Below are 72089 nucleotides of genomic sequence, written 5' to 3'. Positions count from 1 at the left end.
TGTTCAACGTACACTTCTTCTTCCAAGTCTCCATTCAGAAAGGCTGATTTCACGTCCATTTGAAATACTTTGAAGTTTTGAAAACTTGAGAGAGCAAGGAACATTCGGATGGCCTCAAGTCTTGCAACAGGAGCAAAAGTTTCTTCAAAGTCTATTCCTTCTTGCTGCGCATACCCTTTACAAACAAGTCTAGCTTTGTTTCTAATTACTTCTCCATTTTCATTCAATTTATTTTTGAAGACCCATTTTGTTCCGATAACATTCTTATCCTTTGGTCTAGGAACCAGCTCCCAAGTGTTGTTCTTTTCGATTTGCTCAAGTTCTTCATCCATTGCTTTTACCCAACATTCATCTTTGCATGCTTCTTTCACATTTTGTGGTTCAGTAGAGGATAGTAATGCCAAATAGCTTGAGGCTTCTGCAACTGTTCTTCTTGTTTGTACACCTGCTTCTTTCTGCCCCACAATCTGAGATTCTGGATGATTCTTCTGAACATATCTGGATGGAGTTTTCTCTTCTATTCTTGTCTGCTCCTCTGGTTCTTCTTGAGGTTCTTCTTCTTCATCATTTTGTCTTTGAGGGTAGCCTTCATCTTCTTCGATATCTTCCCGATGTACTTGCCTAGGAATGTATCCCTTCTCATCGACCACCACATCAATGCTGTCAACAATTCTGCCAAGTCTTTTATTGTAGCACTTGTATGCTTTGCTATGTGGAGAGTAACCAAGAAGAATGCCTTCATCTGCTCTAGGTTCAAGTTTGCCAAGCTGCTCATCAGTATTCTTGATATAGCATTTGCTCCCAAAGATTTTGAAGTGCTTTACCGAAGGAGTTTTACCACTCCAGAGCTCATGAGGAGTTTGAGTGTTGTTTACCCGGACATTTGTCTTGTTGAGAATAATAACCGCAGCATGTGCAGCTTCACCCCAGAAAGTTGCGGGAGTTCCTGATTCATCAAGCATAGCACGAGCCATTTGTTGGATTGTTCTGTTCATTCTTTCAACAACTCCATTTTGCTGAGGAGTTCTAGCTGTAGAGAATTCTCTCCTTATGCCATGTTCATCACAGAAATCGAAAAATTCATTTGAAGTAAATTCCCCACCTCTGTCGGATCTGAGGCACTTGATTTTGTGACCTGATTCATTTTCAACCAAGGCTTTGAAGGATTTGAATTTTTCGAAAGCTTCATCTTTGTGCTTCATAAGTCCTAACCAGACAAACCTGGAGAAATCGTCAATAAATAATATCAAGTATTCCTCTCCTCTAGGTGTTCTTTTCCTGAATGGACCACATGTATCTGTATGTACTAGCTCAAGAGGCATGCTAGCTGATCCTTCCTTCTCTGGAAAGTTAGTCCTGGTTTGTTTTCCAAACTGACATGATCTGCATATGGTGTTGTCAGGAATTTTGATATCTGGAAGATCGCGAACTGCCTGATATTTGCATGCTTTCCTTATTTGTGAGAAGCTTAGATGTCCCAACCTTCGATGCCATAACCAGTGCTCTTCATCCTTGCTCAGATAGCATTGTTGTTGTCCTTCTTCAAATATGTACAGATTATTTGGAGTTCTTTTGCCTTTGAGTACTGTTTTACCTGTATCAAGATCACGAACAAGACATCCATTAGATCTGAAAATAACCTCGGTCCTTTGATCACACATCTGGCTGACACTTAGAAGATTATGCTTCAATCCATCAACATACAAAACATTTCCAGCCTTGACCTTTCCTTTTAACTGAGCAATGCCTTTTCCTTTTATAATTGCAGGAGTATCGTTTCCAAAAGAGACTTTCTTTCCTTTTTCTAGAACAGAATAAGATTCAAGTTTTTCTTTATCACCTGTCATATGCTTCGAACATCCACTGTCAATGTACAATAGATTTTCCTGTCCCTCTGCATAAAATGCTATTCCACATCTTTCTGTTTGAGGTTCCTTTATTCTCCATGTTTTGGTGCTTGAGGCTTGCTCCTTTTTCTGCTGAAACCTGCTCCTGCATTCAGATTCTTCATGACCAAAGTTATTGCAAATAGAACATTCGACTTCATTTTCAAGAACCGAAAAGTTGTTATAGGTCCTTTTTGTCATCCCTGTCATACTTCTTTGTTTTTGAGCTTCCCTAGTCATGATTGTTTTATATGCAACACATTGAGCTGCTTTGTGACCAAAATTATGGCAAGAAAAGCATTGTCCATTGAAGAAGCTTCTGCGGTTATTGAATCTACCTGCCAACTGATTGTAATTTCTATTTTCATTTGAACCAAACTGAGAAGATTTTACCTGTGGCTGGTTGTAGCTTTTGTTCACCCTTAAGATGGATTGCCCCTGATAGTTTCTGTTTGTATTTTGTCCCTGCTTTACCTGATTATCTTCATTGTTCTTCTGCTCATTTCTTCTTGCCGCATCAAGATAACTTTTTGAGGTGGATGCTTGAGAGGTTTCTCCATTGTAACCCAAACCTGTCTTGTTTAGAGGAGACCGCTGCACATTGATAATCTCATCCAAAGTTTCAGATCCTTTGACAAACTTAAGATTAATAGCTTTTGTTTTCTCAATTTCTTTTCTGAGACCAACAATTTCACCTTCTAGTTTTTCAAGATGTTTTTCTTTTTCATCAATTTGAAATTGTAGAGTATCAATGATCACATTCTTTTCTTCTATACATCTCTTGAGTCTAGTAATTTCATCATAGAGGTTATTCACATCTACAGCATCCTCATAATCATCATCTTCAAATGCCATTAACAACTTATATTTATTACCTTGTTCATCTTCATCACTGTTTGATAAACCATCACTATCTTCATGGGTGTAGTAGCTTTTCTTATTTGCACTTTGTTTCTTGTTCCATCTAGCAGGTTCCTTTCCTTTATCCTTATAAGGACATTTTGCAGCATAATGACCTACTCTTCCACAAGCAAAGCATTTGAAAGGTAGCTTACCTCTGAACCTTCCAGAACCCCTTTGAAGATTTCTGACAAAATTTGATTCTTCTTCCTCTTCTTCTGGAACATGGCTTGCTTCATAGTAATCTTCTTTGCCTGATGCCTTAAAAGCAGCTTCCCTTCTGTCTGATGGACCTCCCTTTCTCATTTCATAAGCAGTTAGAATTCCATGTAGCTGAGACATAGTGAGAACACGGAGATTTTCCTTTTCTTCTATTGCAGATACTTTAGATTCAAACTTGGGGGATAATGATCTTAGAATCTTTTGAACTACTATAGCCTCTTTTATTTCTTCACCCAAATTTTTCATACAATTAACTATCTCATCTACTCGAAGAAAATAATTAGAAACACTTTCATCATTATACATCTTGAGAGTCTCATATTGAATCCTGAGAGTTTGAAGTTTAGCTTGCTTTACCTGTTCATCTCCTTCATAGCTCATGACCATTTTGTCCCATATCTCTTTTGCTGATTTGAAGTGCATTACCTTCATGAATTCTGTTTGGGATATACTTCCTAATAGAGTACTGACTGCTTTTGCATTTGTTTCATACTTCTTTTTCTCAGCTGGATCTGTAGGAGTGCTGAAGGAAAAGCATAGCCTGTTTCTACAATGTCCCAAACTTCTGTACCAAGAGATTGAAGATATGCAATAACTCTTACCTTCCAATAATTGAAGTTTGTCCCATCAAAAATCGGTGGCCTGATTGATGCTTCTCTCTCGTAGTTGCTCATGATGAACGATCTACCTTCAAGCGATCAAGCTTCTCTGAAGAACCTGGCTCTGATACCAATTGTTGAAAATAATACTGAGAGGGGGGGGGTGAATCAGTATTATCTAGCAATTTAATAAATCTTCCTTATTTGATCTTTGAATTATTTTAGCATGTCAGTACCATAAAATAATGAGCATGAAAAACAGATAGTCACACCAAAGAACACAAGATGTAAGGTGGAAACCCAATGTGGGTGAAAACCACCTGCTGCAATATGTCTCTATCTTCTTTCAATTTAGAAACTTCTTTTACAATGATTTTGTACTGGTGCAGTCCTTTACCAGTACGCAGGCTGCAACCTGCAGAGAGCTACAACTCTCTCTCTCTCTCTCGTTTTCCAGTCTACTCCTGGAAGGGAGCTACAACCCCCTACTTCTTTTCATAAAGCATCAGATAATCAGCAAGTACATAACAGATATAGATCACTACAGATATCAGATCAGCAACAACAGAACTAACCCAGAACACCTTATCAATAGAGAAATTCAATCAACAGAACATCTTAAAACAGAGACGCAGTTTTTCTTTCTGTGGCCTGCGACCAGACGCCGTTAACCTTCTGCTACTCTGCGTCCACACGCAGATATCCTTCTGCTCCGCTGCGTGCCCACGCACTGTTCCTTTCACTGCTCTGCGTTCTGTTGCTTCAGGGACGCACCCAAAGATACTATCGCGCTGCGTCTTTTGCTACAGAGACGCACCTGAAAACACTATCGCGCCGCGTCTTTCTGCTTCAGAGACGCACCTGAACCTTGATCGCCCTGCGTCCCCACGCAGGTCTCTCTCTACTGTGCTGCGTCTCGGCGCACGTGCCCTTTACAGTACCTGCGTCCCGGCGCACTTTTCTTCCACTGAACCTGCGTCCCTTCAGATATAAATGATATGAAGACTTCAAGACTAACCCAAACAGTCAGATCTACAGATCTGATCATGCGCCATAGAGATCACAGTCCATTAGAAGATTCGCCCTCTTAGATCTGGACTAGATCTCACCAAATAAGATATTCAACCAAAGACAATGCTCAATCCAAATGAACTCCTTTGCTTTATATGGGCAAGCTCCTCCCCAAAACATGGAACAATACCACGAGCCGACACCATAGAAACACAAAACCGTCGGCTAGATACCACACAAGAAACCCCCACATGCTTTTTCTCTGTCTTGAAATGTGTGCACTGGGTGGACGCACCTCCTGAACGGCTGGCTAGCATCTCTGGACGCGGACCCTGCATGGTGTACCTGCGGGTGCGCACCTCCTGAACGGGTTTCCTGCGTCCTTCTTAATTTTCAACAAACTGAGAGCCTTGCCACTGGAGTTGCCATCAAGTACAACATCTGTAACATACAGTCATACCAGAAAACATAATGCCAACATAAACTTCATTGTTGCTGGTGAAAGTGTTTTCATCTTTGTTTAACCCTTACTACCTCCATGTTTACTTTTACTGTTTACTTTTACTGCTCTATTTTTTCATCTATTTTCACTTTAACATAAATCCGTATGTTGTGTAACTGTCTTCCCTATTGTTTGTCTTCATGCTAACTATTTTACTTGACTTGGTCTTCAATATGATACTCTTTAACACTGATACAATTTGACTATTCTTTACTGTGTCCTTTTACCTTCACTGTATATTTTAGGTTTTTATTGTCTATTTCAATAGTAAATCATTTAATTCCATGTTTCCTCTGCTTGTGTTTTAACTGTATGTTTTATTTTCCATCTTTGTTTGAATAGATTTGATAAAAATCTTGAAGTAAACAAGTCTTATGACTAGTATTAAGACTGGTCATCCAAGGCTGTGGTCTTTTGATCGCCTATAAAATAAAACAAATTGTTAGGAAAATGATGGGTTGACAATGAGGGTCATTAATGGCTCTATCGAGCTTTATAGTTCTATGGAGTGAGTCCAAAGCTTTTTCGGGAGGTAAACCATGCTTGAATTGGTTAGTAGAGGCTTCAGGTGGCACAGAAGGGTTACACAGGGTTTTACTACACAAATAGGTGAAAACGAGCAAAATTGGGGTTTTCGTGTTTAAACGGGTAAAGGTTTGATTTTTTTGAATTTTGGCGCAAAGTGAACAGTAGACGGTTTTGTCATTTAGCGAGAGGGCGGTAAGTGGTTTATTTCATACCACTTTTGTGGGCTTGGTGGTATTTGGGAGGGGTCACCCGATTCCATTCATTGAATGACACCGAGCATTGGGGGTCAGGTGAAAAACCACTTTTTCGGGTGGGTGTCATTCGGCAGATGATCCCACCCAAAATGGCTTATGAGCATTGGATGCGGGCCTTTAGGTCAGATGATGATCGTGTTGTGAATGAGCACAAAGGGTAATGGGGGGGGAATGGGTTAATTGCGGCAGTATGGTGATTAAGCATGGGTTAATGACAAACTTAGATGGTTGGGGTGATTTGCGGAGTTTACTTAACGTAATCATGAATCGATTAGTTAATGAACTTTGTTGGGGTTTGGGTGAAATTCATAGTTTTATAGTTAAAACTAGGTCTAGGCATATTAATGTAAGGGATTTAATATATACATACGGGAAAGGGTATTAATGGGAATTAATATATAAAAATTAGAAGTTAATATGAAAATGATAGAAATGAATTGCACTAAGCATAATGTATTTTTTGTGATTTGTTTGCTTTTCGCATATATGCATTATAACTTAGGCTAAAGTGTTTTTGTGGGTGTTTGGGAAAAAGGGGTTTTACATGGGGGTGATTACTTTCCCTAGGCAAATAGTGTTTTAACCTTAGGAAAAGGGGTTTTATTATGGAAATGAGGGGGAATGAAGGGAGATGAATTTTTTATGAGGGGGAATCTAGTACTTGTTGTCCTTAAGTCATTAAGCTGAGGGTCCGGTCCCTCCAAAAGTCAGAGAAATTCTCTGAGCCTATTTGACTTAAAGGATTTAAGTACTTAGAATTTATTTATGGGAAACTAGTAAAGGGGTGAAATGAATGGAGAAAGTTAACTAATTGACTTGTAAAACTTATGCATGCTTAATTGCCCATTCACATTTGAAATACATGTTGAAATATGATAAATGTGCTTTTGTCTAATCAATCATCATACTTCTGCAACCTTTCTTCTTCTTACCCATCTTCTCATCCTACCAATTTTTCTTCATTTTATTTGGGTGCATTTAGGCTAGCAAACCCTTATCATTTTCTTTTAAAGCATGAAACTATCTCATTCTAACTTTACATCATCCAAGGGCTCAGATTAAACTGATGAGCTCCTTTTATTTACTCTACCTATATAATGATCTACCAAGATTAAACAGTTTGGTTAGATTTTATTCTCTAACTATCAACATGAAATTTAAAGCATGGCATAATCAAGATTAAATAGTTTGATTACCATGGATTGTGGCATGAATAACAAGCTACACACAATTATTATTATTCATAAAAGTAAATAGTAGTGGCATTTTGACTTGCACACTTTCATGGTCTTTTGTTTTTGGGGCTCATATTTTTCACTTTTTTGGACCTTTTCTTATTCTTTTCTGTCCTTTGATTTTTCTTTTAGACATACCCTCTTTTCATTTTTTTTAATTTTTCAATATGGAAAACATTTGCAAAATGCAAAGGTATGTACATATTACAAGGCTTAACGTTAGCCATTCAAAATTATGACTCCTATTAGTATAGGAACCTAACACCTTTGAGAGGTTTTCACCCTAGCTGTTTGCCCTGAGCGCCTCAAGAAAGGTTTTCACCCAAGGATCTTCCTTATTCTCTTTTTCTTCTTTTTGTTTTCTTGTTTTTTGACACCACTGAGTCACCTCAAGGGGTTTTCAACCCAATGATGGGACTCAGGTGCCTCATGGAGGTTTTCACCTGAGTCCTTATTCTTTTTTCCTTTTCTCAGTGATTTGACAAGGGAGGAGATGGAACTTGCTCCACTATCATCATTGTTTTACTGATATCATCAATGAACTCTTGTTTTGATAAAGGTCTCATAAATTTTCAATTGGTGTCCATTAACAAGCAAAAGAATGGCTTCTTCATCTATGGTTCTGGTTTGCACTAAAACATTATCATGGCATCTTTCCACAACATAAGGTCTGAGCCATCTTGTTCTTAACTTGCCCTTGAAGTCTTTATACCTAGAATCATATAACAATGCTCAATCGCCTTAATGAAATTGCTTCTCCTTGATATTTTCATCATGCCAGTTCTTCCTCTGAAGTTGAACTACCTCTGTATGTAGGAGGGCCTGCATTCTGAATTCATCCAAACCATTCAACTGGAACAATCTCTCTTTCTATGCATTGTTGAGATCTAGATCTAGTTGGGCTGCCATCCTTAATGTGTTATATTCAAATTAAATGGATAGCAAGGCATTTTTCCCATAGACCATCTCATAGGTTGTGAACCTAGTGGTGGTATTCCATGTGGTATTATAGGCCCAGGTGGCCTCAACTAGTCTTTCTGCCCAATCCTTCCTGTTGCTTCTCACCACTTTGTGAAGATGCCCTCCGGTGCTCTATTGGTCATATCCACTTGCCCATTAGCTTATGGATGATAGGGAGTGGAGGTTCTATGCTTGATCTTATGATGGATGAGCAAGTCTTCAATCATGTTGGAGGTAAATTGGTTGCCTTGGTTTGTGACCAGCTCTCTAGGGTACTCAAATTTGTAGAATACATTCTCCCTTAGGAACTCATCCACCTTCTCTTCTGTTGCTACCTTAATTGCCTTGGTTTCATCCCACTTAGTCAAATAATCAGTTCACACAATAATGTACTATTTTTTCTTTGAAGGAGGGTCAATATGCCCAATGAAGTCCATGCCCCACTTTTCAAATGGATCGAAAGTCACTTGAGGCTGCAGAGGCATTTCATCTCTTGGAGTAGGCCTTCCCATCCTCTAGCACTGATCACGCTCACTAGTGTATTTTTTTACATATTTATGAAGAGTGGGCCAATAATAACCTACTTGTAACGCTTTGAATGATGTCCTCTTCGCTACGAAGTGACCTCCACAAGGCCCATCATGATAGGTCAGAAGGATGTAAAATACTTCCTCCTCCTTGACACACCTTCTCAAGATTTGATCTCGGCCAAGTTTGAAAAGATTGCCCCCAATCCAAGTGAAGGGGGCACTTTTCCTGACTATCTTGCTCTTCATTAGAGGACAAGTTTGGTGGGAACTATGCTGATATCAAATAGTTTGCTATATCAACAAACTATGGAGAGAGAATTGAAATAGCAAATAAGTTCTTGTTCGGTAACTGTCATCCACCATTCCTTTTTCACCTACAGGAATTTACTCTAGACAAAAAGTCTGCAACAACATTTTCCTTACCAAGCTTATCAACAATGGTTAGATCAAACTGTTGTAATAAAAGTAACCATCTTATAAGTTGAGCATTCACATCTGATTTGCTCATTAAATATTTTATTGCAGCATGGTCAGTATGCACAAATGTTTGATAGCCTGTAATATAATTCCTGAATTTGTTTAATGAATGTACAACAACCATGAGTTCATTTTTGGTCACTATATAATTTAGTTCAACATTTGATAAATTATTACTGATAAAATAGATAGCATAAGGTAGTTTTTTATCTGTCTGGCCTAGGGATGATCCTATGTCTTTGTGTGAGGCATCAACATGAATATGAAAAGGAATGGCCCAATTTGGGCCTCATAGAATTGGTGCAGTGGTTAACTTATTCTTTAGGATGTGTAAGGACTCTTGACAAGTTTTTGACCATATAAACTTAGAGTCTTTGGCCAACATACCAAATAAAGGAGAGGCCAACTTGCTAAAGTCCTTTATGAACCATCAGTAGTATCGAACTAACCTTAGGAAACTTCTGACATCTCTCTGCTTTTGAGGAGGTGGGACACTTTGGATGATAGCTATCTTGTTTGGGTCCACCTGCAGTCCTTGCTGAGATATTGAATGAACTAGCATGGTCCCTGCAGTCATTAAGAAATCACATTTTTCAAGACTGAGAGACAGCTTCATTTCAATGAATTTGTGTAGTACTTTGCCTAGGTTAGACAGGGCTTCTTGAAAATCACAGCCATAAGGTGTAAAATCATCCATATAAATCTCCACTGCATCATGGACTAATTCGGTGAAAATAATCAAGAATGCTCTCTAGAAAGTGGCAGGAGCATTGCATAGGCCAAAAGGAAGGACCCTATAGGAAAAAGTACCCCAAGGACAAGTGAATGTGGTCTTATCTTGGTCTAAGGTAGATATGGATTTGGTTGTACCCACTGAATCCATTTAGGAAAACGAAAAACATTTTCCCTTCCAGGCCATCTAGCACCTGGTCAAAGAAGGGTAGAGGAAAATGATCGTTCTTTTTGGCTTTGTTCAACTCCCTGTAATCGACACATATTGTTGGGTCCCTATAATACTAGTGATTTTCGCGCTATATTTGGAGGAGAAACAATTATACGTAAAAAGATCCAAATGTTGCTTTGGAGTCCAGGAGGTGGAATATCTAGGTCATATTGTATCTCATGAAGGAGTTAAGGTAGACCCTAGCAAAATTAAAGCCATTAAGGAATGGAAAATCCCCACATCCATAAAGCATCTACGAGGATTTCTCGGGTTGACAAGGTATTATCGCAAGTTTGTTAAGAATTATAGGAGAATAGCCGCACCTCTAACAACATTATTGAAGAAAGATGCATTTTCATGGACTACGGAAGCAACAAAGGCCTTTGAACATCTTAAAGAGGCAATGTGCCAAGCACCGGTCTTAGCTACACCAGACTTCACAAAAACCTTTATTGTGGAATGTGATGCTTCAGGAAATGGAATTGGTGCTTTTCTAATGCAAGATGAAAGACCCATTGGTTTTGAAAGTCATCCAATCAAGGGAAAGTTTTTAATAAAAGCTATTTATGAGAAGAAAATGTTGGCAATACTCCATGCAATTAAGAAATGATGACCCTACCTAATGGGAAGACACTTCAAGGTAAAAATGGATCATGATAGCCTTAAATACTTTTTAGAACAAAGATTATCCTCTGAAGAGCAACAAAAGTGGGTCACAAAGATGTTGGGTTATGACTTTGAAATCATCTACAAAAAACGGAAGCAAAATGTGGTGGCAGATGCACTCTCAAGAAAGGATGAGGATGTGGAAGCATTGTTGAGCGCCATTTCTATTATCCAACCAGATTGGATAAACGAAGCAAGGGAGGAATGGAAGAATGATGAAGAAGTGTGGGCACTTATTCGAAAGTTAGAACAAGATTCCAGTATGTCTGATACATTTAGCTGGCAAAATGATTCATTATGGTACAAAGATTGCTTATACCTCTGTAAGAATTCCCAGCTAAAACAAAATATTCTTATGGAATTGCACACTTCTCCCTTAGGAGGGCACTCAAGATTTTTAAAAACTTACCACAAGGTTAAGAAGGAATTTTTTTGGGATGGCCTTAAATCAGATATTCAAAAGTTTGTGCCGGAATGTTTGGTTTGCCAACAAAATAAAGTTGAAACAATTAAGACACCGGGTCTATTACAACCTTTATCCATTCCAAGCCAACGTTGGGAGGAGGTTTGAATGGATTTTATCACAGGTTTACCCAAGTCTGAGGGAAAGAGTGTCATCATGGTGGTAGTTGACAGACTTACCAAGTATGCACACTTTTGTGCATTATCACATCCATTTAAAGCCAATACAATTTCTACTACATTTATGGAAACAATTAAAAAGCTACATGGAAACCCAAAGATTATTGTAAGTGACAGAGATCCCATTTTCACTGGAAATTTTTGGACAGAATTATTTTCTTGTCTTGGTACTTAGTTAGCTCATAGCTCATCTTATCATCCTCAATCTGATGGGAAAACTGAGATAGTAAACAAATGTTTGGAAGGATATCTTCGTTGCTTTGTATCTGATAAACAGACACAATGGGTCAAATGGTTGCCTCTGGCTGAATGGTGGTATAACACTTCCTTCCATACAGCAACAAAAATGACCCCATTTATGGCACTTTATGGGTATCAACCACCATCCATCACATCATATTTAAGAGAAAATTCTAAGGTTCAGGCAGTGGAACATCACATCGAACATCAACAACAAGTCCTCCAACTCTTAAAGGATAACCTCGTGTTGGCACAAAATAGAATGAAACAACAGGAAGATCAACATCACAGCGAAAGAAGTTTTGATGTAGGTGATTGGGTATTCCTACGGCTCCAACCATATAAGCAAATGTCCCTTAAGCAAGCTAAGAAGGATAATAAATTATCACCAAAGTATTATGGTCCGTACAATGTGTTGCAAAAGATTGGTACTATGGCATACAAATTGGAGCTTTCTGCAGCTTCTCGATTGCACCCAGTTTTCCATGTTTCATGTTTAAAGAAGGTTATAGGCGACAAGCTCCCAGTTCAAACAATATTGCCAGAACTTGACGAGGAAGGAAAAATTATATTGAAACTGGAAGCAGTCACAGAAACAAGAACTCAACAGGTACGAAATCGATCAATTTCAGAGTATCTTATCAAGTGGAAGAACTTATCCACTGAAGATTCCACATGGGAGGATGAGAATTTTATGCAGAAGTATCCAAAACTACTCAAGCATTGAGGACAACACTTTTTTGAAGGAGAGGGGCATGTTGGGTCCCTATAATACTAGTGATTACCCCATTACTATTGTATTTATACCCCTTATTAATATTGTTGTGCCCCTATTGCCCCCATATTGTTGTTACTGTGCCCCATAGAATCCCTCTATTGTTATTTTTGTGGCTTTATATTATTATTGTTAGGTCGGTTGGATTATATTGTGACTCCTTAGACTCCTATATATAGAAAGGAGGTTTCCCCCTCAAAGAGGATGAATTCTAAGGCGTTGATCTATCTTTTCTATCTTTTCTTGAGCTGACTTCATAACACATATTCTCCACTTACCATTTTTCTTGGGAACTAACTCCTAAGGAGAGACCCACTCACTATCGGAGATAGGGTAAATGAACCCTGCATCTAGCATTTTTTGCAGTTCTTCTTTGGCTATATATTTAATAGCTGGATTCATCCTCTTTTGTGGTTGCCAGACCGACTTGCAACCTTCTTTATGATATGTGGTGGGCACACACTAAGGGGTGTACTCCCTTCATTTCTTTGTAACTCCAAGCAAAGGCTTCTAGATTTTCCTTTAACATGTTGCATAACTTCTCTTCTTAGAGAGTAGAAAGAGATGGATTGATCTTCAAGGTTCTCTCTGGGCCGAATTCTATGGTTCTGACACAAAGTTGGTTGGAATCAGCCAAGCATAAGTCAATTGGATGATTGCTCCGGGTTTCCTTTACTGCTACTTCTAATGGTAATGAACTGGGAGTTGTACTTTGGAGTAGGTGTTCAATCAAGTCATCCTCATCTTGTTGTCCTCCTCCCATGGTTGCTTCTAAAGCATAAAGTTGGGCAGATTAAACTTCATCTTCTTCCTCCTCCTCCAACCATAAAGGTAAGTCATGCTCTAGAGAAGGTTGAGTAGGAGGGTATAGGACTAGCTGCTTGGAAATATGCCCATTCTTGATGGTCATATTCCTAGCTCTGTAGCTAATGTAAGCATTGGCAGTGGCGAACCATGGCCTCCCAAGGATGAGACAGTAACTAGTAAGCTTAGCCTTAGGATGGAGAACTAGGAAATCTACAGGGTACTCCCAAGAGTCAATGGAGACCATCACACCCTCCACAATTCCCTCAGGGGTTGCTGTGGAATGGTCTACAAGTTGTAGAAATATTGTGGTCTTCTTCAATGAACCTTGGAGGTTGAGCTTGAGCATAGTGTGCTTAGTCATCACATTAATGGTAGCCCCAAGATCGATCAGAGTGTGTGGGACAATGGTGCCATTGATGTGCACATCTACTACAGGGTATCCAGGGTCCAAATATTTTAGACATATTACTTGCCCCAACATTAAGTTGGATAGCTACCCAATGACATTAATGGTAGGGGCATCCCTTTTTCACCTCCCTAGATGCTTGAAGCACTTCTCCTTAATCAACTTATTGTAAATAGGAACATCTTTTATTGCCTGGAGAAGTGGGATCTTTACACATAGATTTTTCAATTCTCCCAGAAGTTCAGTCTCTTTTCGGGTAGGCTGGATTGGTTGGGCTAATCTCTCAGGAAAGGGTGGATTTAATTTAAGGTTAATTTCCTCTCTTTCTTCCTCAACCTCCCTAGGTGGAGGTGGAGGTTGGTTATCCAGGAGAAATCTCCCATATCTCAAGTTAATCTCCTGGATTTCCACAACATAAGTTGGATATGATGTCTCTCCACTATATACCTGCTAAGCCTGCCTGTTGTTTGGGTTTGGATTTGGCTGGGCAGGTATTTGGGGTTGCTTGGGTGGAGAAGAGTGTAGGAGCTGTGGTTGGGTAGGTGGTGGAGGAAATAGTGCTAGAGCATTGTTGTATTAGGGCCTCCACCCCTGGAGTGGCGTATTACATTGAGGTTGTGGCATAACATAAGGTCGAAATGATTGGCTGGATGGCTGGGAGTGATATTGAGATGCATAGGAACAAGTAACGGGTGTAGACTAGGAAGGATGAGTAGGGGGTCCCCAAGAAGGTATGGTTGTGGTTTTTTTAGGGTTGTAATATGCATGGGATGACCCTTGCATGCCCTGATAGTATGGTCTAGGCCCATGAAGTCTCCTTTGGTTAATGTAGCAAAGCTTCTCAGTGACCCCTTCAGCTCCTTGATATACAGCTTTGAGTCTAGGCAAAGAAGGGAACTTGTCAGTGGAGTGGTTTTATTCACAGACCAAGCAAATTTCAATAGATTTCAATGGACATTCATTCCTGGGATGCCTCTTGGTGCATCTAGGAAAAAAATGGCCAAGGCTCTCTATACTTCCTACTGCTTCCTCTTAATGTTCATGGTGCCCATTTGCAAGGCAAGGACTTGCAATCTCTCACTTTCGAAATCTTCCATCACGTTTCCAATTTCACCCTGGATGGATGAGTTGGAAGATGACATACTGGCCATAGTTTGAATACCCCTACCCTTTTTCCTGGCTGCCCTAGAATGGTTTCTAAAGATAGTCTTGATATCATCATAGGGTAATTGGTAGATATCTCCTTCTGCTAACAAATTTAAGGTATCCAGAAGATCTTCTCTTACTCCCCTAAGCAAGACCAACTTTAGTGACTCAGGGTCAAGTGTGCACCTAGCCCTTTTGTAACTAAGCTAGAATCTTTCTTCGTAATCCTCTAAGGATTCATCATTTCCTATGATCAACCTGAAAATTTATTCTTCAGTATCCTTTGATTGAAAACAGTCCCAATATTTGTTGTTAAAGGCCTACTGCATCTGAGCCCAAGTTGTGTTTCTATCTTTAGGTAAACCCATGAACCAACATAATGCTGCATCCTTGAGGGTAGATGGAAATGGTTTTAACTTTTTCTCATCATCTGTATATTCATAGGTTTGGCATGTAACACCAACCTCAAACAGGAAAGTGTCGGGGTCCTCTGTGGTCAAGCCATGGAAATGAGGTAAGGTAGAGGGGCTTATATTTTTCATCTTAGTGTCCCCATTCGTTTCCTTGATGGGGAAGGCCCCCTCAACTCTCTCTCTATTCTGCCTGTCATTTGGGTTTTTAGCCATTAGTTCAATAAGAATGGGTTCCTCTTCTTCTTTTTCCCCTGCAGGTTCTTCAAATATGTTAGGTTGCTCACCTAAGGGTTCCTCCAATTCATAGCCACTGAAGAAGAGAGAAGGTTGGCTGTTGGATGTAGTGGGGGTATTTGGAAAAAAATTCCCTAAGTTGTCGCTATTCCTACAAGGCATGAGAGGAAATATTTTTGGTTTGGTTTTGTATTTTTTTTTTTTAAACTTGGAAAGTACTTGCAGAATTAAAATTACTGACAGAATGAAAAAGGTACTTGTTGAATTGAAATCTTACTTTCAAAATGGAAAGGAAAGCAGACAATGCAAAATGAAAGAAAGGAAACAACTAGATTACTCTTGCAGAAATAAACTAATGGCAGAATATTGAAGACAAGAAATAGAAGAAAAGAGAGTAGTAATCACATCCTACTCAGAAACCTCCCTGCCAATGGCGCCAAAAAGTGATGACTGCCAGTATTGTAGCAAAGATTTTGCAACTCTTGGGCTACTAGCTTTACTTATCAACCCAGGTTTTGTACAAACTTGGAGGTGATAGTGTTGTATGCACAAGTAAAAGTGATGGTTCTGCCTGTTGTCACTATTCAGCTAACGAGAGACCACTCAAGTTCCAAGCCAGACATCTATGGAGTTAGAAGAAGTTTGATTCTTTGATGGAAGAAAGGTAAATATACTTTAAGAGAGTTACTCTACTACAGTAATAGAGAAGGTCAACATGTAATGCTAAACCAAACCATACCCTAATTAACCATTTAAGAAACTATGCTAAGAAGAAATGCTAAATCAACATAAAACAAATGCTACTATCTAAGTTGCAGAAGTAAGAGGCATCAAACAATACTAATGTGCAAGTAAAGAGACTAAACTAAATCTATTTTTTCTTTTTTGGTCTTTTTATGCAAAATAAAGTATGCAAACTAATTGTTCTTGTGGATGTGGCAGGTGGATTAAGGGTGTTTGAGGATGGATAGAAGGTTTATGAAGTGGTTGGATGGTGTGGAGGGGCCCTAGGAGGCTTTTGGTGACTTCCTAAAGGTTTTCCATCAATTTTGCCTCAAAATAGGCCGTTTCAGGAAAACCTATAGGATGTACTAGAAACCTACAGGATATAGCCGAAAGCTAGATGTGAGGTGTTGGAGGTGATGGGAGGCTTAGGAAAGGTGTGTGATGGGTGGAATGGAGTGTTAGAAGGTCTAGTATCACTCAAGAGTCAATATCCAAGATGATAGATGGCTAGATTCACTTAATGTACTTGGGAGAATTTCAATGAAAAATGACGAGAAACTAGTGAAGGTGATGGTGAAAACAAGGGATGGCTAAGGTGGATCAAGTGGAAGGTGGCTGACGGCTATGAAGTCTTAGTCTCCTCCTGAAGCACCTACTCTACATAAAACATGTGTGTCTTCCAAAAAGCTATGCAACAAGATACATTTTCATAAACTAGAAAAGCAGAACTAATGAATCAAGTGCCTATCGTATGCATGAAGAAAGTTGCTGAAAGGAATGAAAGAATGAGTGAGATCTACTGCAAAAATAGAGATGAAAAAGATGACAATTAAATCTACCTCGTAACAAATACTAAATTATAGACAACAGACTCCAAAGCTCATAAAAGAACTAGAAATCTTTGTTTTGTGGGGCTACATAAGGGTCCCTTCCTCAAGTCATGGTCCCAAAGGGAGGAAGTGAGGCCAAGACACATACTAACAACCTTGTGGTGATCCTTTTCATCCTTTGTAACCTTCTACTTGAAATAAGGCACAAATGGAAGCAAACTATTAAACAACCAATCTAATCTACACTACTTGTAATGGAAATGCATTTAAAAAGAAAATTAACAATGAAGCTATGAATCTACACTAAACATACATGTACAATAAAGAGGAGCCTTGGTTGCTAGGGCTGGGCCCTAACCCAAGAGCTTCATCCCTTTGAGTTAACTCAGTGCTAGCTCAAAACAAAACTCATTCTTATTAACAAAACAACAAATTACATTAATAGAATTGTCACAAGTTTTGCAGCTCAAAAATAGAGTAGTGTTTTACAATCAAAAATTTGAATCCTACTGAGGTCCTAGGCCTCTCTACTTATACATCTAAAGTTCCCAATGACTTCCTTAAAATTCAGGAGTCTTGGCTCCCAAACTCGAGATAAACTGGTGCTTTGTCTCTCACTTCCTCAGCTGCCTTCTAGTCCTCATGATTTGGCTATTTTCACTCTGAGCTGATGTGATGAATGGAGGAATATTCAAATGGAGGGGTAGTAAATAAGGAGTATTTACCTACTATAATCTCTCTCCCTTGTCCCATTCAAGTTTTGACCTTGGTATTTGTGAAAATTCCTTGATTTTCTCCTTTATTCCTGCATTCAATGCATATTAGACCACAAAGCATCATATCCAACTCTAACTCACCTCATAAACAAAATATAATAAAAAGCATGTAATAAGTTATGAGAAAAGTTGGTTTGACTAAGCTAGGAGGTGAATTAATGCCCATATAATTACCCAATGATGAGGCTCATCAATAGTGAAACCCAATACATACTGGTTTCCACCCCTTTTTTGTCAACTCCTGGACCATCGACAAGCACTCCATATAGTGCTCGTTATAGCACTCCATATAGCATGGATAGGACAGGTCCCTTCAGCAAACCTTTTGGTTGGAATCCATTGTTTAGTTCCAACCCCCATGTTCAAATTCCTTGGGACACCATTCCCAATATGCATATACCATCCGGGAACATTACTGTTCCCCCTCTATTTACAGGACAAGAATGACAGTCATTGATTGACATGAATCCTCCATATGTCAGTCAAGGGAATACGGCTAATTACGTGGCTAGTGGGATCCCTCAACAAGGTCTTGCTCAATCCATATGGGCACCCCATTCTCAACCTCAAATAAGTCAAGGGGGCACTGCTTATCTTGTGGGCACTTGTGTCCCCCAACCTAAAAGCCCCTATGGACAGGCACAATATATAACTGTACCCCAAGGAAATTATTATTCCACGCATCCTGTGTATAATATTGGGAACAATATGATGGGAGGACCGCAAGGATCCTCAAGTCATTTATCATCGCCTTGGTTTGTTTCGGGGGCATCAAATACCTTTCCTTTCTTAACAACACTTGACATCCCTGATTTGTACAAACTCACTAATGAACCCATCTATCACAAATTATTTTGGCCTCCAATCCCGCACAAAATTCCCATAGACATCTCGAAGTTTGAAGGGAAACAAGGGGAATATCTGGGTACACATATCACCACCTATAATTTATGGTGTGTTTCTAGCTCCATGGTGGATGATAGTATGTGCGTTTGGCTCTTTCCCCACACCTTTACTGGCAATGCAGCCAAGTGGTACATTGCGTTACCATGCACTAATTGTGCTATGAAATTGGGATGGAAATCCTTATTTCTTTATGTCAGGACACTACCACCCACATCTCTGATCACATCCATGAATGGAGATGTAGGCAAAGGCTAGTCAAATCTTCCCTCCCAGATTATCTATTAGTGGATTGGTTCTACAAATATCTGCTCCCTCAAATCGCTAAGGATGTTGCCTTAGGTGGTGTGGTCACGGAAGACCAATCCATCCATCGTTCCCAGCACTTAGATTTGATTTATTCATAGTTTGGCACATTATACAATGTCATTCTCAATGCCCCTAGAAACTCCAATGCTACCGTTGCTCAGCAACACAGTGCACATGCTGATGGTATTATCGGTGCTACCTCTAAGGTTTCTCTAAAACAATCAAGTGGTCATATTGCCTAGTTTTCAGTTGACCCCAATACCAAATCAAATTCTCTTCCTACCATCATGATAAACTCTATGTAGTCTACACAAAAACCTGATGGTAAGAACAAGAAGAATAAGAAAAAGACCGCTCTTTTTGCAAAGTAGTAAACCAAGCATTCCAAGCCAAAGCAGAAAGTTGTTGTGCCTCCTGATAGTGGAAAGGACAAACTTGTCAATTCCCCTTACAAAATATATGCAGAATACCATATGACACATCATTTTCGATGTCTCCACAAATGAAAATATTTCCTTGCTCAAAAGGACACTAACCGGACCCCCACGATCCTAAACAACCCTTTCCCTGCTTAGTAGCAGCAGCATCTTATTGCAAACCGAACTCAACACCCACAAGGGGGAAATGATGGTTCACATCATCCTTCAGCTGGTGAAGGACCATCTACCATTTACAACTTTGAAATGGTCTATCTTCAAACCAGAGCCAAAAATTATGGAGCTCTAGTCGCTAATGCTGAGGAAGCCTCCTCAAGTAAAAACCCACCGCCACATAACGATCTTCATATCGAAAGGCTAGTTGCTGATCTTGTGATTTTCCCCCCAAAAGGGGCTCTTCATCGCACAATGCATAATACATCTGCATGTGCTACCCATAACTATAGCATTGTAGAAGATTTGGCACAAGCATCATCAGCTATGTCGATGCTCGGAGTATTACAAACTTGTCCAACAAAAAGGAAAGCTCTTCGGAAATTGGTGGGGTCGACCCTTAGGATTTGATGCTTGCAATTTTTGACATGGAAAAATGTAAACCTCCCCTTTCACACGAGCTTGAATTTTAGGTGCAAATATTTTCTAAAGGGCGAGGGGTACATAGAACTTTCATTGAAGAAGGTGTTTCAACTTGCGTCATGTTGGCTTCATGTTGGCTCGCCTTGGGTTCTCCAACCCTCTCACCATCATCGAATTCCCTCAAAGATTTTGATGGCCACACTTTCATCCCAAAAGGTTACCTTGCCAGCTAACCGATCACTTTGAGTGGGAAAATGGTAATGGTGGATATCGAAGTCATGGATCGAAAACTCGACTATAATCTACTATTGGGTCACAATTGGACTTATGCCATGACTGCCATTGTATCTACTGTCTTTCGTATCATCCCATTTCCATTGGATGGAAGGATAGTCATAGTGGACCAGTTGTCCTTTCTCACCCTAGATTACTCGCCGTTACCTAGTAGCTCTGTACCCTTAGTGTGTGGTGTTCTTGACTCTCACATTAGTATTGGTACCAGTCTATTTAAGGGTTCTTCCCTGATGGGTTGTTTTCCTCTCCCGCCACCCTCAGTTCCACAGAAGGTCTCTATGGTTTCATTTATTCATCATGAACTGACCGATCCTTGGATCCTCCTAGCCCCTTCAGACATTGACTCTCACAGAGAACAAATGCTGCTGTCACCAGCTGAATTGGCCTACCAAGCCATTCAATCTACATCCAAATCTCTGGTCACTCTAGTCATGACCAACGGTATTTCCTCCTCTCCCATAAATGCTCTCTCTAATGATCTCCTCAATTAAGTCATACCTTTGGATGAAGATATTCGAGAGAGATCATGTGTTTAGAAGAATGACCTTGGGAGGATTCTCACCATTTCTTTTCGATATATGATTCGAACATGATGCCCATACAAATCATGTCCTTTGAAACACCTGAAATCATTCCCTTGTCTTATACGACTATCTAAACTATGGATTGGAAAGGAACATGGGAAATCTTTCAAAGAAATTGCTCATTGATATTTCAGTCAAGAAAAGCATCATGGAAAACACCCAGATTGGAGCCGATTACACTCCTGAGGAAATTGCAAGCTTCACCTGCCTTTTTAAGGAATTCCATGATGTATTTGCTTGGTATTATGAGGAAATTCCCACCATATATCCATCTATTATTGAGCATGAGATCAAGGTTTATGACAATTTCAAGCCTATCTGCCAAAGGCTTCAACCAATCCACCCTTGTAATACTGCAGCCATCAAGACTGAGGTGGAAAAATTGTTACATGCTGGTTTTGTCTTCCTCATTCCCTTAACGGAATGGGTTTCCAATCTGATTCCTATAGATAAGAAACAAGGTACCATCCACATCTGTGTAGACTACCAGGGCTTGAGTACTTCATGTCCTAAAGGTAATTATCTGACACCGTTCATCAACCAAATAATTCATGACTGCATCGATTACGAATCCTTCTCATTTATGGATGGTTTCTCTAGTTATAACCAGATCACCATAAAACCCGCAAACCAGCACAAAACCATGTTCATTTTCCCTTGGGGAATATTTTCATATTGAAAACTCGCATTCAATTTAAAGAATGTTTAGAAACATTTCAACGAGCCATGGAGAATGCATTCCATGATATCAAACATATTGTTTAGGCCTACTTGGATGACCTTCCAGCCCATTCCAAGAAGAAAACTCAACAACTATTTCATTTACAAGAAATATTTCTTAGGTGCAATTTTTATAACATACATCTAAATCCACACAAATTCATTTTATTTTTTGAGACTGGATTAGGGTTGATCTCGACAAGGTAAAGGCAACTACTCAATTTCTCGAACCACAATCTATTTTGCAGCTCCAAAATTTGCAAGGGAAAGAAAACTTCTTATGATGATCTATCATAAATTATGACGAGTTGACGAAAAGCTTTATGCACCTACTAAAGAACGAGTACCATACTTGTGGGATGATCAAGCTCAATGATCATTTTATGCCTTGACACAGGCACTTATATCAACCCCATTGCTTAGTGCTCCCAACTATGGGCATGACTTTCTCCTTTATTTGGCAGCCTCGCCATCCTCTATTGGAATGGTATTGGTCCAAACTCATGATGATCTGAGTGAGCATGTGATCTATTATCTATTAGAAGGCCTAGCTAGGCTCGAATGCAAATATTCACATGTGAAAAAGTTGTCCTTGGCAGTTGTCTTTGCTATCAATCGATTCCAACATTATATACTGCTGCGACATACTACCATCATCACTTTGGAGAATCCCATGAGACACATTTTGTCTCCTCAATTCATTGGAGGAAAATATTCCAAATGGATGGTTATCCTCTTACAATTTGATTTGGTTTTTGCCACTGCTAAGGCGAAAAAATCCTTAGTCTTCACCGAACTATTGTTGGATATTCCCATTAATGATCCAAATGAGATAGCTCACTATCCTATCCTAGATGAATCTGTCTATCTAATCGACTCTACTAACCCTTGGTACGGTGACATTCCTTTCTACCTCCAAGCGCAACATTTCTGCCTTGAACTATTGTCAGGTGACCGTTGTCGCATCCGCCACCAAGCTCAGCACTATTTAGTGTTGAATGATACTTTATATTGTCGTGGCGCTGATATAATGCTTTGACGTTGCCTAACTCATCAAGAAGCAAAACACGTTTTAAATGACTACCATGCTGGGGCATGTAGCAGTCATCTTTCTGGCATGTCTACTGCTTAGAAAATTTTACGCGCATGCTACTACTGGCCAACCTTGTTCAAAGGTTGTTTCAAGGAAATCTAGCAGTGCCACCATTGTCAAGTATTTACAAAGAAAATGCCCACTCCCTCGACCCTACTACACCTTGTCATCTCTGTCAGCCCCTTTTCCAAATGGGGAATCGACTTCATCACATGCAACCCCACTTCCTCTACTAGACACAACTACATTATTGTAAATGTGGACTATTTCATGAAATGGGCCGAAGCCCTTCCCACTTTCTAGGCCGATGGAGAAACTATGGCACTATTCCTATTTAATCAGGTTATCTGTCATTTTGCTGTGCCCCACAAGATCATTACAAACTATGGGTCTCATTTTCAGAATCACATGATGTTTGAATTACATTGTTGCTCAGTTTTCACCAAGACTAATCATCCTCCTACTATCCCCAAGCTAATGGCCAAGTAGAAGCCATTCATGGCATCTTAAAGACCATGATCCACTGGTTAGTGGGTGTTAGGGCCTAAATCTGCCTTAGGTTGAATGAAGGAAAAATTCAGGGTAACCACAAACCACGCTCAGTCTGGTAGCTAGCCCTACCAGAACAGGAGAGGGCTCTCTCCAGGTCACACTCAGTTAAAATAGACAATAGGGTCTGAGATGACTCAAAACGAATGCTGATTTTAGGCTAGTAAATGGATATGAAAAAGGAAATTTATTGAATGACTGAACTTTCTGGGCTGTATGGGACAAAGGGCAGCCTGAGATGGGAAATTAAATCAAAGACGCAGAGTATTTCGTGAGGCAAGATAGGCAGGAGGTTTAGCAGTTAAACTGAAATAATATGTAGTGGAAAGACAGTTGAGAAAGCTGAAAAGGGCATATACATGAATCCTTCTCAGATAGAGGAAAACACACAAAGTATGAATGCTTTACAAGGCAGAGCATAAAAATGGATTCTACCTTTCCTACTTAAGAGCATTCAACTGGAAATGATTCTGAATGAAATGTAAAACATAACAAGGCACATATGAAACTGAAAGAGGAAACATCTGCTAAACTTCATACCACATGAATCTCATGAATCAGAGCTGCATCATTTATTAAATTCCTGGCCAAGTTGTACAATGAAACACTGAGTTTTTTCTCCACACCATTTCCCAGAAACTCCAACCTTTACAAATGATTTTTCAATACCATAAATAGACTCCATCCGTGGGAAAACAGATCGACCAAAAAAAAGGGATTGTTTTATCATCATTAACGAACAGAAGCTGAAAATCCAATCATCTGTTTTGAGGATAAGCAGTGTTACATTTTCCTGGTCAAATCCTATTCCTTTGCTAAAATTTTGAGCCTAGAATAGCATAGTTATTGATTTTAAGCCAAAAGACTCTATTTCTTCAATGCCACTTGGCACATTCTTGCACAACTGCCTTCAAATTTCTGGAGATGCGTTTACCACTTTACACATATGTTCTTTAAATCTGAATATGATTCGAATGCCCAAGTATAGCAATGACTGCCACCTGTCATGACATTTTCAAGCGTTGCTGGAGGATGGTGGTCGGCGTTGGTTTTTGGAATTGCAAATCTGAGGTGCATCGTTGATGCTGTTATTTCAGAAGGTCTATCACTTGCAGGTCTAGACTGACACTACCATTGAGAACCATAACTTTGGTTGCCCTCATCACTGAAGCCGTTTTCTACCATATACTAGTTGTGGCGCAATCCCAAGCTCTTGACCACTGCATTCATTATTCTCACAAACAGCCGCCTCACGTCTATGCTATATGATGATAACACGCTCCTGCAACAAAGAATTGTGTTCATTTTTTTAAAATTTGATGTAGTAGTGGCATAATCCCGCTTGGAAGCTATGTGCGCCGCACAACAGATACAACATAGAGACGGCCTCTAAAACCCTGTTTTCAATCCTCCACAATCTAACTTTAACTTCTTACTGTCTCCTTGCAAATGAATAGCTTGGACACCAAAACATCTGGAAAATCCGTGCTTTATTTGGGCGTTTGGAGGTCCTCCTAGAAATTTTCGGGCCTTTGGCTGTATGCGCCACGCGCACAACCCAGTGCGCCGCGCACATTCAAATTTGCACGGTGGACAGTGGCTCTATGCACTGCGCTCTGTGGGTGCACCGCGCACTGATCCAAAGCACAATATATGCTTGTATTCATCGTCCCCAAAATCTGCTATGGCTTTAGCTTTCTTTTCCTAAGGATTCCACACAACTGCATCAACAAGGTCCTCCTTTCTCAAAACAAATGTCTTCTTCTTCTCATGGTCAATTATTACAATTTTTGTTGGGGTGCTAAGATAAACCCTATCCACCTCAGATTCAAAATTTATAGCATCTCTTTGTTCAGTAAAGCGTTCTTTATCCTATAACAGATAATACAAACCCCTTTATCCGCACTTCACTGATATCAGAGACACAAAAGCAAGTGTGATAAGCAAAAGAGAAAGTAAAGGGCTCGTTGTCTGTATTCCTGATGCGAGATATCAAAGTAAGATTACCACCATGAGCCAGTGCAACTCTTAAGCCGAAATTCAAAACTGTGGGGCCAACTCTTGAAATCTTCTTCAGTGGGCTTTAAGAATTAGGTCAACAAAAGCCTTGTTATTGTAACAGTTAGAACGAAATGGTGGAGGATTTTTGTCAATATTCCAGAACTTATTCCTTGCAAAACCATGTTGCTCTAATGATCCATAGCTACCAAACTGAGGAAAGAAAATTTGGAATTCCTCCTCTTATTTCATTTTGGTGGCCTAAAAATGGCCTTACTACTTGTAAACAATAATTCCTCTCCTCGGTCATTCTTCCAGGAAGATGCCTAGCCTCCCAACAAGTTTACCCATACTCCTTAAGCGTCATAATTTCCAATTGTCTTCACCTTCAGTGCCAAAGAAGCAATGCTTGAACTCTCCTTTAATAAGGCTACTGTGTTTATTGGATGAGTTGGTGCAGATTTCTGATTTGAAGACTTCATCAAACAAAAAACGTCGGTGTTTGTTTTATTTGCTACTCCAGGTTTGTCTTTTATGGATTGATGGACTATAAGGACCATTCTTGTCATGCTCAATGCTTTCAATTTTGCGCTTCAAAAGGGTTTTCTCATTGATTTTTGAGCTGATGATGAATCTTGTCAACTTTTGCAGGGGTGGTGGCAAAAAATGACCAAAGGCTGCATTTGAAAACCTTGCAAATATACATGACAATTACTTCAAAAGACGAAAAGACGACTTTTTCTTCAAAACAGGGTTTTGAAGAAAAGTCATGATCAATCAGTATGACAATGGAATATCATGATAAAAACTTATTCTGATCCTCCTTCTGGCTTGCTGGCATTGTTGACACTATGAAGACCAAACCCTAGAATTAGTGACTGAAATGACTCTTGCTGATCAAAAAACCATCCATGACTATGAATGACTGAAACATTGACTTCGATGAGTTTTGATGAACTTTAATGGTCAGACACACACCAGCAGATACATGACATGAGGGAAATGACTGACAGACCCTTCAGTCAGATCATGACATGCCCCGAGCGGAATGCAACTGAGTGAATCGAGCGAGACACCTAAAAATGAAATGCAAAAAGAGTTTTGATCTCTGACGAAGGACTGACAAGACCGACTCTAACATTGGCTCCAATGGGGGATGGTAGCTCCAGCTCCTTGGAGGTGCCAAGAACTGCAGATCTTTGTGGGAGCAGACAGTGACTTCGTCCATTGGGCTATGGAGTCAAAACCAGAAGCTGATATTATGCAGACGGACTCTGACTGAAGACTAAAATTGAAAACCATAATAAAACCAAACACAACTACATCATAACTAACAAACTAGAAGGATGCTCATATTTGAGCTTATTCATCAAACCTACTCTAATTACTCTTTCCACCACTCGATCAGGTAAAATGGAACAGCCAATGCAACCAGGTAAGCATCATGGCGGGTATTTGATTTCTTCCCAAATGCTTTCTGATGCACAGGAAAAGAGAAGAACCGAGAGGCAACTCCCGTGGAAACTTGGAATCAAGTTCACTGCTGAAAAACTTGCAAAGCATGAATTGGCTGGATGACTTCACGAATACTGCAAAAAGGTCTTCATAAGCATCGTCATTGATTTCCATTAACACATTACTTCTCTGGTTCAAGTAATCTTCATAGATGGATATTAAACTTTTCCTCACATTTGCATTGTCTTTCTCTGATGATTGCAGCAAGCTGTCAAAAGGATCCTTAATTTCATGAATGACCAAACTCTGTTGCTGATTCCGAACAGAACACAAGTCTCCTTTTTCAATCTCCTCATATGACTGCAAACTTTGATCTGAGCCTTGTAATGAAAAATCTGTTAAACAAGACAATGAAGGTGGCCTTGGAATAAGATTGTTATCAACATTCTCTTTTGTCACATGTTTGGCTGATGGAGAAGAACTTTTACAGCAAACAAAATCTAACACATGAGCAAAAGGATCATCAAAAACTTGAGGGGACTGTTGCGATGTATCTATTGAAACTGTATGACATCCTATTGGTTGTTCATTTTTTCTTTTGAGATATTACGAAGATTCTGCCTTATAAACTGAAATACTTCGAAACAAAAGGGTATAGAATCCTCTTGCATCATTAGATCATGTATTTCGGCTACCACACCTTCATCTGTAATCTGACCTTCAACTGTGCTTGGTGGCTGCAAATCTGGTGCTAGAGAGGGTTTTATATCCAAAATGATTTCATCAATCATTTCAAGGGAAGATTTCTTATTAACAACTTGCTCAAGAATTTCGCCATCTGTCTCATCCCCAACATTAAAACTGAGAGATTGTTTATTTCCTACAGGTTCTTCATTTGAAGATTTTCTACACAATTTGCCCCTCAAAAACTTAAATGATTCAAAACAGAAAGGTATGGAATCTTCTCGTATTATTTGATCGCATGTGCCAGCTTCCATGTCTTCATCTGCAACTTGACAATTAATGGCATTTGGGGGCTGGAACTCTGAATATAAGAAGTCTGGAACAAAGTTTTCATCACCCTTAAGACGATCCAAATCAAGTCTTGTTGACAGCTGATGTCTGATTGCATGGAAATTATCTCTGATGAACTGACATGAATCAAAGAAAAAAGGAAAAGATCCTTCATTTACTTCAAAATCTGCTGCACTTTCCTCATCGTTGTCATAGCTGATATGCATCGGTTGATCACTGTACTCGAGCCACTATAAGTTAACTTCCTCCTCCCACAAACTAGCTGTTGATTTGTCTGCAAGATTAGCTTCTTTTTGGAGAACATAATCATCATCATCATACTGATCAAACTGAGGAAAATCGTTAGTGTAGAACACATCATCAAGCATACATGTTATATCAACAGGTCTTTCTTCTCCCAGATGGTCTACAAAACAATCATTATGACAACTGAGATAAGAAACAAAATGCTTTGGATCAACAACTTGTTCATGAACGTCATTTTCATCTTTTGCAGTCATTTTCTGCACCATCTCTTCTACTGCACTCACCAAAATGTCAAGCTTTTCCTATGAAGGTGTCATTTTCTCTGGATCCACGTTTTTCATCTCTTCTTTCTTCAACCTTGCCCTTCTAATCAGCAAGTAGGCCTCTACATTTATTGCATTGTTTTGCATCTCTTCAAGCGTTGCAACATTCCTTTCTCTCAGCTGAAACTCCATTTCTAGATCAAAGGCACCCTGGTAGTTCAAGAGAGCAGAACTAGGAGGGGGTCTTATATCAACCGACATTGAATAATAAACTTGATTAAATCTGGCTGAAAACTATTGTACTGTCTCCCCTACCTGTCTTTTCAGCTGGTTATACTATTCTACAATAAGGAAAAGGTTTTGTCCGATCATCCACCTATCAAGAAAAATTTTGACGAACTACTGGAAATCTGAGATGGTTGCATCAGGTAGGGCTTTGAACCAACTCTTGACTTTGCCTTGCAAAGAAAGAGAAAAAATCCTAATACTAACATCTTCGTTATCAACTTCAAAAAGGTCTAGAAAAGTCTCAACATTCAGCACATGTTGCTCAGCATTGACATTCTTACATTCACCGTCAAATCTTGGCAAGTATAGATCATAGTTTTTAGGGAAAGTATGAAGAACAGAAGGTAAAACAAGAAGTTTATACCTATCTGGGATTATAACAGCCGTAGGAATATATACAAGAGCGACGGGGTCAGGTTTGTGTTCTTTAGGCTCATCACTCTTAAGAGAGTCATCATAAGATGTGGGAAAAGAAAGGAGGCCAGGATCAAAGGGAAACTTAGTATTTACGCTTTTTGAATGGGTCGATTGAAGATTTTGATCACCTTTATCATACAACAAATTCTGAAAAACTTTCAGGGCAACTTCAAGAATAGCAAAGAAGTAATTTATAAGAAAGCAGAGTAGAACTTGAATACCATTCCACTTTGGATACCCAAACTTTGTGTAAGATCCTTCGATTTTCTTAGAGAAAGAGTTAGTCCTCCAGTGAAGTCTTTACAGTAGTCGCCAGGTGAATGATTTCATCCTTCTTATGTCTGATCATTGTTCACCATCAACAATTAGCTCTGAACTTGAGATATGTACTGGGGCAAGACAATCTACAAGCAAACCATTTTCCTCCCCAGTGGAGTCGCCACTATGTTAGGGCCTAAATTTGCCTTAGGCTGAAGGAAGGAAAAATTCAGGGTAACCACAAACCACGTTCAGTCTGGTAGCTGGCCCTACCAAAACAGGAGAGGGCTCTCTCCAGGTCACACTCAGTTAAAATAGACAATAGGGTCTGAGATGACTCAAAACAAATGCTGATTTTAGGCTAGTAAATTGATATGAGAAAGGAAATTTATTGAATGACTGAACTTTCTGGGCTGTATGGGACAAAGGGCAGCCTGAGATGGGAAATTAAATCAAAGATGCAAAGTATTTCATGAGGCAATATAGGCAGGAGGTTTAGCAGTTAAACTGAAATAATATGTAGTGGAAAGACAGTTGAGAAAGCTGAAAAGGGCATATACATGAATCCTTCTCAGACAGAGGAAAACACACAAAGTATGAATGCTTTACAAGGCATAGCATAAAAATGGATTCTACCTTTCCTACTTAAGAGGATTCAACTAGAAATGATTAATTACTCTTTCCACCACTCGATCAGGTAAAATGGAACAGCCAATGCAACCAGGTAAGCATCATGGAGGGTATTTGATTTCTTCCCAAATGCTTTCTAATGCACAGGAAAAGAGAAGAACCGAGAGGCAACTCCTGTGGAAACTTGGAATCAAGTTCACTGTTGACAAACTTGCAAAGCATGAATTGGCTGGATGACTTCACGAATACTGCAAAAGGGTCTTCATAAGCATCGCCATTGATTTCCATTAACACATTACTTCTCTGGTTCAAGTAATCTTCAAAGCTGGATATTAAACTTTTCCTCACATTTGCACTGTCTTTCTCTGATGATTGCAGCAAGTTGTCAAAAGGATCCTGAATTTCATGAAGGACCAAACTCTATTGCTGATTCCGAATAGAACACAAGTCTCCTTTATCAATCTCCTCATATGACTGCAAACTTTGATCTGAGCTTTGTAATGAAAAATCCGTTAAACAAGACAATGAAGGTGGCCTTGGAATAAGATTTTTATCAACATTCACTTTTGTCACATGTTTGGCTGATGGAGAAGAATTTTTACAGCAAACAGAATCTAACACATGAGCAAAAGGATCATCAAAAGCTTGAGGGGACTACTGCGATGTATCTATTGAAACTGTATGACATCCTATTGGCTGTTCATCTTTTTCTTTTGAGATATTATGAAGATTCTGCCTTATAAACTGAAATACTTCGAAACAAAAGGGTATAGAATCCTCTTGCATCATTAGATCATGTATTTCGGCTGCCACACCTTCACCTGTAATCTGACCTTCAACTGTGTTTGGTGGCTGCAAATGTGGTGTTAGAGAGGGTTTTATATCCAAAATGATTTCATCAATCATTTCAGGGGAAGATTTCTTATTAATAGTAGGTAATCACAAAACTCACTAAAACCACATGTTATATCCTTCTTTGTGGGCATATCAAACTTCAGTCAAACTGCTACATGGTTTACACCATTTCAACTCACTTATGGCTTGGAAGCGGTTCTACCTATCAAGTGTCAGATTCCTTCCCTAAAAATTGTTGTTGAACTCTTGCCTAACACCGCTACCTAAGAAGAGTTCTTTCTATACCTTAATCAACTGGATGAAACCCATCAAGATGTCGAATTGGCACTCGAAGCCCACAAGCACTAGGTCAAAGCCTAGTATGACAAAAAGGTCATGCCTTGTTCTTACCAATAGGGCAATCCCGTTTTTCTCTATGATAAAAACATGACCTCTTGGGGGTAGGAATGCTTCAACCCTTATGGGTCAATCCACATATAGTCACCAAGGTCCTCTCAAAAGGGACATATGAATTTCAAGAATATGAAGGAATCTCGCTCGAGGAGCCCTAAAACAGGCTCTATCTGAAAAGGTATTATGCCTAGTACTGCACTAGGCATGTGCTTTGTAATTCATGTATTTATAAGTTTTGCTTCTTTTTTATGTGACTAGAGTTTTTTCCATTTTTGAGTATTTGTCTCATACATTTTTCTCATCGTGCAAATGACTTCATTACCATTAGCATACATAGGATACGCAGATGGTGCCAGTTGTCACACATGGCACATTGCATCAGCTACTTTTGTTATTTACACACCTGAGTCAGAACTTCTTTGCTCTGGCGGAGTCTTTCTTGGTACTTCCACCAAGAATATTGCTGAGAATATGTTTGTAATTTCACTTCTCACTGAAGTGTCATATCGGGACATCTCTAATTTAGTGGTCAGGTTAGACTCTCAGCTTGTCATTATGATTTTGACAAATAATTTTCACATGCGCAATCCAATCTTGTTACATCATTGATTAAGGGTATGACTCTTCGAACGTCAATTTGATTATTGAATATGAACATATTCCTCGAGAATTTAATGCAGTTGTTGATTCATTAGAAAACTATGTATTAGATTGGCATCTTGTTGGCTTATTGGGGCCTAACCCAGGTTTGGAAGAGTTAATAGATAAACAAATCCCACATCTACTGGCCCTTTTGGCAACAACCCATGGAGCATAGACTGAGTTCTCACCTGAGGTAGCAGGGGAGGGTGCTGGAACCAAGCTTCCACACCCTTGGGATGTCTTGATGTGGTCTGGAGGATTTTCACACCGCTCTATGGCCTCACGACACTCTACTTCCGCATAGATACGGAACAAGGCAAATCCTTTCTACTTATTAATACTGTGTTTATTGTAGATTAGATCTATTTCTTACAGTCTTTAACCAAACATTTAATAGAGTCAACCAATGCGCGCACCCAGAAATATTATAGATTTGCATAAATTCGGAACATAAGCATAAGCACACAGATTAAACAGATATTTAAACCAGAAATTAACCAGATCCACAATATTTCAGAAGCAACACAGCATTTCAGAATCAACTTATCGTTATTGAATTCCTTGCTAATACAACCAGATCCTCCATGCGCACTCAACTGCAGGGGTCCCCACACACAGCTGCTGACTCTACCAGGCCTCTGTGCACACAGTCGCAAAGCCTCTATCTATCTACCAACACCCTTGACCCGGACTTACAAACGTAGAAAACACTGTATTTACCCAACCATAACACCAATATTCATCCAAAACACTAACTAAACTTTACCCTTAGAGCCTCGCTCTATTTATACATTCCCATGGTCCACGAACCATGGGAAGGCCGACTTAGTTCCTATTATTCTATATTATTTCTTGGGCAGACAACCCTTTGACTGTCCTATTACATTTCGCACTTCACATATCTCAAAGATTTACAATATTGTTATCATGTCTTCTAGGCTTTAAGCCCCAAAACTGTTACACAAGACCTCCGCTACCAAACAAGCCCCCAACACAATCATCGTGACTCGTCTCGAGCCACTTGTCAGTACAGCAATACGCGCTACCTAGGCTCCATGGTTCACCTTCCTCTAAGTGATGCACTTCATTCTACAGCTCCCTCTTTGTCTCCTGCAACGTTTCTTCCAGCTCCTGCTCCATTGTCACTGCCACTTCATGCAACCGATAATGCTCATTCTGCTCTACTTGGTTAAATAGAACACCCCCTCATAGGATTTTAGCTCGAGATGGGGTGTCGCATATAGGAAATCCTCGTACCAATGCAGCCATTTTCCAATTTTGTAGTGTCTATGCACACTGTTTGCTGCAGCTTGTGTTGCAATTTTGCAAGACCATTGTTGTTGTCCGTGAGATCCCAGTCTTCGAGGTGCATATGAGATGACTTGTTAACTGTAATTCCAACATTTGTCTCAATGCTTACAGTCATTCCCTTATCTTTTATGGTGCACCAATTAGCCCATGGGTGAGGCAGCAACATCCGGGCTAGGTCTCCTTCATGTCTACAAATTTTTAGCACCTCCCCTACCGATGATGTTGAACTCTACGCAGTGCCAGTAGCTGTCAACACCATCCTCTTTAGAATGCTCGGCATCTCTAATGGCCATATCACAATCCTCGGGCTTACTCTTTGAGTGTAGATAAAGAATAGTTCCATAGCGGCAGGATGGCATAATAGCATACTATTCTTAGAAGCATAACTCATTCAGTGGATGCCCCCCATGATTTATAAGTGTCTTGAAATTCAAATTCATTGGCTCCTGCCTTTTCTAGTGCCCTCATGCTAAGCCTGCAACAGATTGTTTCAGATCTGGCTCGTACCCCATCTCTTAATTGCCCACTGCCCGCTCCCTTTTTCCATAACTCAGACATCTTGTCATGAATAGTGACAACAATGGTCACCTCTCTTCTCGTCAAAGCAGCAGCGCAGTCCTTTCCGTGCAACTGCGACCCCAGTGATAGATCAAATCTATGCACACCTCGATTGTCGTGTAGCTGCTTCCTGGACTACTTTAACATCCCGCGCTCTCTTTCAACTGGCTGGAGTGGTGAGACTGTCCTTCGGATGGTTAGTCAGGCAGTAAGCTAGACTAGCCTCCTGGGAAGGGGTCTCCATTGAGCTTGGCAAGCTAGACTGTGCCTCCATCTATAACTTCTTTGACTACATAGGGTCCTAACCAGTGCATGCGGAGCTTTCCAGGGAATTTCTCGAACTTGCTGTCATATAGGAACATGAGATCATTGGCTTTGAACATGTGCATTTTGATATGTCGATCATGCCAAGATTTTTCTCACTACTTTTGTACTTATTGATGAAATCCTACCACAAATTGCTCCTCTTCAAGTTCCTCCAATTGTACGATCCTTTCTTCTAATGCTCAGTAGTCTACCATACCTGTCGTTGTTGCTATTCATAAACTAGGAACAACGTACGCCATTAGCATGACAGCTTCCTTTCCATAGACTGACTAGAAAGGGGTCTGGCCTGCCAGCTTCTTGCATGTTGTTTGATATGCCCATAGCATAATAGAGATGTGCAAATCCCGATCATTGTGCTGCACATTACATACCTTGGTCAATGTTGTCTCCAAAATTTTGTTAAATGCTTCAATGGTCCCGTTTTCTTGTAGATGATACGGTGTACTCTGCTGATGATATATCTGAAATTCCTCAGTGAGCGTGCTGATAGTCTCATTTAGAAAATGCGTTCCATGGTTTCTCATTAGGTTTTTGGAATCCAAATCGCATTAAAACATTCTCAAACAAGAATTTCATAGCATACGGTCTTTAACCGACTGTGCTTCCACCCATTGGGTCAAGTATTTTGTCGTCATGATGATATAGCATGCCCCCATCTTTCTTGGAGGTGTGATAGGCCCCACAAAATCAATTGCCCATTTTTCAAACGGTTGTAGCATCATCTGTGGCTTGAGCAGCATTTCATCCCTCTGTGATGGTTTCCCAGTCCATTGACATATGTCGCAAGCCCTACAGTACACTTTCGAGTCTTGATGTAGAGTTGGCCACCATAGTCCAGCATGAAGAATCTTCTGTGCTGTAGCACGACCCGCATAATGTCCTCCGGCAAGCCCCCCATGTGCTTTGGCCAGGATCTATCTTCACTTGAATTCAGGTACATATCTACATAATATTTCATTGTTTCCCATTTTGTAGAGGTGCCCTGCAATAACAGTAAAATCTGCTACGCGTATCACCAATTATTTCTTCTGCTGAATGGAAGATCCCTGCAGCATAGTTCATATGGTTAAGAAGTGGATTACATATTCAAAATCGCCATCCGTGACCCGTACTACATACAACTATGCATCTAGTATCCCTTCCTCTAAGTTTGTGGGATCTTAACCATTCTCAATCCGGGACAGGTGATCTAGGCCTACGTTTAGACATTTGGCTTTATGATGACTTCAAAATTATACTCTTGAAATAATAACAACCATCTATAAATGAACCCCCCCAACACAGGCTTGTTGACTAGGTATTTGAGTGCAGAGTAATCAGTATACATCTAGTGTCCTTCAAGTAGGTAGTGGCAGTATTTCTGGAGCACGTACACCATCGCTAGTCCCTCCTAATTTGTAGTGGAGTAGTTCTTCTCAGCTTTGGATAATCATTGACTTGCAAATGCGATTGGGTGATCAATTCCTTCCGCCCCTTCCTGTGTGAGTATTGTGCCCAATGCAATACATGACGCGTCAACATGTACGTGAAATTCGATGTCCCATTTTGGAAAGACCAAGATAGGAGCTGATGCCATCTTCTCCTTGAGCGTTTTTAGACTTTTGTTACATTCCTCATTCTAGAAATAAGTAGTGTCCTTCTTAAATAATTGTTCCATCAGTGCCATGATCTGCGCATAGCTCCTAATGAATTTCTTGTAGTACCCAGTGTGTCCTAGTGTGGTGCGAAGCTGCTCGACATTTCGCGACACTTGTAGGTTGAGTATAACAACAATCTCTACCAGATCCACCATGAGGCCTTTCCTACAGACCAAATGGCTAAGCAAGTCCTTGAAGGGGACGAGGAAAGTACACTTCTTTAGGTTTAGCACAATATGGTGTCGTTGACATGTATCTAGCATTAACTGTAAGCTCACGGTATGCTTCTTAACTAGCCCAAACACAGTCCAATCATCAAGATATACCTCTAAGAACTTATGTATGAATTCCTTAAAGGAAACTACCATGACATGCGAGAATATCTCCGGCACATTCTTTAGTCCAAAGGGCATCACCGTATACTGAAAGCAGCCCCATTCTGTAGCAAACGTTGTTTTACTACTATCCTCTAGCCCAATCTTGATTTGGTGGTACCTCGAGAAGCTGTCCATAAAGGAGTAGGCTTCCTGTCCTCCCACATTTTCCAGTACCTCATTTGTAAATGGCATCAGAAATGGATCATTAACACATGCATCATTGAGCTTCCAAAGATCCACGCAGATTCGAATTTCACCTTTCTATTTTTTCTCCTACACAACCATAGGACTTACCCAGTCGGACTCTTCCACTAGTTCAATTATTCCTACTGCAAGCATCTTGTCCAATTCTTCACGGACCTTCACTTTGTATTTTGGATTAAACCGGTAAGGCTGCTGCTTCACTGGCTTCGCATTTGGCTTTAAGGTTATCTTCATCATTCCTAGGTCACCGAGAATCCCTTTTAACTCCATGATTTTAGTCGACAATAAGTCTTGATATTCTCAAAGCAGTTTGACGAATTTTTCCACCGTGGCATCATCCCAATAGTCCCCAAGTGTTGCATACTTTGGCTCATCCTCCATTCCGATGTTTACTTGTTTCATTTTCAGCAATGCCATGATGTCAGGATCCTCAATTTCTGGTCTGTGAACCTTTTGACTCCCCTTTGTTTCTAGAATATTGATGTTCCTAGGGCCGTCCTCATCATCTTCTACCTACACATTGTAACATTCCAGGGCCTGGCGCAACTCTTGTGACCAATCTGGCTGCATGACTTCTTCTGGTTCCAATGGTATTTTGAAAATAGCAGCTTTGACCATCTGCAATGCGTTGTCCACCATATCCATCCATTGATCTTCAAAGATGAACATTAACAAAAGCCTTTGTGCAAGATATCCCACTCGCTTGTGCCATGTTGGAGGTCGGTTTCGGTATACCAGTTCCTTGGAATGACATCCAGGGTATAATAAAATAAATGTACCCACTCTGGTTGAGGCTCTTCTCCATAGGCCTGGACCCATCTAGTAAGGTGCCTACACGGGTCATCTAATCCATCGTATTTCTCGATTATTCATAGCTTCGACTTCCCAAATCTTATCTGCATCATGCACCTACTTTCGTGCCAATCACTGAAGGTTCCTTCATGTGTGCCCCACCAACGCGCAGGCATCGTGCACAATGCCCATCTCAACCCATCAAATCGTTGGTGTTCTTGAACCGTGCTTTCAAATCTAGTCAGGAATTTGTCTACTGGTGTCAGCTCGTCATACATCGGTAGTTCGCGATCCTGAGCTCTGACACAATACAACGACTTAGTCATCATGTTGCAATTTAATGTGGTTACTCCGTTCATCCTCCTCATCTGAATCTTCAGTGCAGGGCTCTACATGCCCCCATGATATTGTTCCTTCTATCGTTGGATTGACCCAATCTTGATTTTGTGCAGTAATTTTGTAGCTACAATCTAATTCATCATCACTTCCTTTGTCACGCACAGGTTTAGTGTAATGCGGTCCCTCTGCCAAGTCTAGCGGAATGACTACACGGAGTGACTTCTTCTCAAATATCATTTTACACTTCTTTGAATTAATAACCCCATTCATATCTGTGGCCCAATCTATCCCTAACAACGCAAGGTAAGGGTTACTTTCATCCACGATTTTTATTACCTCAAAGTCCTTGCGGGTGCTCATGCCTTCTATATCTACTGTAATTCCTTGCAGTCTTCCCATGGGCAGGATCTTCTGTTGATTCGCCATCCACAATTGAATAGGAGACCATTGCAATGTGGGCTTGCCCATGCATTCCCAAGTCTGTTTGGTAGTGCATTGCATCTAAGCCCAAGTCCAGAATGATCTGATCCATCTCATAGTCACAAATCTACGCCACTAATCGCATTTCCTGCCCATTCTGTGACGCCTGTTTTCCCAATTTTCGGACCACACGGGTTCAACCAACCCTGCATACCTAGTTATCAATTCTTGTAATCCTTTAACCACCCTATTGTCATGAAGCAATTTCATGCATGTCTCTAAAAAGGTAGTTAGCATTGAGGGATCCCTCTCCTGTTTGGGTTGATCCTTACCACCTGGGGTAGAGACTTCTGCGAAGCTCTTCCTAGCTTCCAGATCTATCTCCTTGAGAACCCCGGCATCGTCCTTGGTTACTTTCCTCTTATCTTCACCTATAGCTATGCCACTTCTGAGCACCATGTTTATGTTGGGGTATTCCTCGCATGGTTTGGTCCTCATCATTTGGACGTTCTGCATCGCTGTAGGTTGTGGTTCCCTCTTCTCATGTATATGTGCTTTTAATGTGGGGCAATCTATCATTTCATGATCAAACTACTCACAGTAAAGGCACGATATTCTGGTCAGGTTGGTACAGTCCCGTGCGTAGTGTCCTGGTCCTCTGTAGTTGTAACAGATTAGCTGCCTGCGACTCCTTCCTAGCCCCATTCCTCCCCGTCCTCGTCCACGTCTTTGGAACCCACCACATGCTATCGCCACAGCTAGATCCTGACCTCGTGCTTCATTCTACATTCTGTAGGCAGGTGACTGGTCCATCAATAATTGATAACTACGGTAGTCTTGCTCCTCGTGGCCCACCGATCGGCAAAAGTTACAAAATAGTTGCTGGGGGGTCTGGTTAAATTTTGGCAGTAGATGACAATTGTCTATGTTGTGCTTTCCTCCCACCTGACAGATTGCACACCAGAGCGAGGGTGCCATGCTTGGCCCTGCTTGTACCTCTGGCTGCAACAGTGTTGGTCCCCCTGTTGCTACATAGTTCACATAGACCGGATAGTGATCCTTATTTTGACCCTAGTTTCTACACTTTATACACCAAACTTCCTCTCGTGCTTCTGGGCAAGGTGTCTTTTCTTTTTTTAAATTCTGCATTTCTGAACACATGTTTTTTATTTGTGCATGGATTTGCTGAACTCCCAACCCCGGGTCCTGTATTGGAGTTTCATGAAATCTCATTTCTATCTCTAATGCTCCAGCTTGGGTTGAGATCTTTTGTTGTGATAGCGCCGTCCTCAGATGTGGTGTCAATGACACCACAAAGCACATGCACTATTGCGCATATGACAGTGTCATGTTTGCCTCGCAGATTGTACTTTTCAATATCTGATCTAGATCCCACAAAGTTTCACCAGGCATCATTACGATATCCTTGAACCCTATGGTCAACCATGTTTCTGATTTCGGTCGGCTAAATTTTTTTCTCAATTCATCTCGGATCTCTTCTATTCCCACATTGGGGTGATCGCTCGAATACTTTATGTACCATGTCAGCACGCGGTCCTGTAGCTTGCTAACTAGGGTAGCCTTTTTGATGTTATTGTCTGTAACTCCATGTGCTTCAAAAACTACCCTTACCACGAACCAAAATTGTTCTATATCTTCACTTCCCGCTCCTTTGAATACTAGCAACTAGATCACGCTCGTCATGGTCATCCTTTGGTTTTCTCATTGGTATACTAGGACCTACTGTGAACTCGTATCGCTCCGGATTCAACCAATCCTTAGATTCTTTCTTCGTAGGGTTCCAATGTCCCAATATCAGACATCCCTTAGGCAGATCCTGGTCCCGGCAACAAAACCATTTGTTGGCTTATTGGGGCCTGACCCAAGTTCAGAAGAGTTATTATCCAAACAAATCCCGCAGCTATCGGCCCTTTCGGCAACAGCCTACAGAGCGCAAACTGAGGTCTCACACAAGGTAGCAGGGGAGGATGCTGGAACCAAGTTTCCACACCCTTGGGATGTCTTGATGTGGTCTGGAGGATTCGCGCACTTCTCTATGGCCACGGGCCACTCTACTTCTGTGTAGATCTGGAACAAGGAAAATCCTTTCTACTTATTAATATTGTGTTTATTGTAGATCAAATCTATTTCTTACGGTCTTTAAGCAAACATTTAATAGAGACAACCAATGCGCGCACCCAAAAATATTATAGATTTGCATAAATTCGAAACATAAGCATAAGCGCATAGATTAAACAGATATTTAAACTAGAAATTAACTAGATCCACAATATTTCAGAAGCAACACAGTATTTCAGAATCAACTTATCTTTATTTAATTCCTTGCCAATACAACAACATCCACCCTGCACACTCAGCTGCAGGGGTCTGCACACACATTTGCGGACTCTACCAGGCCTCTGTGCACACAGATGCAGAGCCTCTATCTATCTACCAACACCCTTGACCTGAACTTACAGACGTAGAAAACATTGTTTTTACCCATCCATAACACCAAGATTCATCCAAAACACTAACTGAACTCTACCCTTAGAGCCTCGCTCTATTTATACATTCCCATGGTCCATGGACCATGGGCAGGCTGACTTACTTCCTATTGTTCTATATTATTTCTTAGGCGGACAACCCTTTGACTCGTCCTATTACATTTCGCGCTCCGCATATCTCAGAGATTTACAATATTATTATCCTATCTTCTAGGCTTTAAGCCCCAAAACTATTACACGGGACCTCCACTACCCAACACATCTGTCTCATTTATTATAGATACATGTATGGAAGATTTGGGACAGGATCCCCTAGGGTCAATTTTGGGGAAAAAGCCCATGTTTTGGGGCAAAAAGCCCAAGTTTTATTGTAAAAAGTGTAAAGTCTCTGCAAGTTGCGGTTGCAGAGCATGTATATAGTAAAGTGTCATAAATGGTTTTAACCCTTCTTGTATGTAAGTTGTGTTGGCTTGTATAGGCCTACCCATGTTCTGCAACCATGGGATTGTATAAAAAGGAGAGTCTTAGAGAGTCAAAAGTAAGTAACGAAGAATGAAGATGAATGTAATGAGTCATTAAGAGTAAGAGTGAAGAAGTCTTAGAGTAGAAGAGAGGATCTACAGCTATGTGCATAGAGGCCTAGAGTAGAGTCCACAACTAAGTGTGCAAACCCCTATAGCTAAGTGCATAGGGAAGTCTTGATTCTGTAAGAAGAACTGAATCATTAATAAACAAATTATTCCAACAATTCATGTGTTTTGTCTATCTATTTATGTTATGAATGAATGTGACTTTATGCTATGATAAATGATTGGTTTATGAATTAATACTATATTGATGCACAATTTTACATGATTTATCTTATTGTATGGACACAAGTAATAATAACTGTTTACATGAAGAATATCCTGTTGCATGTTAAAGTTATCAAACACTTAAGACGATCTGGGTAAATACAAAGCTAGATACGGAACAAGGCAAATCCTTTCTACTTATTAATACTGTGTTTATTGTAGATTAGATCTATTTCTTACAGTCTTTAACCAAACATTTAATAGAGTCAACCAATGCGCGCACCCAGAAATATTATAGATTTGCATAAATTCGGAACATAAGCATAAGCACACAGATTAAACAGATATTTAAACCAGAAATTAACCAGATCCACAATATTTCAGAAGCAACACAGCATTTCAGAATCAACTTATCTTTATTGAATTCCTTGCTAATACAACCAGATCCTCCATGCGCACTCAGCTGCAGGGGTCCCCACACACAGCTGCTGACTCTACCAGGCCTCTGTGCACACAGTCGCAGAGCTTCTATCTATCTACCAACACCCTTGACCCGGACTTACAAACGCAGAAAACACTGTATTTACCCAACCATAACACCAATATTCATCCAAAACACTAACTAAACTTTACCCTTAGAGCCTCGCTCTATTTATACATTCCCATGGTCCACGAACCATGGGAAGGCCGACTTAGTTCCTATTATTCTATATTATTTCTTGGGCAGACAACCCTTTGACTGTCCTATTACATTTCGCACTTCACATATCTCAAAGATTTACAATATTGTTATCATGTCTTCTAGGCTTTAAGCCCCAAAACTGTTACGCAAGACCTCCGCTACCAAACAAGCCCCCAACACAATCATCGTGACTCGTCCCGAGCCACTTGTCAGTACGGAAATACGCGCTACCTAGGCTCCATGGTTCACCTTCCTCTAAGTGATGCACTTCATTCTGCAGCTCCCTCTTTGTCTCCTGCAACGTTTCTTCCAGCTCCTGCTCCATTGTCACTACCACTTCATGCAACCGATAATGCTCATTCTGCTCTACTTGGTTAAATAGAACACCCCCTCATAGGATTTTAGCTCGAGATGGGGTGTCGCATATAGGAAATCCTCGTACCAATGCAGCCATTTTCCAATTTTGTAGTGTCTATGCACACTGTTTGCTGCAGCTTGTGTTGCAATTTTGCAATACCATTGTTGTTGTCCGTGAGATCCCAGTCTTCGAGGTGCATATGAGATGACTTGTTAACTGTAATTCCAACATTTGTGTCAGTGCTTACAGTCATTCCCTTATCTTTTATGGTGCGCCAATTAGCCCATGGGTGAGGCAGCAACATCCGGACTAGGTCTGCTTCATGTCTACAAATTTTTAGCACCTCCCCTACCGATGATGTTGAACTCTACGCAGTGCCAGTAGCTGTCAACACCATCCTCTTTAGAATGCTCGGCATCTCTAATGGCCATATCACAATCCTCGGGCTTACTCTTTGAGTGTAGATAAAGAATAGTTCCATAGCGGCAAGATGGCATAATAGCATACTATTCTTAGAAGCATAACTCATTCAGTGGATGCCCCCCATGATTTATAAGTGTCTTGAAATTCAAATTCATTGGCTCCTGCCTTTTCTAGTGCCCTCATGCTAGGCCTGCAACAGATTGTTTCAGATCTGGCTCGTACCCCATCTCTTAATTGCCCACTGCCCACTCCCTTTTGCCATAACTCAGACATCTTGTCATGAATAGTGACAACAATGGTCACCTCTCTTCTCATCAACGTAGCAGCGCAGTCCTTTCCGTGCAACTGCGACCCCAGTGACAGATCAAATCTATGCACACCCCGATAGTCGTGTAGCTGCTTCCTGGACTACTTTAACATCCCGCGCTCTCTTTCAACTGGCTGGAGTGGTGAGACTGTCCTTCGGATGGTTAGTCAGGCAGTAAGCCCACCCATGTAGAGCTTCAGGTGGCTATCATTTACTCTTCCTGGGAAGGGGTCTCCATTGAGCTTGGCAAGCTAGACTGTGCCTCCATCTATAACTTCTTTGACTACATAGGGTCCTAACCAGTGCATGCGGAGCTTTCCAGGGAATTTCTCGAACTTGCTGTCATATAGGAACATGAGATCATTGGCTTTGAACATGTGCATTTTGATATGTCGATCATGCCAAGATTTTTCTCACTACTTTTGTACTTATTGATGAAATCCTACCACAAATCGCTCCTCTTCAAGTTCCTCCAATTGTACGATCCTTTCTTCTAATGCTCAGTAGTCTACCATACCTGTCGTTGTTGCTATTCATAAACTAGGAACAATGTACTCCATTAGCATGACAGCTTCCTTTCCATAGACTAACTAGAAAGGGGTCTGGCCTGCCAGCTTCTTGCATGTTGTTTGATATGCCCATAGCATAACAGAGATGTGCAAATCCCGATCATTGTGCTGCACATTACATACCTTGGTCAATGTTGTCTCCAAAATTTTGTTAAATGCTTCAATGGTCCCGTTTTCTTGTAGATGATACGGTGTACTCTGCTGATGATATATCTGAAATTCCTCAGTGAGCGTGCTGATAGTCTCATTTAGAAAATGCGTTCCATGGTTTCTCATTAGGTTTTTGGAATCCAAATCGCATTAACACATTCTCAAACAAGAATTTCATAGCATACGGTCTTTAACCGACTGTGCTTCCACCCATTGGGTCAAGTATTTTGTCGTCGTGATGATATAGCATGCCCCCGTCTTTCCTGGAGGTGTGATAGGCCCCACAAAATCAATTGCCCATTTTTCAAACAGTTGTAGCATCATCTGTGGCTTGAGCAGCATTTCATCCCTCTGTGATGGTTTCCCAGTCCATTGACATACGTCGCAAGCCCTACAGTACACTTTCGAGTCTTGATGTAGAGTTGGCCACCATAGTCCAGCATGAAGAATCTTCTGTGCTATAGCACGACCTGCATAATGTCCTCTGGCAAGCCCCCCATGTGCTTTGGCCAGGATGTATCTTCACTCGAATTCAGGTACATATCTACATAATATTTCATTGTTTCCCATTTTGTAGAGGTGCCCTGCAATAACAGTAAAATCTGCTACGCGTATCACCAATTATTTCTTCTGCTGAATGGAAGATCCCTGGAGCATAGTTCCTATGGTTAAGAAGTGGATTACATATTCAAAATGGCCATCCGTGACCCGTACTACATACAACTATGCATCTAGTATCCCTTCCTCTAAGTTTGTGGGATCTTCACCATTCTCAATCCGGGACAGGTGATCTAGGCCTACGTTTAGACATTTGGCTTTATGATGACTTCAAAATTATACTCTTGAAATAATAACAACCATCTATAAATGAACCCCCCCAACACAGGCTTGTTGACTAGGTATTTGAGTGCAGAGTAATCAGTATACATCTAGTGTCCTCCAAGTAGGTAGTGGCAGTATTTCTGGAGCACGTACACCATCGCTAGTCCCTCCTAATTTGTAGTGGAGTAGTTCTTCTCAGCTTTGGATAATCATTGACTTGCGAATGTGATTGGGTGATCAATTCCTTCCGCCCCTTCCTGTGTGAGTATTGTGCCCAATGCAATACATGACGCATCAACATGTACGTGAAATTCGATGTCCCATTTTGGAAAGACCAAGATAGGAGCTGATGCCATCTTTTCCTTGAGCGTTTTTAGACTTTTGTTACATTCCTCATTCTAGAAATAAGTAGTGTCCTTCTTAAATAATTGTTCCATCAGTGCCATGATCTGCGCATAGCTCTTAATGAATTTCTTGTAGTACCCAGTGTGTCCTAGTGTGGTGCGAAGCTGCTCGACACTTCGCGACACTTGTAGGTTGAGTATAACAACAATCTCTACCAGATCCACCATGAGGCCTTTCCTACAGACCAAATGGCTAAGCAAGTCCTTGAAGGGGACGAGGAAAGTACACTTCTTTAGGTTTAGCACAATATGGTGTCGTCGACATGTATCTAGCATTAACTGTAAGCTCACGGTATGCTTCTTAACTAGCCCAAACACAGTCCAATCATCAAGATATACCTCTAAGAACTTATGTATGAATTCCTTAAAGGAAACTACCATGACATGCGAGAATATCTCCGGCACATTCTTTAGTCCAAAGGGCATCACCGTATACTGAAAGCAGCCCCATTCTGTAGCAAACGTTGTTTTACTACTATCCTCTAGCCCAATCTTGATTTGGTGGTACCTCGAGAAGCTGTCCATAAAGGAGTAGGCTTCCTGTCCTCCCACATTTTCCAGTACCTCGTTTGTAAATGGCATCAGAAATGGATCGTTAACACATGCATCGTTGAGCTTCCAAAGATCCACGCAGATGCGAATTTCACCTTTCTATTTTTTCTCCTACACAACCATAGGACTTACCCAGTCGGACTCTTCCACTAGTTCAATTATTCCTACTGCAAGCATCTTGTCCAATTCTTCACGGACCTTCACTTTGTATTTTGGATTAAACCGGTAAGGCTGCTGCTTCACTGGCTTCGCATTTGGCTTCAAGGTTATCTTCATCATTCCTAGGTCACCGAGAATCCTTTTTAACTCCATGATTTTAGTCGACAATAAGTCTTGATATTCTCAAAGCAGTTTGACGAATTTTTCCACCGTGGCATCATCCCAATAGTCCCCAAGTGTTGCATACTTTGGCTCATCCTCCATTCCGATGTTTACTTGTTTCATTTTCAGCAACGCCATGATGTCAGGATCCTCAATTTCTGGTCTGCGAACCTTTTGACTCCCCTTTGTTTCTGGAATATTGATGTTCCTAGGGCCGTCCTCATCATCTTCCACCTACACATTGTAACATTCCAGGGCCTGGCGCAACTCTCGTGACCAATCTGGCTGCATGACTTCTTCTAGTTCCAATGGTATTTTGAAAATAGCAGCTTTGACCATCTGCAATGCGTTGTCCACCATATCCATCCATTGATCTTCAAAGATGAACATTAACAAAAGCCTTTGTGCAAGATATCCCACTCGCTTGTGCCATGTTGGAGGTCGGTTTCGGTATACCAGTTCCTTGGAATGACATCCAGGGTATAATAAAATAAATGTACCCACTCTGGTTGAGGCTCTTCTCCATAGGCCTGGACCCATCTAGTAAGGTGCCTACACGGGTCATCTCATCCATCGTATTTCTCGATTATTCATAGCTTCGACTTCCCAAATATTATCTGCATCATGCACCTACTTTCGTGCCAATCACTGAAGGTTCCTTCATGTGTGCCCCACCAACGCGCAGGCATCGTGCACAATGCCCATCTCAACCCATCAAACCGTTGGTGTTCTTGAACGGTGCTTTCAAATCTAGTCAGGAATTTGTCTGCTGGTGTCAGCTCGTCATACATCGGTAGTTCGCGATCCTGAGCTCTGACACAATACAACGACTTAGTCATCATGTTGCAATTTAATGTGGTTACTTCCTTCATCCTCCTCATCTGAATCTTCAGTGCAGGGCTCTACATGCCCCCATGATATTGTTCCTTCTATCGTTGGATTGACCCAATCTTGATTTTGTGCAGTAATTTTGTAGCTACAATCTAATTCATCATCACTTCCTTTGTCACGCACAGGTTTAGTGTAATGCGGTCCCTCTGCCAAGTCTAGCGAATGACTACACGGAGTGACTTCTTCTCAAATATCATTTTACACTTCTTTGAATTAATAACCCCATTCATATCTGTGGCCCAATCTATCCCTAACAACGCAAGGTAAGGGTTACTTTCATCCACGATTTTTATTACCTCAAAGTCCTTGCGGGTGCTCATGCCTTCTATATCTACTGTAATTCCTTGCAGTCTTCCCATGGGCAGGATCTTCTGTTGATTCGCCATCCACAATTGAATAGGAGACCATTGCAATGTGGGCTTGCCCATGCATTCCCAAGTCTGTTTGGTAGTGCATTGCATCTAAGCCCAAGTCCAGAATGATCTGATCCATCTCATAGTCGCAAATCTACGCCACTAATCGCATTTCCTGCCCATTCTGTGATGCCTGTTTTCCCAATTTTCGGACCACACGGGTTCATCCAACCCTGCGTACCTAGTTATCAATTCTTGTAATCCTTTAACCACCCTATTGTCACGAAGCAATTTCATGCATGTCTCTAAAAAGATAGTTAGCATTGAGGGATCCCTCTCCTGTTTGGGTTGATCCTTACCACCTGGGGTAGAGACTTCTGCGAAGCTCTTCCTAGCTTCCAGATCTATCTCCTTGAGAACCCCGGCATCGTCCTTGGTTACTTTCCTCTTATCTTCACCTATAGCTATGCCACTTCTGAGCACCATGTTTATGTTGGGGTATTCCTCGCATGGTTTGGTCCTCATCATTTGGACGTTCTGCATCGCTGTAGGTTGTGGTTCCCTCTTCTCATGTATCTGTGCTTTTAATGTGGGGCAATCTATCATTTCATGATCGAACTACTCACAGTAAAGGCACGATATTCTGGTCAGGTTGGTACAGTCCCGTGCGTAGTGTCCTGGTCCTCTGTAGTTGTAACAGATTAGCTGCCTGCGACCCCTTCCTAGCCCCATTCCTCCCCGTCCTCGTCCACGTCTTTGGAACCCACCACATGCTATCGCCATAGCTAGATCCTGACCTCGCGCTTCATTCTACATTCTGTAGGTAGGTGACTGGTCCATCAATAATTGATAACTACGGTAGTCTTGCTCCTCGTGGCCCACCGATCGGCAAAAGTTACAAAATAGTTGCTGGGGGGTCTGGTTAAATTTTGGCAGTAGATGACAATTGTCTATGTTGTGCTTTCCTCCCACCTGACAGATTGCACACCAGAGCGAGGGTGCCGTGCTTGGCCCTGCTTGTACCTCTGGCTGCAATAGTGTTGGTCCCCCTGTTGCTACATAGTTCACATAGACCGGACAGTGATCCTTATTTTGACCCTAGTTTCTACACTTTATACACCAAACTTCCTCTCGTGCTTCTGGGCAAGGTGCCTTTTCTTTTTTTAAATTCTGCATTTCTGAACACATGTTTTTTATTTGTGCATGGATTTGCTGAACTCCCAACCCCGGGTCCTGTATTGGAGTTTCATGAAATCTCATTTCTATCTCTAATGCTCCATCTTGGGTTGAGATCTTTTGTTGTGACAGCGCCGTCCTCAGATGTGGTGTCAATGACACCACAAAGCACATGCACTGTTGCGCATATGACAGTGTCATGTTTGCCTCGCAGATTGTACTTTTCAATATCTGCTCTAGATCCCACAGAGTTTCACCAGGCATCATTACGATATCCTTGAACCCTATGGTCAACCATGTTTCTGATTTCGGTCGGCTAAATTCTTTTCTCAATTCATCTCGGATCTCTTCTATTCCCGCATTGGGGTGATCGCTCGAATACTTTATGTACCATGTCAGCACGCGGTCCTGTAGCTTGCTAACTAGGGTAGCCTTTTTGATGTTATTGTCTGTAACTCCATGTGCTTCACAAACTACCCTTACCACGAACCAAAATTGTTCTAGATCTTCACTTCCTGCTCCTTTGAATACTAGCAACTAGATCACGCTTGTCATGGTCATCCTTTGGTTTTCTCATTGGTATACTAGGACCTACTGTGAACTCGTATCGCTCCGGATTCAACCAATCCTTAGATTCTTTCTTCGTAGGGTTCCAATGTCCCAATATTAGACATCGCTTAGGCAGATCCTGGTCCCGGCAACAAAACCATTTGTTGGCTTATTGGGGCCTGACCCAAGTTCAGAAGAGTTATTATCCAAACAAATCCCGCAACTATCGGCCCTTTCGGCAACAGCCTACAGAGCGCAAACTGAGGTCTCACACGAGGTAGCAGGGGATGATGCTGGAACCAAGTTTCCACACCCTTGGGATGTCTTGATGTGGTCTGGAGGATTCGCGCACTTCTCTATGGCCACAGGCCACTCTGCTTCTGCGTAGATCTGGAACAAGGAAAATCCTTTCTACTTATTAATATTGTGTTTATTGTAGATCAAATCTATTTCTTACGGTCTTTAAGCAAACATTTAATAGAGACAACCAATGCGGGCACCCAAAAATATTATAGATTTGCATAAATTCGAAACATAAGCATAAGCGCATAGATTAAACAGATATTTAAACTAGAAATTAACTAGATCCACAATATTTCAGAAGCAACACAGTATTTCAGAATCAACTTATCTTTATTTAATTCCTTGCCAATACAACCACATCCACCCTGCACACTCAGCTGCAGGGGTTTGCACACACATTTGCGGACTCTACCAGGCCTCTGTGCACACAGATGCAGAGCCTCTATCTATCTACCAACACCCTTGACCTGAACTTACAGACGTAGAAAACATTGTTTTTACCCATCCATAACACCAAGATTCATCCAAAACACTAACTGAACTCTACCCTTAGAGCCTCGCTCTATTTATACATTCCCATGGTCCATGGACCATGGGCAGGCTGACTTACTTCCTATTATTCTATATTATTTCTTAGGCGGACAACCCTTTGACTCGTCCTATTACATTTCGCGCTCTGTATATCTCAGAGATTTACAATATTATTATCCTATCTTCTAGGCTTTAAGCCCCAAAACTATTACACGGGACCTCCACTACCCAACACATCTGTCTCATTTATTATAGATACATGTATGGAAGATTTGGGACAGGATCCCCTAGGGTCAATTTTGGGGAAAAAGCCCATGTTTTGGGGCAAAAAGCCCAAGTTTTATTGTAAAAAGTGTAAAGTCTCTGCAAGTTGCGGTTGCAGAGCGTGTATATAGTAAAGTGTCATAAATGGTTTTAACCCTTCTTGTATGTAAGTTGTGTTGGCTTGTATAGGCCTACCCATGTTCTGCAACCATGGGATTGTATAAAAAGGAGAGTCTTAGAGAGTCAAAAGTAAGTAACGAAGAATGAAGATGAATGTAATGAGTCATTAAGAGTAAGAGTGAAGAAGTCTTAGAGTAGAAGAGAGGCTCTACAGCTATGTGCATAGAGGCCTAGAGTAGAGTCCACAACTAAGTGTGCAAACCCCTATAGCTAAGTGCATAGGGAAGTCTTGATTCTGTAAGAAGAACTGAATCATTAATAAACAAATTATTCCAACAATTCATGTGTTTTGTCTATCTATTTATGTTATGAATGAATGTGACTTTATGCTATGATAAATGATTGGTTTATGAATTAATACTATATTGATGCACAATTTTACATGATTTATCTTATTGTATGGACACAAGTAATAATAACTGTTTACATGATGAATATCCTGTTGCATGTTAAAGTTATCAAACACTTAAGACGATCTGGGTAAATACAAAGCTAGATACGGAACAAGGCAAATCCTTTCTACTTATTAATACTATGTTTATTGTAGATTAGATCTATTTCTTACAGTCTTTAACCAAACATTTAATAGAGTCAACCAATGCACGCACCCAGAAATATTATAGATTTGCATAAATTCGGAACATAAGCATAAGCACACAGATTAAACAGATATTTAAACCAGAAATTAACCAGATCCACAATATTTCAGAAGCAACACAACATTTCAGAATCAACTTATCTTTATTCAATTCCTTGCTAATACAACCAGATCCTCCATGCGCACTCAGCTGCAGGGGTCCCCACACACAGCTGCTGACTCTACCAGGCCTCTGTGCACACAGTCGCAGAGCCTCTATCTATCTACCAACACCCTTGACCCGGACTTACAAACGCAGAAAACACTGTATTTACCCAACCATAACACCAATATTCATCCAAAACACTAACTAAACTTTACCCTTAGAGCCTCGCTCTATTTATACATTCCCATGGTCCACGAACCATGGGAAGGCCGACTTAGTTCCTATTATTCTATATTATTTCTTGGGCAGACAACCCTTTGACTGTCCTATTACATTTCGCACTTCACATATCTCAAAGATTTACAATATTGTTATCATGTCTTCTAGGCTTTAAGCCCCAAAACTGTTACACAAGACCTCCGCTACCAAACAAGCCCCCAACACAATCATCGTGACTCGTCCCGAGCCACTTGTCAGTACGGAAATACGCGCTACCTAGGCTCCATGGTTCACCTTCCTCTAAGTGATGCACTTCATTCTGCAGCTCCCTCTTTGTCTCCTGCAACGTTTCTTCCAGCTCCTGCTCCATTGTCACTACCACTTCATGCAACCGATAATGCTCATTCTGCTCTACTTGGTTAAATAGAACACCCCCTCATAGGATTTTAGCTCGAGATGGGGTGTCGCATATAGGAAATCCTCGTACCAATGCAGCCATTTTCCAATTTTGTAGTGTCTATGCACACTGTTTGCTGCAGCTTGTGTTGCAATTTTGCAATACCATTGTTGTTGTCCGTGAGATCCCAGTCTTCGAGGTGCATATGAGATGACTTGTTAACTGTAATTCCAACATTTTTCTCATTGCTTACAGTCATTCCCTTATCTTTTATGGTGCGCCAATTAGCCCATGGGTGAGGCAGCAACATCCGGAATAGGTCTGCTTCATGTCTACAAATTTTTAGCACCTCCCCTACCGATGATGTTGAACTCTACGCAGTGCCAGTAGCTGTCAACACCATCCTCTTTAGAATGCTCGGCATCTCTAATGGCCATATCACAATCCTCGGGCTTACTCTTTGAGTGTAGATAAAGAATAGTTCCATAGCGGCAGGATGGCATAATAGCATACTATTCTTAGAAGCATAACTCATTCAGTGGATGCCCCCCATGATTTATAAGTGTCTTGAAATTCAAATTCATTGGCTCCTGCCTTTTCTAGTGCCCTCATGCTAAGCCTGCAACAGATTGTTTCAGATCTGGCTCGTACCCCATCTCTTAATTGCCCACTGCCCACTCCCTTTTGCCATAACTCAGACATCTTGTCATGAATAGTGACAACAATGGTCACCTCTCTTCTCGTCAACGTAGCAGCGCAGTCCTTTCCGTGCAACTGCGACCCCAGTGACAGATCAAATCTATGCACACCCCGATTGTCGTGTAGCTGCTTCCTGGACTACTTTAACATCCCGCGCTCTCTTTCAACTGGCTGGAGTGGTGAGACTATCCTTCGGATGGTTAGTCAGGCAGTAAGCCCACCCATGTAGAGCTTCAGGTGGCTACCATTTACTCTTCCTGGGAAGGGGTCTCCATTGAGCTTGGCAAGCTAGACTGTGCCTCCATCTATAACTTCTTTGACTACATAGGGTCCTAACCAGTGCATGCGGAGCTTTCCAGGGAATTTCTCGAACTTGCTGTCATATAGGAACATGAGATCATTGGCTTTGAACATGTGCATTTTGATATGTCGATCATGCCAAGATTTTTCTCACTACTTTTGTACTTATTGATGAAATCCTACCACAAATCGCTCCTCTTCAAGTTCCTCCAATTGTACGATCCTTTCTTCTAATGCTTAGTAGTCTACCATACCTGTCGTTGTTGCTATTCATAAACTAGGAACAATGTACTCCATTAACATGACAGCTTCCTTTCCATAGACTAACTAGAAAGGGGTCTGGCCTGCCAGCTTCTTGCATGTTGTTTGATATGCCCATAGCATAACAGAGATGTGCAAATCCCGATCATTGTGCTGCACATTACATACCTTGGTCAATGTTGTCTCCAAAATTTTGTTAAATGCTTCAATGGTCCCGTTTTCTTGTAGATGATACGGTGTACTCTGCTGATGATATATCTAAAATTCCTCAGTGAGCGTGCTGATAGTCTCATTTAGAAAATGCGTTCCATGGTTTCTCATTAGGTTTTTGGAATCCAAATCGCATTAACACATTCTCAAACAAGAATTTCATAGCATACGGTCTTTAACCGACTGTGCTTCCACCCATTGGGTCAAGTATTTTGTCGTCGTGATGATATAGCATGCCCCCGTCTTTCTTGGAGGTGTGATAGGCCCCACAAAATCAATTGCCCATTTTTCAAACGGTTGTAGCATCATCTGTGGCTTGAGCAGCATTTCATCCCTCTGTGATGGTTTCCCAGTCCATTGACATACGTCGCAAGCCCTACAGTACACTTTCGAGTCTTGATGTAGAGTTGGCCACCATAGTCCAGCATGAAGAATCTTCTGTGCTGTAGCACGACCCGCATAATGTCCTCCGGCAAGCCCCCCATGTGCTTTGGCCAGGATCTATCTTCACTCGAATTCAGGTACATATCTACATAATATTTCATTGTTTCCCATTTTGTAGAGGTGCCCTGCAATAACAGTAAAATCTGCTACGCGTATCACCAATTATTTCTTCTGCTGAATGGAAGATCCCTGCAGCACAGTTCCTATGGTTAAGAAGTGGATTACATATTCAAAATGGCCATCCATGACCCGTACTACATAAAACTATGCATCTAGTATCCCTTCCTCTAAGTTTGTGGGATCTTCACCATTCTCAATCCGGGACAGGTGATCTAGGCCTACGTTTAGACATTTGGCTTTATGATGACTTCAAAATTATACTCTTGAAATAATAACAACCATCTATAAATGAACCCCCCCAAACACAGGCTTGTTGACTAGGTATTTGAGTGCAGAGTAATCAGTATACATCTAGTGTCCTCCAAGTAGGTAGTGGCAGTATTTCTGGAGCACGTACACCATCGCTAGTCCCTCCTAATTTGTAGTGGAGTAGTTCTTCTCAGCTTTGGATAATCATTGACTTGCGAATGCGATTGGGTGATCAATTCCTTCCGCCCCTTCCTGTGTGAGTATTGTGCCCAATACAATACATGACGCGTCAACATGTACGTGAAATTCGATGTCCCATTTTGGAAAGACCAAGATAGGAGCTGATGCCATCTTTTCCTTGAGCGTTTTTAGACTTTTGTTACATTCCTCATTCTAGAAATAAGTAGTGTCCTTCTTAAATAATTGTTCCATCAGTGCCATGATCTGCGCATAGCTCTTAATGAATTTCTTGTAGTACCCAGTGTGTCCTAGTGTGGTGCGAAGTTGCTCGACACTTCGCGACACTTGTAGGTTGAGTATAACAACAATCTCTACCAGATCCACCATGAGGCCTTTCCTACAGACCAAATGGCTAATCAAGTCCTTGAAGGGGACGAGGAAAGTACACTTCTTTAGGTTTAGCACAATATGGTGTCGTCGACATGTATCTAGCATTAACTGTAAGCTCACGGTATGCTTCTTAACTAGCCCAAACACAGTCCAATCATCAAGATATACCTCTAAGAACTTATGTATGAATTCCTTAAAGGAAACTACCATGACATGCGAGAATATCTCCGGCACATTCTTTAGTCCAAAGGGCATCACCGTATACTGAAAGCAGCCCCATTCTGTAGCAAACGTTGTTTTACTACTATCCTCTAGCCCAATCTTGATTTGGTGGTGCCTCCATAAAGGAGTAGGCTTCCTGTCCTCCCACATTTTCCAGTACCTCGTTTGTAAATGGCATCAGAAATGGATCGTTAACACATGCATCATTGAGCTTCCAAAGATCCACGCAGATGCGAATTTCACCTTTCTATTTTTTCTCCTACACAACCATGGGACTTACCCAGTCGGACTCTTCCACTAGTTCAATTATTCCTACTGCAAGCATCTTGTCCAATTCTTCACAGACCTTCACTTTGTATTTTGGATTAAACCGGTAAGGCTGCTACTTCACTGGCTTCGCATTTGGCTTCAAGGTTATCTTCATCATTCCTAGGTCACCGAGAATCCCTTTTAACTCCATGATTTTAGTCGACAATAAGTCTTGATATTCTCAAAGCAGTTTGACGAATTTTTCCACTGTGGCATCATCCCAATAGTCCCCAAGTGTTGCATACTTTGGCTCATCCTCCATTCCGATGTTTACTTGTTTCATTTTCAGCAACGCCATGATGTCAGGATCCTCAATTTCTGGTCTGCGAACCTTTTGACTCCCCTTTGTTTCTGGAATATTGATGTTCCTAGGGCCGTCCTCATCATCTTCTACCTACACATTGTAACATTCCAGGGCCTGGCGCAACTCTCGTGACCAATCTGGCTGCATGACTTCTTCTGGTTCCAATGGTATTTTGAAAATAGCAGCTTTGACCATCTGCAATGCGTTGTCCACCATATCCATCCATTGATCTTCAAAGATGAACATTAACAAAAGCCTTTGTGCAAGATATCCCACTCGCTTGTGCCATGTTGGAGGTCGGTTTCGGTATACCAGTTCCTTGGAATGACATCCAGGGTATAATAAAATAAATGTACCCACTCTGGTTGAGGCTCTTCTCCATAGGCCTGGACCCATCTAGTAAGGTGCCTACACGGGTCATCTCATCCATCGTATTTCTCGATTATTCATAGCTTCGACTTCCCAAATCTTATCTGCATCATGCACCTACTTTCGTGCCAATCACTGAAGGTTCCTTCATGTGTGCCCCACCAACGCGCAGGCATCGTGCACAATGCCCATCTCAACCCATCAAACCGTTGGTGTTCTTGAACTGTGCATTCAAATCTAGTCAGGAATTTGTCTACTGGTGTCAGCTCGTCATACATCGGTAGTTCGCGATCCTGAGCTCTGACACAATACAACGACTTAGTCATCATGTTGCAATTTAATGTGGTTACTCCGTTCAACCGATTATGCCACCTCTCATCCTCCTCATTTGAATCTTCAGTGCAGGGCTCTACATGCCCCCATGATATTGTTCCTTCTATCGTTGGATTGACCCAATCTTGATTTTGTGCAGTAATTTTGTAGCTACAATCTAATTCATCATCACTTCCTTTGTCATGCACAGGTTTAGTGTAATGCGGTCCCTCTGCCAAGTCTAGCAGAATGACTACACGGAGTGACTTCTTCTCAAATATCATTTTACACTTCTTTGAATTAATAACCCCATTCATATCTGTGGCCCAATCTATCCCTAACAACGCAAGGTAAGGGTTACTTTCATCCACAATTTTTATTACCTCAAAGTCCTTGCGGGTGCTCATGCCTTCTATATCTACTGTAATTCCTTGCAGTCTTCCCATGGGCAGGATCTTCTGTTGATTCGCCATCCACAATTGAATAGGAGACCATTGCAATGTGGGCTTGCCCATGCATTCCCAAGTCTGTTTGGTAGTGCATTGCATCTAAGCCCAACTCCAGAATGATCTGATCCATCTCATAGTCGCAAATCTACGCCACTAATCGCATTTCCTGCCCATTCTGTGACGCCTGTTTTCCCAATTTTCGGACCACACGGGTTCATCCAACCCTGTGTACCTAGTTATCAATTCTTGTAATCCTTTAACCACCCTATTGTCATGAAGCAATTTCATGCATGTCTCTAAAAAGGTAGTTAGCACTGAGGGATCCCTCTCCTGTTTGGGTTGATCCTTACCACCTGGGGTAGAGACTTCTGCGAAGCTCTTCCTAGCTTCCAGATCTATCTCCTTGAGAACCCCGGCATCGTCCTTGGTTACTTTCCTCTTATCTTCACCTATAGCTATGCCACTTCTGAGCACCATGTTTATGTTGGGGTATTCCTCGCATGGTTTGGTACTCATCATTTGGACGTTCTGCATCGCTGTAGGTTGTGGTTCCCTCTTCTCATGTATCTGTGCTTTTAATGTGGGGCAATCTATCATTTCATGATCGAACTACTCACAGTAAAGGCATGATATTCTGATCAGGTTGGTACAGTCCCGTGCGTAGTGTCCTGGTCCTCTGTAGTTGTAACAGATTAGCTGCCTGCGACCCCTTCCTAGCCCCATTCCTCCCCGTCCTCGTCCACATCTTTGGAACCCACCACATGCTATCGCCACAGCTAGATCCTGACCTCGCGCTTCATTCTACATTCTGTAGGTAGGTGACTGGTCCATCAATAATTGATAACTACGGTAGTCTTGGTCCTCGTGGCCCACCGATCGGCAAAAGTTACAAAATAGTTGCTGGGGGGTCTGGTTAAATTTTGACAGTAGATGACAATTGTCTATGTTGTGCTTTCCTCCCACCTGACAGATTGCACACCAGAGCGAGGGTGCCGTGCTTGACCCTGCTTGTACCTCTGGCTGCAACAGTGTTGGTCCCCCTGTTGCTACATAGTACACATAGACCGGACAGTGATCCTTATTTTGACCCTAGTTTCTACACTTTATACACCAAACTTCCTCTCGTGCTTCTGGGCAAGGTGCCTTTTCTTTTTTTAAATTCTGCATTTCTGAACACATGTTTTTTATTTGTGCATGGATTTGCTGAACTCCCAACCCCGGGTCCTGTATTGAAGTTTCATGAAATCTCATTTCTATCTCTAATGCTCCAGCTTGGGTTGAGATCTTTTGTTGTGACAGCGCCGTCCTCAGATGTGGTGTCAATGACACCACAAAGCACATGCACTGTTGCGCATATGACAGTGTCATGTTTGCCTCGCAGATTGTACTTTTCAATATCTGATCTAGATCCCACAGAGTTTCACCAGGCATCATTACGATATCCTTGAACCCTATGGTCAACCATGTTTCTGATTTCGGTCGGCTAAATTCTTTTCTCAATTCATCTCGTATCTCTTCTATTCCCGCATTGGGGTGATCGCTCGAATACTTTATGTACCATGTCAGCACGCGGTCCTGTAGCTTGCTAACTAGGGTAGCCTTTTTGATGTTATTGTCTGTAACTCCATGTGCTTCACAAACTACCCTTACCACGAACCAAAATTGTTCTAGATCTTCACTTCCCGCTCCTTTGAATACTAGCAACTAGATCACGCTCGTCATGGTCATCCTTTGGTTTTCTCATTGGTATACTAGGACCTACTGTGAACTCGTATCGCTCCGGATTCAACCAATCCTTAGATTCTTTCTTCGTAGGGTTCCAATGTCCCAATATTAGACATCCCTTAGGCAGATCCTGGTCCAGGCAACAAAACCATTTGTTGGCTTATTGGGGCCTGACCCAAGTTCAGAAGAGTTATTATCCGAACAAATCCCGCAGCTATCGGCCCTTTCGGCAACAGCCTACAGAGCGCAAACTGAGGTCTCACACGAGGTAGCAGGGGAGGATGCTGGAACCAAGTTTCCACACCCTTGGGATGTCTTGATGTGGTCTGGAGGATTCGCGCACTTCTCTATGGCCACGGGCCACTCTGCTTCTGCGTAGATCTGGAACAAGGAAAATCCTTTCTACTTATTAATATTGTGTTTATTGTAGATCAAATCTATTTCTTACGGTCTTTAAGCAAACATTTAATAGAGACAACCAATGCGCGCACCCAAAAATATTATAGATTTGCATAAATTCGAAACATAAGCATAAGAGCATAGATTAAACAGATATTTAAAGTAGAAATTAACTAGATCCACAATATTTCAGAAGCAACACAGTATTTCAGAATCAACTTATCTTTATTTAATTCCTTGCCAATACAACCACATCCACCCTGCACACTCAGCTGCAGGGGTCTGCACACACATTTGCGGACTCTACCAGGCCTCTGTGCACACAGATGCAGAGCCTCTATCTATCTACCACACCCTTGACCTGAACTTACAGACGTAGAAAACATTGTTTTTACCCATCCATAACACCAAGATTCATCCAAAACACTAACCGAATTCTACCCTTAGAGCCTCGCTCTATTTATACATTCCCATGGTCCATGGACCATGGGCAGGCTGACTTACTTCCTATTATTCTATATTATTTCTTAGGCGGACAACCCTTTGACTCGTCCTATTACATTTCGCGCTCCGCATATCTCAGAGATTTACAATATTATTATCCTATCTTCTAGGCTTTAAGCCCCAAAACTATTACACGGGACCTCCACTACCCAACACATCTGTCTCATTTATTATAGATACATGTATGGAAGATTTGGGACAGGATCCCCTAGGGTCAATTTTGGGGAAAAAGCCCATGTTTTGGGGCAAAAAGCCCAAGTTTTATTGTAAAAAGTGTAAAGTCTCTGCAAGTTGCGGTTGCAGAGCGTGTATATAGTAAAGTGTCATAAATGGTTTTAACCCTTCTTGTATGTAAGTTGTGTTGGCTTGTATAGGCCTACCCATGTTCTGCAACCATGGGATTGTATAAAAAGGAGAGTCTTAGAGAGTCAAAAGTAAGTAACGAAGAATGAAGATGAATGTAATGAGTCATTAAGAGTAAGAGTGAAGAAGTCTTAGAGTAGAAGAGAGGCTCTACAGCTATGTGCATAGAGGCCTAGAGTAGAGTCCACAACTAAGTGTGCAAACCCCTATAGCTAAGTGCATAGGGAAGTCTTGATTCTGTAAGAAGAACTGAATCATTAATAAACAAATTATTCCAACAATTCATGTGTTTTGTCTATCTATTTATGTTATGAATGAATGTGACTTTATGCTATGATAAATGATTGGTTTATGAATTAATACTATATTGATGCACAATTTTACATGATTTATCTTATTGTATGGACACAAGTAATAATAACTGTTTACATGAAGAATATCCTGTTGCATGTTAAAGTTATCAAACACTTAAGACGATCTGGGTAAATACAAAGCTAGATACGAAACAAGGCAAATCCTTTCTACTTATTAATACTGTGTTTATTGTAGATTAGATCTATTTCTTACAGTCTTTAACCAAACATTTAATAGAGTCAACCAATGCGCGCACCCAGAAATATTATAGATTTGCATAAATTCGGAACATAAGCATAAGCACACATATTAAATAGATATTTAAACCAGAAATTAACCAGATCCACAATATTTCAGAAGCAACACAACATTTCAGAATCAACTTATCTTTATTCAATTCCTTGCTAATACAACCAGATCCTCCATGCGCACTCAGCTGCAGGGGTCCCCACACACAGCTGTTGACTCTACCAGGCCTCTGTGCACACAGTCGCAGAGCCTCTATCTATCTACCAACACCCTTGACCCGAACTTACAAACGCAGAAAACACTGTATTTAGCCAACCATAACACCAATATTCATCCAAAACACTAACTAAACTTTACCCTTAGAGCCTCGCTCTATTTATACATTCCCATGGTCCACGAACCATGGGAAGGCCGACTTAGTTCCTATTATTCTATATTATTTCTTGGGCAGACAACCCTTTGACTGTCCTATTACATTTCGCACTTCACATATCTCAAAGATTTACAATATTGTTATCATGTCTTCTAGGCTTTAAGCCCCAAAACTGTTACGCAAGACCTCCGCTACCAAACAAGCCCCCAACACAATCATCGTGACTCGTCCCGAGCCACTTGTCAGTACGGAAATACGCGCTACCTAGGCTCCATGGTTCACCTTCCTCTAAGTGATGCACTTCATTCTGCAGCTCCCTCTTTGTCTCCTGCAACGTTTCTTCCAGCTCCTGCTCCATTGTCACTACCATTTCATGCAACCGATAATGCTCATTATGCTCTACTTGGTTAAATAGAACACCCCCTCATAGGATTTTAGCTCGAGATGGGGTGTCGCATATAGGAAATTCTCGTACCAATGCAGCCATTTTCCAATTTTGTAGTGTCTATGCACACTGTTTGCTGCAGCTTGTGTTGCAATTTTGCAAGACCATTGTTGTTGTCCGTGAGATCCCAGTCTTCGAGGTGCATATGAGATGACTTGTTAACTGTAATTCCAACATTTGTGTCAGTGCTTACAGTCATTCCCTTATCTTTTATGGTGCGCCAATTAGCCCATGGGTGAGGCAGCAACATCCGGACTAGGTCTGCTTCATGTCTACAAATTTTTAGCACCTCCCCTACCGATGATGTTGAACTCTACGCAGTGCCAGTAGCTGTCAACACCATCCTCTTTAGAATGCTCGGCATCTCTAATGGCCATATCACAATCCTCGGGCTTACTCTTTGAGTGTAGATAAAGAATAGTTCCATAGCGGCAGGATGGCATAATAGCATACTATTCTTAGAAGCATAACTCATTTAGTGGATGCCCCCCATGATTTATAAGTGTCTTGAAATTCAAATTCATTGGCTCCTGCCTTTTCTAGTGCCCTCATGCTAAGCCTGCAATAGATTGTTTCAGATCTGGCTCGTACCCCATCTCTTAATTGCCCACTGCCCACTCCCTTTTGCCATAACTCAGACATCTTGTCATGAATAGTGACAACAATGGTCACCTCTCTTCTCGTCAACGTAGCAGCGCAGTCCTTTCCGTGCAACTGCGACCCCAGTGACAGATCAAATCTATGCACACCCCGATTGTCGTGTAGCTGCTTCCTAGACTACTTTAACATCCCGTGCTCTCTTTCAACTGGCTGGAGTGGTGAGATAGTCCTTCGGATGGTTAGTCAGGCAGTAAGCCCACCCATGTAGAGCTTCAGGTGGCTACCATTTACTCTTCCTGGGAAGGGGTCTCCATTGAGCTTGGAAAGCTAGACTGTGCCTCCATCTATAACTTCTTTGACTACATAGGGTCCTAACCAGTGCATGCGGAGCTTTCCAGGGAATTTCTCGAACTTGCTGTCATATAGGAACATGAGATCATTGGCTTTGAACATGTGCATTTTGATATGTCGATCATGCCAAGATTTTTCTCACTACTTTTGTACTTATTGATGAAATCCTACCACAAATCGCTCCTCTTCAAGTTCCTCCAATTGTACGATCCTTTCTTCTAATGCTCAGTAGTCTACCATACCTGTCGTTGTTGCTATTCATAAACTAGGAACAATGTACTCCATTAGCATGACAGCTTCCTTTCCATAGACTAACTAGAAAGGGGTCTGGCCTGCCAGCTTCTTGCATGTTGTTTGATATGCCCATAGCATAACAGAGATGTGCAATTCCCGATCATTGTGCTGCACATTACATACCTTGGTCAATGTTGTCTCCAAAATTTTGTTAAATGCTTCAATGGTCTCGTTTTCTTGTAGATGATACGGTGTACTCTGCTGATGATATATCTGAAATTCCTCAGTGAGCGTGCTGATAGTCTCATTTAGAAAATGCGTTCCATGGTTTCTCATTAGGTTTTTGGAATCCAAATCGCATTAACACATTCTCAAACAAGAATTTCATAGCATACGGTCTTTAACCGACTGTGCTTCCACCCATTGGGTCAAGTATTTTGTCGTCGTGATGATATAGCATGCCCCCGTCTTTCTTGGAGGTGTGATAGGCCCCACAAAATCAATTGCCCATTTTTCAAATGGTTGTAGCATCATCTGTGGCTTGAGCAGCATTTCATCCCTCTGTGATGGTTTCCCAGTCCATTGACATACGTCGCAAGCCCTACAGTACACTTTCGAGTCTTGATGTAGAGTTGGCCACCATAGTCCAGCATGAAGAATCTTCTGTGCTGTAGCACGACCCGCATAATGTCCTCCGACAAGCCCCCCATGTGCTTTGGCCAGGATCTATCTTCACTCGAATTCAAGTACATATCTACATAATATTTCATTGTTTCCCATTTTGTAGAGGTGCCCTGCAATAACAGTAAAATCTGCTACGCGTATCACCAATTATTTCTTCTGCTGAATGGAAGATCCCTGCAGCATAGTTCCTATGGTTAAGAAGTGGATTACATATTCAAAATGGCCATCCATGACCCGTACTACATACAACTATGCATCTAGTATCCCTTCCTCTAAGTTTGTGGGATCTTCACCATTCTCAATCCGGGACAGGTGATCTAGGCCTACGTTTAGACATTTGGCTTTATGATGACTTCAAAATTATACTCTTGAAATAATAACAACCATCTATAAATGAACCCCCCCAACACAGGCTTGTTGACTAGGTATTTGAGTGCAGAGTAATCAGTATACATCTAGTGTCCTCCAAGTAGGTAGTGGCAGTATTTCTGGAGCACGTACACCATCGCTAGTCCCTCCTAATTTGTAGTGGAGTAGTTCTTCTCAGCTTTGGATAATCATTGACTTGTGAATGTGATTGGGTGATCAATTCCTTCCACCCCTTCCTGTGTGAGTATTGTGCCCAATGAAATACATGACGCGTCAACATGTACGTGAAATTCGATGTCCCATTTTGGAAAGACCAAGATAGGAGCTGATGCCATCTTTTCCTTGAGTGTTTTTAGACTTTTGTTACATTCCTCATTCTAGAAATAAGTAGTGTCCTTCTTAAATAATTGTTCCATCAGTGCCATGATCTGCGCATAGCTCTTAATGAATTTCTTGTAGTACCCAGTGTGTCCTAGTGTGGTGCGAAGCTGCTCGACACTTCGCGACACTTGTAGGTTGAGTATAACAACAATCTCTACCAGATCCACCATGAGGCCTTTCCTACAGACCAAATGGCTAAGCAAGTCTTTGAAGGGGAAGAGGAAAGTACACTTCTTTAGGTTTAGCACAATATGGTGTCGTCGACATGTATCTAGCATTAACTGTAAGCTCACGGTATGCTTCTTAACTAGCCCAAACACAGTCCAATCATCAAGATATACCTCTAAGAACTTATGTATGAATTCTTTAAAGGAAACTACCATGACATGCGAGAATATCTCCGGCACATTCTTTAGTCCAAAGGGCATCACCGTATACTGAAAGCAGCCCCATTCTGTAGCAAACGTTGTTTTACTACTATCCTCTAGCCCAATCTTGATTTGGTGGTACCTCGAGAAGCTGTCCATAAAGGAGTAGGCTTCCTGTCCTCCCACATTTTCCAGTACCTCGTTTGTAAATGGCATCAGAAATGGATCGTTAACACATGCATCATTGAGCTTCCAAAGATCCACGCAGATGCGAATTTCACCTTTCTATTTTTTCTCCTACACAACCATAGGACTTACCCAGTCGGACTCTTCCACTAGTTCAATTATTCCTACTGCAAGCATCTTGTCCAATTCTTCACGGACCTTCACTTTGTATTTTGGATTAAACCGGTAAGGCTGCTACTTCACTGGCTTCGCATTTGGCTTCAAGGTTATCTTCATCATTCCTAGGTCACCGAGAATCCCTTTTAACTCCATGATTTTAGTCGACAATAAGTCTTGATATTCTCAAAGCAGTTTGACGAATTTTTCCACCGTGGCATCATCCCAATAGTCCCCAAGTGTTGCATACTTTGGCTCATCCTCCATTCCGATGTTTACTTGTTTCATTTTCAGCAATGCCATGATGTCAGGATCCTCAATTTCTGGTCTGCGAACCTTTTGACTCCCCTTTGTTTCTGGAATATTGATGTTCCTAGGGCCGTCCTCATCATCTTCTACCTACACATTGTAACATTCCAGGGCCTGGCGCAACTCTCGTGACCAATCTGGCTGCATGACTTCTTCTGGTTCCAATGGTATTTTGAAAATAGCAGCTTTGACCATCTGCAATGCGTTGTCCACCATATCCATCCATTGATCTTCAAAGATGAACATTAACAAAAGCCTTTGTGCAAGATATCCCACTCGCTTGTGCCATGTTGGAGGTCAGTTTCGGTATACCAGTTCCTTGGAATGACATCCAGGGTATAATGAAATAAATGTACCCACTCTGGTTGAGGCTCTTCTCCATAGGCCTGGACCCATCTAGTAAGGTGCCTACACGGGTCATCTCATCCATCGTATTTCTCGATTATTCATAGCTTCGACTTCCCAAATCTTATCTGCATCATGCACCTACTTTCGTGCCAATCACTGAAGGTTCCTTCATGTGTGCCCCACCAACGCGCAGGCATCGTGCACAATGCCCATCTCAACCCATCAAACTGTTGGTGTTCTTGAACCGTGCTTTCAAATCTAGTCAGGAATTTGTCTACTGGTGTCAGCTCGTCATACATCGGTAGTTCGTGATCCTGAGCTCTGACGCAATACAACGACTTAGTCATCATGTTGCAATTTAATGTGGTTACTCCGTTCATCCTCCTCATCTGAATCTTCAGTGCAGGGCTCTACATGCCCCCATGATATTGTTCCTTCTATCGTTGGATTGACCCAATCTTGATTTTGTGCAGTAATTTTGTAGCTACAATCTAATTCATCATCACTTCCTTTGTCACGCACAGGTTTAGTGTAATGCGGTCCCTCTGCCAAGTCTAGCGGAATGACTACACGGAGTGACTTCTTCTCAAATATCATTTTACACTTCTTTGAATTAATAACCCCATTCATATCTGTGGCCCAATCTATCCCTAACAACGCAAGGTAAGGGTTACTTTCATCCACGATTTTTATTACCTCAAAGTCCTTGCGGGTTCTCATGCCTTCTATATCTACTGTAATTCCTTGCAGTCTTCCCATGGGCAGGATCTTCTGTTGATTCGCCATCCACAATTGAATAGGAGACCATTGCAATGTGGGCTTGCCCATGCATTCCCAAGTCTGTTTGGTAGTGCATTGCATCTAAGCCCAAGTCCAGAATGATCTGATCCATCTCATAGTCGCAAATCTACGCCACTAATCGCATTTCCTGCCCATTCTGTGACGCCTGTTTTCCCAATTTTCGGACCACACGGGTTCATCCAACCCTGCGTACCTAGTTATCAATTCTTGTAATCCTTTAACCACCCTATTGTCACGAAGCAATTTCATGCATGTCTCTAAAAAGGTAGTTAGCATTGAGTGATCCCTTTCTTATTTGGGTTGATCCTTACCACCTGGGGTAGAGACTTCTGCGAAGCTCTTCCTAGCTTCCAGATCTATCTCCTTGAGAACCCCGGCATCGTCCTTGGTTACTTTCCTCTTATCTTCACCTATAGCTATGCCACTTCTGAGCACCATGTTTATGTTGGGGTATTCCTCGCATGGTTTGGTCCTCATCATTTGGACGTTCTGCATCGCTGTAGGTTGTGGTTCCCTCTTCTCATGTATCTGTGCTTTTAATGTGGGGCAATCTATCATTTCATGATCGAACTACTCACAGTAAAGGCACGATATTCTGGTCAGGTTGGTATAGTCCCGTGCGTAGTGTCCTGGTCCTCTGTAGTTGTAACAGATTAGCTGCCTGCGACCCCTTCCTAGCCCCATTCCTCCCCGTCCTCGTCCACGTCTTTGGAACCCACCACATGCTATCGCCACAGCTAGATCCTGACCTCACGCTTCATTCTACATTCTGTAGGCAGGTGACTGGTCCATCAATAATTGATAACTACGGTAGTCTTGCTCCTCGTGGCCCACCGATCGGCAAAAGTTACAAAATAGTTGCTGGGGGGTCTGGTTAAATTTTGGCAGTAGATGACAATTGTCTATGTTGTGCTTTCCTCCCACCTGACAGATTGCACACCAGAGCGAGGGTGCCGTGCTTGGCCCTGCTTGTACCTCTGGCTGCAATAGTGTTGGTCCCCCTGTTGCTACATAGTTCACATAGACCGGACAATGATCCTTATTTTGACCCTAGTTTCTACACTTTATACACCAAACTTCCTCTCGTGCTTCTGGGCAAGGTGCCTTTTCTTTTTTTAAATTCTGCATTTCTGAACACATGTTTTTTATTTGTGCATGGATTTGCTGAACTCCCAACCCCGGGTCCTGTATTGGAGTTTCATGAAATCTCATTTCTATCTCTAATGCTCCAGCTTGGGTTGAGATCTTTTGTTGTGACAGCGCCGTCCTCAGATGTGGTGTCAATGACACCACAAAGCACATGCACTGTTGCGCATATGACAGTGTCATGTTTGCCTCGCAGATTGTACTTTTCAATATCTGATCTAGATCCCACAGAGTTTCACCAGGCATCATTACGATATCCTTGAACCCTATGGTCAACCATGTTTCTGATTTCAGTCGGCTAAATTCTTTTCTCAATTCATCTCGGATCTCTTCTATTCCCGCATTGGGGTGATCGCTCGAATACTTTATGTACCATGTCAGCACGCGATCCTGTAGCTTGCTAACTAGGGTAGCCTTTTTGATGTTATTGTCTGTAACTCCATGTGCTTCACAAACTACCCTTACCACGAACCAAAATTGTTCTAGATCTTCACTTCCCGCTCCTTTGAATACTAGCAACTAGATCACGCTCGTCATGGTCATCCTTTGGTTTTCTCATTGGTATACTAGGACCTACTGTGAACTCGTATCGCTCCGGATTCAACCAATCCTTAGATTCTTTCTTCGTAGGGTTCCAACGTCCCAATATCAGACATCCCTTAGGCAGATCTGGTCCCGGCAACAAAACCATTTGTTGGCTTATTGGGGCCTGACCCAAGTTCAGAAGAGTTATTATCCAAACAAATAATGCAGCTATCGGCCCTTTCGGCAAGAGCCTACAGAGCGCAAACTGAGGTCTCACACGAGGTAGCAGGGGAGGATGCTGGAACCAAGTTTCCACACCCTTGGGATGTCTTGATGTGGTCTGGAGGATTCGCGCACTTCTCTATGGCCACGGGCCACTCTGCTTCTGCGTAGATCTGGAACAAGGAAAATCCTTTCTACTTATTAATATTGTGTTTATTGTAGATCAAATCTATTTCTTACGGTCTTTAAGCAAACATTTAATAGAGACAACCAATGCGCGCACCCAAAAATATTATAGATTTGCATAAATTCGAAACATAAGCATAAGCGCATATATTAAACAAATATTTAAACTAGAAATTAACTAGATCCACAATATTTCAGAAGCAACACAGTATTTCAGAATCAACTTATCTTTATTTAATTCCTTGCCAATACAACCACATCCACGCTGCACACTCAGCTACAGGGGTCTGCACACACATTTGCGAACTCTACCAGGCCTCTGTGCACACAGATGCAGAGCCTCTATCTATCTACCAACACCCTTGACCTGAACTTACAGACGTAGAAAACATTGTTTTTACCCATCCATAACACCACGATTCATCCAAAACACTAACTGAACTCTACCCTTAGAGCCTCGCTCTATTTATACATTCCCATGGTCCATGGACCATGGGCAGGCTGACTTACTTCCTATTATTCTATATTATTTCTTAGGCGGACAACCCTTTGACTCGTCCTATTACATTTCGCGCTCCGCATATCTCAGAGATTTACAATATTATTATCCTATCTTCTAGGCTTTAAGCCCCAAAACTATTACACGGGACCTCCACTACCCACACATCTGTCTCATTTATTATAGATACATGTATGGAAGATTTGGGACAGGATCCCCTAGGGTCAATTTTGGGGAAAAAGCCCATGTTTTGGGGCAAAAAGCCCAAGTTTTATTGTAAAAAGTGTAAAGTCTCTGCAAGTTGCGGTTGCAGAGCGTGTGTATAGTAAAGTGTCATAAATGGTTTTAACCCTTCTTGTATGTAAGTTGTGTTGGCTTGTATAGGCCTACCCATGTTCTGCAACCATGGGATTGTATAAAAAGGAGAGTCTTAGAGAGTCAAAAGTAAGTAACGAAGAATGAAGATGAATGTAATGAGTCATTAAGAGTAAGAGTGAAGAAGTCTTAGAGTAGAAGAGAGGCTCTACAGCTATGTGCATAGAGGCCTAGAGTAGAGTCCACAACTAAGTGTGCAAACCCCTATAGCTAAGTGCATAGGGAAGTCTTGATTCTGTAAGAAGAACTGAATCATTAATATACAAATTATTCCAACAATTCATGTGTTTTGTCTATCTATTTATGTTATGAATGAATGTGACTTTATGCTATGATAAATGATTGGTTTATGAATTAATACTATATTGATGCACAATTTTACATGATTTATCTTATTGTATGGACACAAGTAATAATAACTGTTTACATGAAGAATATCTTGTTGCATGTTAAAGTTATCAAACACTTAAGACGATCTGGGTAAATACAAAGCTAGGAGTAATCAAAGAGGCATGTAAGTGGTTTATTCACCTATTTAGGTTCAGTGAAAGACAATCATAGACCTCCGCGGAGGTATAGAATCTGATCAAGGAAAATTATATCGATAAGCCCTAAGGGCTTATCAATCTACACGAAGGCAGGTTTAGGGTATAAAATGACATCATGCTCATCTCTGGGTGTGGAAACTTGGTTCCAGCATCCCCCCATACTACTTCGGGTGAGACTTTAGTCCGCGCTCCGCATTTTGATGCCAAAAGGGCCAGTAGTGTAGGGATTTGTTTGGAAAACTTACCTCTAAACTTGGGTTAGGACCCACTAAGCCAATAAATGGTTCTATTGTCAGGATTGGGATATGCATAAAGAGATGTGTGATTTTTCATCACTAGAATCCAAAAAACAAAGAAATTGAAGAGTGGTTGGATAGAAAGATCAACGAATTCACGATGCAAGAAAACAGAAATTCGTGATTGATGAAAGAACAGTGGTTGGACAGGTATTTGTACACAGAGATACATGAAATTTTCTTTTGTTTCTTCCTAATCAAGCTATATGAGTGGATTGCTAAATTAGCAGACAACCAAGGAATATGTAGGCTTGACGGTCCAATAGTGTGGACCCTAGAGTTAGTGCAGAGATTGGAAGCCCTTGAATACAAGATCACAGGCGCTGTCGATCATTGGCTTGATCATGTCATAGGAGGATTTGTGACAGAATTTGTGGTAAATACCTCGGTCAGCTATAGCAAAGCAGAGCCACACTTCTTCAAGGGATTGAGAGGTAAGTATTTAAGATCTTAGAATAGTTGGATTAAAATGCTTGTGTGAAAAGCAAGTTATGAAAATACCTTGATGTTTGGAGCTACACAAAGTGGAAAGTTATTTAGGGATAGAGGGAGAATAGGCCATGAATATAGCCCGCTTATTGAGCCTCCTATGAGTGATGATGAAGGAGAAGCACATGTTCCATAGTAGAGTGTTGTCCAGCTAATAAGGCAAGTGTTCTCGTGAATATCCCATCCACCCACACCACCTCCATCTTCACCTCCTCAACATACACTTTCGCCCACACCACTTCCACCTCTGTCTCCATTCAATATGGCCAATGTAGTGAAGTTGCCTCTTTTCAAGGGCTTTGGAGATGAGGACTCAAACTAGTTTTGGTTTGTTGCAAAGGTTGTGTGGACAACCCATAATATTACAGATGATCAGATGAAGAAAGAAACATTGGTTACTACTTTATAGGATCACGCGCTAACGTGGTACATTAAGTACTACAGCGATAACCCGATGGTTACATTAGCAGCCATTCAGACTGTGCTGAATAAGGAATTCAGTAGGCCCAAGTCTGAAGTGCAAATAATCATTGAATTTAAGAAAATCATGATGAAACCTAGTGAAACACCCTTGGAGATGGATCATATAATGAAATGAAAGATCCACGAAGCTAACATGAATCTTACGAATGGAAAAAATTGTGAATGGTTTGTAGCTTTGCTCTTGCCTCACCTAATGGTTGCTTTATCATAGCAAAAGATTGGGACCCAGGGGGAAGCCCTGGAGATTGTGATGAGATTGCATGAGACACTGATTCAAGATGCTGCTTTGGGAGTTCAGTAGATTCACGCGGAGTTGCAGAATATTTGCCTAGAGTTTCAAAGTCTGAAAAAAGATAGAGTGGCTCGGCTAGAGGTGCACGAAGAAGTTTGGTGTTAGAAATCTAAGGGCCAGGGGCATGATAAGGATCACTGCCCTGTCTTTGTGAATTATGTTGTAGGAGGATGGCTGATGCCTATGAGGTAGGAATCTCAAGCAGGGCCAAGTACAAGGCTCACGATGTGGTGTGCTATTTGTCAGGTAGCTAGAAAACATGTGACAGACGATTGCCATTTGCTACAGAAATTTGTGCAGACAATGCAATATCTCTTTTGAAACTTCTGTAAATTGGTGGGTCACGATGAGCGCAACTGCCATAGCTATGAGCTGATGATGGAAAGAATGCCCACATATAAAATGTAGACAGAAACTTAGCCTCTGGATCAAGGCACTAGGGGACCATGTGGGGGATATCTGGGGCATGGATGAGGCTGAGGTAGAGGAGGACCTGTGGTAGGTTGGGGACAAATTATTTTCTACAATTGTGGAGTGCTAGGACACTACGCACAAGAGTGTACAAACTTGATGCGCCTGTCATGCCGATATTGTACTCAATTTGACCACATAACAAAATACTGCCCTATATTAATAAATAAGATGCGGGAAAAGGGGACATAGCCTTAGCAGCCTACCCAAAACCTACAGATGATGAGGGTTGAACCCCATGAAGAGAACCATAATGTAAATATTGTGCTACGAAGTGGAATGATGACTGGAAAGGATAAAGGAAAGCGGGTTGAAGAAAGTGAATGGGTCTGCAAAGCTCTAGAAAAAGAGGTTGGGTTGGATTTGGATCGCACAAAAGAAACTTTCATGGAAGCAAAGAAAAGCTTCGCTGAGGCCTCTACCTCAGGAAGTCAAGATAAGCAGTCTGAAGAAATGGACCCATCCATGCTTACTACCTTTTTGGAAACTTGCATGAAGCTACTACACGATAGCAAGGCCATGAAAGGGTTACAAGAGTTAATAAATAAGTGTGCCAGAAAAGAAGATGCTCTTGAAGGACCATGTGTAGTCAAAAAAATTGGTAAGAACAAGACACAAATAAGGCGTGAGATGAGGCTCATTGCACAAATAGGGGAGTACGAAATGGATCAATTTATTCTAGATTTGAGGTCAGATGGAAATGTATTTCCTAAATAGATGTTCGAAAGAATGGGGAGACCTGCGTTACAGTGGTCTCTGATTCAATTGTGGATGGAAAATCAACATAAGATTATCCCCATGGGAAGATTGCAGGGAGTGATAGTGGATATTGAAGGTGAGAGCGCATTGGCTGATTTCAAAGTGATAGAGATTGTTCATGACAACAATACTTACCCCACGCTCCTTTGGATCAATTGGGAAATTGACATGAATGTGGTGATCAATTTGAAGAAGCGGACGATGTAGTTTGAAAGGAAGTCACTCTATGTAGTAGTACCTTTGGACCTTGCTGAAGGACCACGCTATACTGAATTGGTCCGCAATTATGAAAGTGACGATGATTTGGACTAGATCTACAAAATAACAATGCAAGACCAAGATTAGGTGAATCTGACAGTAGATGGGCACATTATATGGGACCATGGAAGTTCCTGTACATCGGATTCGGATGAGGAGTTGGAACACTGGCAGAATAGGTTGCATGAAGTATCTACATTGTGTTGTAACATGATGACTAAATCGTTGCAATGTGTATCATTGGAGGTAAGGAGTTTACCTTATTATGATGGTCTAACGGACGTAGATAAACTTTTGGATGCATTTGAAAGGGAAGTACCTAAGAAGCATCTCTTCCAGGCCTTGGATTCGGCATTGTGCATGCCATGCCTGCAAGGTGGTGGGGTACGCATAAAGATAGTTTTGATGGA

General features: G+C 41.3%; 1 pseudogene; it reads right to left on the bottom strand.

Moving 5' to 3' along the window:
• Positions 1-24775: 24775 nt before the first annotated feature.
• On the bottom strand, positions 24776-60786 carry LOC149220076 (putative glucose-6-phosphate 1-epimerase pseudogene; annotated as a pseudogene).
• Positions 60787-72089: the final 11303 nt, after the last annotated feature.

Source organism: Pinus tabuliformis, chromosome Q (genome assembly GCF_031772625.1).
Source record: "Pinus tabuliformis cultivar Carrire ecotype Pingquan chromosome Q, CPIR1, whole genome shotgun sequence".
Taxonomy (NCBI): Eukaryota; Viridiplantae; Streptophyta; class Pinopsida; order Pinales; family Pinaceae; genus Pinus; species Pinus tabuliformis.
Note: the sequence above shows the minus strand (reverse complement) of the source record. Positions and strands in the feature narration are given on the sequence as shown.